At 38.8% G+C, this 72,089-nt stretch overlaps 2 protein-coding genes and 1 pseudogene across 2 annotated transcripts; 1 reads left to right on the plus strand and 2 right to left on the minus strand.

Annotated features, from left to right (window-relative positions):
- Positions 1-24,673: 24,673 nt before the first annotated feature.
- Positions 24,674-27,024, minus strand: LOC138869198 (uncharacterized). The gene is made up of 5 exons (XM_070146796.1): positions 27,018-27,024; positions 26,505-26,672; positions 26,307-26,402; positions 25,303-25,748; positions 24,674-25,078 (listed from the first exon to the last, which is right to left on the minus strand). The coding sequence occupies exons 1-5, from the start codon at positions 27,022-27,024 to the stop codon at positions 24,674-24,676; spliced, it is 1,122 nt and encodes a 373-aa protein (XP_070002897.1).
- Positions 27,025-27,284: 260 nt separating this feature from the next.
- On the minus strand, positions 27,285-28,073 carry LOC138869199 (uncharacterized). The gene has a single exon (XM_070146797.1). The coding sequence runs from the start codon at positions 28,071-28,073 to the stop codon at positions 27,285-27,287; it is 789 nt and encodes a 262-aa protein (XP_070002898.1).
- Positions 28,074-30,762: 2,689 nt separating this feature from the next.
- LOC104226031 (cytochrome P450 78A7-like) lies at positions 30,763-55,176 on the plus strand (annotated as a pseudogene).
- Positions 55,177-72,089: the final 16,913 nt, after the last annotated feature.

Here is a 72,089-nt window from a genome sequence, read left to right on the forward strand (position 1 = left end):
ACTATGTTTCAATTTCACTAAAGTCACTCAATTATTTTTTGTCACTTAAAAGTAACTAAACTTTCGCATTGTCACTTAAAAGTCATTTTGGCTCAAAACCCTACCATAAATATGATATGACATAAAATTTAATGAGAAAAATTCAAAAATAAATGTCACATAAGCTTAAATGGACCACACCCACTTTAGAATTTAGATCCATTTCCCCCTTAATTTGATTTGACCCATAACCCAAATGGATTTCAATATGGAGTAAAACACACACCCCTAATAAAATTAGGTCTTGTGATTTTTTTGTGGGGTTTTTATCGTACAAATATAATATTTTTTTTGTCCAAACAATTGCAATAGGTTGTCTGTAATTGCATGTTCATCGTGAAAATAGACTCTTATTAGTCTTATTATTATTCTTGTATGCTTATAATACATTAATATGTTACGTAAGATGAATACAATACTATTTTAATTTCACTAGAAAATTATAAATATGTTATGTGAGTTGGATACAATTGTATTTTAACTTCAGCAGATTTATAAAACGACTCGAATGAGGCATACAAACACGATAAGAATTTTTTTAGTATAGAATAATTATAAATAGATATTATGTAACAGAAAAATGCAAGAATTTTGTAGTATAGGATAATCATTTTAAACTAATGTGAAATTTAATATTTTTTTATTGAAAGCATTTGCGTTATGGGTCAAATTACATTAAGAAAGAAATGGATCTAGAGTGGGTATAGTCCATTTAAGTTTATGTGCCATTTATTTTTAGATTTTTCTCATTAAATTTTATGCCATGTCATATTTTTGGTATGAGCCAAAATGATTTTTAAGTGACAATGTGAAAGTTTAGTTACTCTTAAGAAAAATAGTTAAGTGACTTTAGTGAACTTGAAACATAGTTGAGTGATGATTAACCCATAATTTCATTATGCCACATTTTTCCCATGCGTATTTCTAGAAGTGCATGTTTGGAAAATTTTAGATCTAAGGTAACTAAAGACATATTAATTAAGGTCTAAATTTCAGCAGATCTAGTTCGATAGATTGACCATTAAATAATATTTAGTAAGATGTAAGAATGTAATAGCTTCTTTTTTTCTCAGAATTATAGTACCAAAAAAATGAAGTTCAAGTGACTCATATTCTTACATATTTGAAGAATTTACACAAAATACAACTTCTTTCAAACTTATTTAAAAGAATTATAATTACATTTAAAAAATAACAAAAAAAAATTTCAACATTTTAATATTTAATTAAATTATATACAACTTTTCATATTCCTAATATATTTCTATTGAGATTCTCTCTAACTTACGTATCAAGCCTCTTTTCTCAAGCTTCTTTCTTCCTCGGTAAAGCTTACCCGCACGGACTAATGAACAAATGTGAAATGACACACATCTACTATAATTATTATTGTATTTTACCGTAGTCAACTACCATATAATCTTAAATAATAATGTTAAGAAAAGAATTACAAGAAAATACACTTGACATCACACCATAATAAATTTGGCCCATATTTTTAAGTTTTATTCGATCTAGTCGATATTGTACATATTTTGAAAGCACTAGCAAATTCAAAATCTGTGTTCTTACAACCATTGCTTCTAAAAGCTATAGAGTTAAATATGTATTCTCACAACCATTGCTTTCACTCTCTTTTCTTCTCACATCTTCTACATATGCTTCAAGGGGGCATCCGCTATTACTGTTTCTCCCCCTTGGTCACCTGGTTGCAATATAAGAAAATTGAAGAGTAGAAGTCCACTATTGAAGGCAATTCAAAGCTTTACTTACGAAAATAGCATTTTTTGAGTTTCTTAGTTGTTTGAATTGGGTGTTGTTCCAATTGATTGAAAATATCAAAAAGGGTTAAAAATTTAAATGTGAAATGATTTGGAGTAGATTTGAGCAAGATTTGAGTTAAATTTCAGAAAAGACGCAAGGAAAGTGACGAAGTCAGTTTTTTGTATAATTATGTATAATCATGTATCATAGTGTATATGAGTGTATAAACACTTCTTATACACCTTTATACAAGCGTCTGTAGACCAACTTCTTCCACGATTTTCAGTTGTAATTCTTGTTCAAAACCAGTCCAAATCTCCATTAAATGACTTCAAATTTTATATTATACAACCTCCTTATAATATTTCTAACAATTCCAAATTTCTCACAAAATTAATTTCGGAATCTAAACCCACATATTTAAGTTTGTTAAAAATCTAATTTTTACCACCCAAATGGATTTAATTTGTTGAACTAATATTTGAGTTACAGTTACTGATTCGAAAATTAACTTAAAAGCTTGAGCAATCTTTTTTAAAAATTAAATTTTAATTTCGAGAACTTATTGGAGTTGGATGTTGAATCTTAGCCTATTATTTTTGGGCTAGTTGGTTGTAAATTGAAATATGGGCTATAAAATTAAAAGGTAGGGATCCCAGTTGTTCTTACGTGAAATTTTCCCTATAAACAATGGTATTCTCCGTGATATAACAAGCTTCTTTCTTCCTCGGTAAAAGCTATTCTCCGTTATCTTCACGTCAAGAAGATGGACGAGACTTTCTGTGCCACAACCTACAAGTAGGGGTGTACATGGACCGGGTTGGTTCGGTTTTTATTAAAACCAAACCAAACCAACTATATCGGTTTGGATTGGTTCGATTTTATCGGGTTATTCGGGTTTTTCGAATTTTTTGTTACTTAAATGTTATTTCAATCTAACTTTGTTAAATTTTTTATAATTAAATATATGTTTAGTAAAAATATAAAAAATTGACAAACATATTATCTGTTAAAATATTCTTATAGGAAATTTTTCTTAGTAACACATAATAGTTATTTTTTTAGTCGTTTGACAATAATTTTTCATTAATGTACACTTTCAAGGTTAACTGAATTTAGTAATTAAACATAAAAATCAATATGATACCTAAATAATAATAATCACTTCGCATTTGAAAAAGATATAAGAATTTAATAGATCTTAATATATGATATGAATATGGAAGAACAAACAGATTAATGCATTTCTGTAACACTTGATAAGAAAGTGATCATACAACCCATTATTTAATGTTAATAAATATGAAGCACTTCATATTCTATTAAATATTATATCCCGTAAGAGAATTTCAAATATTTCTAGATATTTTTTAAAGAAAATTCTATATAAAATCTTAAAAGTATATATAAAAATTATATATCGGTTTGGTTCGAATTTTATTATTCAATACCAAACCAAACCTAATCGGGTTTTTTTAATTAATTTGGTTTGACTTTTCGATTTGGTATAATTTTTCAGTTCGATTTGTACACCCCTACCCACAAGCATTGAACCACATCCAAGCCATCACTGGCCATTAGCATTACAAACACGGAAATTCCTTCTGATGTAACTATAATTAGAGTACAAATATTTTATAATCTTAACAATAATAAACTTCCCTTTGTATACCCTCAGACAACACATTAAAAGATTACTCATGAAAATCATTAGTAATTTGCACTTTGATTTGCATAAATTAAAATTAAAATGTGGGATGTGTTTTTTTTTTTTTGAACATTAAAGGTACTTATATTAAACATAACTAGGGCTCATGCCCGTTAACATTATCATTAGTACATATGTCATCATAGGCTAATATTATGCTTTGAAAGGCATTGTCATTACTTAAAGCAGCCATATGACCACATTGGTCCCTAGAACAACTTCTAACATATACATAGTCATCCTGATCTTTGTCATAGACATCTATAACAAATTCAGGCGGTAAAATAAAGATACAAAATTTATTGTAGCTACATTGCATTAGTGCTGCTTTCGCCAAAAGATGAGCCATCATATTCCCTTCATGGAAGCTATGCTTCAATGTGATTGTCCCCTGTCTGGATGCCTCGTCCGTTAACCACTTGCATTCATAAATTAAGTTATTGTAAGTTGGATAATCATCATGAAGAAAACCTATGATCTCTGTGGCATCAGTTACTACTTCAACTGGGAATATGTGTTCCCTGATAATTAGTTGAAGTGCATGTTGAAATGCTTGAAGTTCTGTTTGTATTAGTGATGTTGCTTGAATTTTCTTATGGTAACCTGTCCGCCATTTTCCCTTATAGTCAAGAATGACTCCGCTGATACCTCCTTCTAGACAGTTGCTTCTGAAGGCACCATCAATATTGACCTTAAACCAGCCTGGTGGGGGCTGCCATTTACATGAATCATTAAGATTTTGTTGTAAGTATAGACCCTGGATGTGAGAAAGGCGTATTCCATTGTTTGATAAAGCACCCTTTTTACATCAATGTGGGTACTGGTATTGTTGTGGTTGTTATGGTTTTTGTTGTTCCAAATGGCCTAAAAAGCAAATGGTAGTGTATCTTCCCAAGTTATGTAATTATATATTTTAATAGGGCTTGCATCTCGTAATAATTCAAATCAATTATTAGTCTACCCATGGTTGTTAATTGTCACACCTATGGATTGCCAGAAAACTTGAGCTATTGTGCATTCCCAAAAGATGTGGTATATCGATTCAGTGTTGTCCTTGCATATTGGGCAGTTTGGGTTTATATTGACACCAATTTTAGCTAGGTAGCCTTTTGTAGGAAGTCTTTTGTGATAGAGTTTTCATATGAAAATTTTGTTCTTGTTAGGACATTTGAGGTCCCAGATCCATTTAAAAGTAAGGCTATGGGGTGTTTGCTCATCAATTAGGTTGTAGCAAGAGGCTGTTGAGAATATACCGCTAGGGTTAAGACTCCAAATGAGATTGTTAGGGTCATTGACTTGGCATTTGGGATTTAAAGCATTAATACTATTTGTAATAATTTGAGGGAGATCAAAAGAGATTTTCCCTAAATTCCAACCCTTATTATCCCAAATATCTTTAATAGTTAATCTTTCTTCATTTTGAGTTAATGATCCTGAAATATTATTACGCAGACTTTGAATATTCGGAATCCAGTTTGAGTTCCAAATGTTCATATGTGAATATCGATCTACTGGCCATCTAATGCTCTTATTACAAACAGTCCAACCCTTGAGGAGACTTTTCCAGGTGTTTGAACTGCCATTTGTTCTCTTACTCTTCCTGTAAAAGCTAATAAGAATTTGAGCCCAAAGGGAGGTTGGATTAGTAAGGATCCTCCATGCCAAGCTTCTTAGGAGGGCCATGTTTTTAGATTTTGCTTTCTTAATATCTAATCCACCATTGATCTTTGTATTGGTAACCATATTCCATCCAATAAGGTGGATTGTTTTTCTTTACCCTCGTAGTCCCCCAAAGGAAATCTCTTTGGATTTTGTCTATTTCTTTTGGGGTTTTGGTGGGAAGTAGACTTATTTGTATTAGGTGATTTGGAAGTGTATTTAAAGTAGTAGTTATTAATGTGCACCAGCCCGCCATACTTAACCACCAAACATTTCAATTGTTTAATTTAGCACGCATTCTATCAAGTAAGGGTTGATAATCCTTGTGCCTGTCACGATCCTAAACCCAAACCCGGTCGTGATGGCGCCTCTCGTGAAGACAAGGTCAGCCAATTAAACCCAATTCACTTTTTAAACAGTTAAACAATATAAAAGCAGTCTAAAACATGATTTAGCAATACTAAGTAGCGGATAATATCAATAAAGTGCGGAAGTGCAACTCAACACAGTTCTAACCGGGGTGTCACAAGTCACGAGCATTTAACAACACTGAATACTCAAATGTAATTATAGAGTTTAATACTGAACTAAGGACATAAGGAGAAAACATAGGGAGGAGCTCCGGACTGTGAGTGCCAACAGCTACCTAAAGACTCCTCGAGATCCACCTAAAGCTGGAATGAATCAGCACTCGGGAGCGGGACCAACTATGCCTAAATCTGCACACAGGGTGCAGGGAGTAAAGTGAGTACTCCAACTCAGTGAGTAACAAATGTAAATAATGGTTAAAAGTAAGAAAACACATAAGGCACAAGACTTTTTATAATGAAGCACTAAAACCATTTAAAAGAAATAAACTAGTGAAATTTAGAAATTTCTTATTTTAACAAGTAACCAGGTAATTTGACAGGCAATTAAGGTAAAGTAAACAAATAGAAGTTCGCCTGTCGGGCACAATATCAACAAATCCGCCCATCGGGCAACGTCTCAGAACATTACCAGCCACTTGGGCTCAATCTCACATCACAATGGATACCCGCGCTCACTAGGGGTGTGCAGACTCCTGGAGGGGCTACTTACAGCCAAGCACAATAATAAGCCATCTCGTGGCATCAAAACCAGGCTCTCGGTCTCATATCAATCAAGCCACCTCGTGGCATACATACCTCAGGCCCTCGGCCTCAAATCAATATCAGTGTTTCCTCACAACATAGGCCCTCGGCCTTACTCAGTCAAAAATCCTCACAAGCCCCTCGGGCAATAGTAAAATAGTGTTTCTTAGCCCAAACATCATTTAAAATATCATTTAAGTCTTAAAACTGAGCAAACATGGCTGAGTATGAAAACAGTGAAAAAATAACATGACTGAGTTCAAGTACAAAGTCAAAATAGTGAGGAAATATCAATAAAAAGCCCTGAATGGTTCAAATAGTTGGCACTAGGCCCAAATATGGCATTCAGCCCAAACAATAATGATAGCAAATAGTTTTCAATCAAATACGCGGTAAAATTATCAATCGGGAAGAACCAAGTCACAATCCCCAATAGTGCACGACCCCATGCTCATCATCAAGCGTGTGTCTCACCTCAATATAGCACTACGATGTGCAAATCCGGGGTTTCAAACCCTCAGAACATTATTTACAATCATTACTCACCTCGAACCGGCTAAATCTCTAGCTCGCGACACCTTTGCCCCTCGAATCGGCCTCCACTCCTGTTAAATCTGTCCAAAATCAGAACGAGTACGTCAAAATATGCTAAGGGAACGAAGCCCAAGCGAAACAATCTATAAATGGTACAAATCCCGAAATTACCAAAACCAGACCCCCGGGCCCACGTCTCGAAATTCAAAAAAATTTACACTAATAGATTAATTATCTCCCCATGGGTTCATACATATCAAAAACATCAAAATCCATCTACAAATGACCCTTTAAATCCCAAATGTTTGGTCTCCAATTCCAATCCCTAATTCTTCAATTTTAGGCTTAGATTCCATGATTTTCTAGGTGGAATTCACATAATAATCGAGTTTTTAGTCCAAAATTCCTAGCTCCAAATGTTTTCCCCTTGAATTTTTCTTCAATCTCCTTCAAAAATCTCCAAAAACGACCAGCTATGGAGGAAATAAGCCCCAAAATCGCGGACAAGACGAGCTTAAAAACCTTATGCCCAGGCCCAATTTCCTTCTTCGCGAACGCGGCCAAACCCTCGCGTTCGCGAACCACAAATTTACTTTAACCAACTTTTCCTCTTACGCGAACGCGATGGTTCCTCAGACTTACTCTTCGCGAACGCACTACCTCTCCCGCGAACGCGATGAACAACTTGACCTCAACCCAGTTGACCTAAATTCCTCTACGCGAACGCGAAGCCATTCTCGTGAATGCGATGCTTTACTTCCCAGACCTCCTCGAACACGAAGCCCTTCTCACGAACGCGAAGGCCAAAAATCCACTGACTTCCACTGACTATTCGCGAACGCGAGGGTCCACTCGCGAACACGAAGTGTAAAAACCTACAACAGCTAAACCTGCAGCTTCTGCAATTTTCTTAACTCCAAAAAGATCCGTTCAATCCCTCGAAACTCACCCGAGGCTCCCAGGACCTCAACCAAAGGTACGAACACATCCTAATACCTTATTCAAACTTGTTCCAATCATCAAAACACCTCAAATAACATCAAATCACCCAAAACATATCGGATTCAAGCCAAACTTTCTAAAATCTTCCAAATTCCGCTTTTGATCGGAAACCCAACCAAATCGCGTCCGAATGACCTGAAATTTTGTGTGCACATCCCAAGTGATACAACGGAACTACTGCAACTCTCGGAATTTCATTCCGACCCATATATCAAAATCTCGCCTACCAACCGAAAATCGTCACAATATCAACTTTGCCAATTCAAGTCTAAATCTACTCCGAACCTCCAAAACTCATTCCGATCACGCTCCTAAATCATAAATCACCTCTCAAAACTAACCGAACCCTCAGAACTCACTTCCGATCCCTCTGACACATAAGTCAATATCCGGTTGTCTTTTCCAACTTAAGCTTTCTTAAAAGAGACTAAGTGTCTCAAACCTTACCAAAATCATTCCAGATTCGATCCGACCAACCCGATACCATAAAACACGGATAAACAAGTCATAAAGAAGCAGAAATAGGGAAACGAAGCGGTAACTCATGAGACGACTGGCCGGATTGTCACAGTGCGTATGGTAGTTGTTTAGCATTGGAAACCCTAAATACGTACCAAAGGTCTTTCTAATGGTGATCCCAAAGGTTTTAGTAGCCAGGTCCCCCGTGTGTTGATTATAGCTCTTTGACATGATCAATTTTGATTTTTCTTTGTTGATATTCAACCCAGATACGTAACAAAAATTCTCCATACTTCTGCAAATAGTATTGATTGTTTTCCTATTGGCTTTACCCATAAGGATTAGGTCATCAGCAAAAAACAAATGAGATAAGGGAGGGGAACTAGGATTGAGATTTATAGGCATCCAATTTCTTGTATCTGCTTGGTAGTTAATATTCTTTGAAAGCATATCCATGCAAAGTATGAATATGTAGGGTGACATGGGGTCCCCTTGTCTAATACCTCTTGTGGGAGTGAATTACTTAGTTTTATTACCATTGACCAAGATAGAGATAGTACTTTTGGTAATACAGCTAAGGATAAGGGCTGAAATTTTCCTAGGAAATATAAAAAATTTAAGCATTCGATAGATGTAAGACCATTCTAATTTATCGAAAGCTTTTTCCAAATCAAGCTTTAGTAAAAAGTTTTCCTTCCCTTTGGCTAAATTAAACTTCTTTAAAACTTCTTGATGTGTTGATATGGCAAATTAAATCAATAAAAAAAATATTTCAATACATCGTAAGGGTTGAGGTTCAGGCCTTTGTTACTTTTTGTCACTATGGCAATATATAGTTTTTTTCATTGTTTATTCATCTTGAAATTTTTTATTTTTATAGACACTCCAAACCGCCCTTTCTTCTCCGCACCATTTCATAAATATTGGCGTATGCTCTTATTTAATGTTGGAAACATTTACAACTACTTTCATCTAAGGGAACCAAAATCCTAGAGAGAGAGTGAGTGACCTCTCACTAAAACAACAATCAGGGAACCAAAATCCAATTCCACCAAAACCCTCTGATATAATCAAACTACAAACCCCTAATACACTATCCTACAAGGATAAACTGCTTCAAGATGAATTCTTTGTTAACACCACACAAATAGTGGAAGAGAACTTAACAATTCCAACTGGCATTCAATCATCAGAATTGGAAGCCATTAAACCAGAGGAGTTGTCCCACAAAATGAAACAAATAATCCTAACTGAGGATGATAGGAAAAGCATGTACAATCCTTGGAAATATTCCGTCATCATAAAACTCATAGGCAAGCATCTAGTGCATCACCATCTATAAAAAAATTTAAGACTTGTGGAAGACAAATGAAAACATTCCACTAATTGATCTCGAAGAAGATTACTATACGGTTAAGTTGGCTAAGGAGGAAAACATGACCAAGATACTACAAAATGGACCTTGGTTCATCAATGGTTTTTTTCTATCAGTTCAAAAATGGGTGCCCAATTTTGTAGCTAAAGAAGCACAACAAAACTACACTGCAGTATGGGTACGATTGACAACTTCCTACGGAATTTTATGATGGAATTATTCTAACCAAAATTGGGAATTGCATTGGCAAATTACTCAAAGTGGATGCATGTACATCAGCCACACTACGGGAACGATATGCAAGGCTTTGTGTGGAATACCATTGGAACAACCAGTTCAAAATTTCATAATGATTGGTCACCAAAAGCAACCTATCCTATACGAAGGAGATGATATCCTATGCAAAACCTGCGGAAGGTTGGGTCATACATGCCAAAGCTGCTCCTACTCCCCTCAGCCAATCAAGCAAAAGGGAGATCAACCAACATTGGATACACCACAACCCATTCATGCAACTGGCCAGGAGTGGCTGACGGTTTCTTTTCCTAAAAAAGGCAAATCTAAAGCAGCCAACCAGTCCAAAGATATGGCTAGCCCATCCATAGCCCCATGTATTAATATCCGCATCTATGATGCTTCGTCTGGTAAGTATCTTAACACACAACCTTTAAATTATGTCAACAAACACTTCTTGCTAACCCTTATGCCGTATTAAATCAATTTCCAGTCGACAACATTGATGACCAAGCCAAAATTATCAAGAATCAAAATAAAAAACCATCCCCTGGAGGTGAAAGTAATTTTGATAATCCACTATGAGAGTACGCAGTTTTGGAAAAGAATGAAGAAAAATCAATAAAAACTCCAAAAATTTGCATGATAAAAAGACACTACACATTACAAGTGTCCATAACGTGGCACACTCTACTTGCCATGATGATTGCCTAAATCCCGTGCTTAATAAAATTGATTTGGAAGAAAATTGCACACAAACCAATTGGGCAAACCAAGAGAACATCAATTACCCTATCAACAATAATTACCCTACTAATAAAGACTCTCCTACTAATAACCAACATGCAAAATTCATCCCTTCCACCCAATCCAAAATCCAACACATGGAAGACAATAGGAGCCAAGTGGCGGAGGTCATATCCATGCAAGATTTGGATAAAACCCTCACGCTACCTCCCTCAAATCCCATGCAAATAGATACAATCATTACAAACCCTCTCAATCTCATAGACTACAACCCACATATAATACAAGGACACTACCAAAATGCCAAGAACTCCACTAACACTAAGAAGAAGATCCCGACTCATTCAATTGTACCGTCTCTTTCGACAACAAACCATGAACAACCTCCTATCCCTACCTCCTCATTTTCTATCCAATCCTATGATCTATGCCCAACCTTCGAGTACACCAAATCATGTACCACAATCGTAGGTGGAACTAGGCCTTCAAGTCCATGCAGTGTCCTTCAACATGGAGATCAATGGATAGGAGTCCATATTGATAATCCAAAACACCCATTATCTTGCACAATTAATCTCGGAGGGAATGACCCTTTCCATGAACAATTACATCAACCAAATATGGATGAACAATATTCTACAACCACTTGCGCCCTCGATGAACAAAAATCTGGTGAATACCATGCAACACATCTGGAACATATCAAGAAACTCCAACCAACAAATTCCAAAAAATCCACCTCTAAATCTTCCTTTCTTTGCACCAGAGGATCTAACGCTATTCAATCCAATCTTCACTCAATGGATTGCACAAAACATGCAAAACCAACAACTAAATCTAGTGGAAGACCTAGCTCAACCACCAAACATGCAAAATCAGGAAGGGCTCTAGGAGGAAGGAGAGGAGGAGGACAACTTGCCACACTTGGGGGAACCGTTAATAGCATTTTCAAGCCTAAGCGAGGTAAAAATACTCATATTCAAGGAGATGCTTGACAAGAAGTCTATCTTCAGTTGTCTGTGATACTTTACAAATGCTCACTAGACATAAGACCTCCATAGGATCCTACAGTAGGAAAAAATATAGTGATACTAGTTCCCTCCCTCAGGAGGAATTACAACAACAACCCAATCAATAATCACTCCATGAATCAACCAAACAACTTTATAATTTGGAATGTTAGAGGAGCTAACTTTAGGAGGCACTTTAGAGAGCTTATGAACACCCATAGGCCATGTATTGTTTCTTTGTTGGAGACCGAAATGGCAAGTCAAACATCTATCCTAGAGGAATATAACTTCAGTGAGTTGATTGAGGTTCCTGCAATTGGGCAAGCTACTTCACTAGGAACAGACAGACAATACATGCAATGATTGAGGTAAAACCTAAAAATCTCTCTTGGTTATTTAGTGCAATTTATGCTAGCAATGACATAACAGCTAGAAATATGTTATGGAATAATCTAAGAAATGTATGTGATTACTATAAAGGACCTTGGTTGATTGGGGGTGACTTTAATGAAGTGGTGAATTCTGGGAAGTCACATACATTTCTTTGTTGTGATTACTATTCTGGGAAGTGGTGATTGGGGGTAACCTAAAAATCTTTGTTGGAGACCGAAATGGCAAGTCAAACATCTATCCTAGAGGAATATAACTTCAGTGAGTTGATTGAGGTTCCTGCAATTGGGCAAGCTACTTCACTAGGAACAGACAGACAATACATGCAATGATTGAGGTAAAACCTAAAAATCTCTCTTGGTTATTTAGTGCAATTTATGCTAGCAATGACATAACAGCTAGAAATATGTTATGGAATAATCTAAGAAATGTATGTGATTACTATAAAGGACCTTGGTTGATTGGGGGTGACTTTAATGAAGTGGTGAATTCTGGGGATAAATTTGGTGGCAGAATCACTAATCAAAAAACAAGCCAAGTCATTAATCGACTGCCTTAATGAATGTAACCTAGTGGACTTAAGATTTAAGGGATATAAATACACATGGTCCAACCACCGTAAAAGAAAAAATAGTCTAATCATGGAAAGATTAGATAGGGTTTACTTTAGTGATGAATGGTTACAAGCTTTTCCTAATGTCACCATAACTCACCTCCCCAAAATTCAATCGGACCATAACCCTATACTCATCAACCTTAACAATAGAATTAATACTAGTTATGATAGGCCCTTTAGGATAGAAACTTTTTGGTGTTCCCATCCGAATTTTCCTAGGATTGTTTCACAAAGTTGGAAAAATAAAGACTTAGTAGGAGGTGCGGAGTTTTTAAAAAATAATGCTTTAGAATGGAAAAAAAATACCTTTGATAATATTTTTACTAAGAAAAGGAAAATTTTGCAAAGAATTGATGCAATACAAAATTCTCCAAGCTATACAACTAGACACTACCTTAGAAATCTAGAATCAACTCTCATTGAAGACTATAATACCATACTAAAACAAGAAAGACTACTAGAAATTAAGATCTAGGGTCAATTGGTTAAATGACGGTGATACTAATACCAAAATTTTCCATATTAAAGCTACCAATAGAAGATGGGGGAAAAACATTGTCTTCTTTAAAGATAACTCTGAAAATTGGATTGACAACCAAAACCTCCCTAATGAACCATACAACAAATTACTTCTCAAGTATGTTTACAACCTCCCACGAAAAAACTGACTGGTCAACAATTAAAAAGGACAATGCAAGTTTTTCTAATATTGATCTCTCGAGCCTAGATAAACCCTTAAGAAATCATGAGATAAGGAAAGTTGTTTTCTATTTTAAACCTTACAAAGCCCCAGGCCCGGATGGGTTACACCCGTTCTTTTTTCAAAACTTTTGGCACATAATAGGAAGTAAGGTCATAAATCTGTGCCAAAACAATTTTCACACAAAATAAATGCCCTGTGACATTAACAAAACCTACATGTGATCAATCCCAAAATTCAATAATGCCAATAACCTGAAAATATTTAGGCCTATTAGCATGTGCAATACAATTTACAAGGTTATAACCAAAGTCATTGCCAATCGTATCAAGCCCTACCTACAAAACCTAATAAATATTCAACAAGCTAGCTTCCTAAAAAAATAGGCGGGCTAGTGATAATACTATTATTATCCAAGAGGTAATAATAAAGTTCAACTCTACCAAAGGAAGGGAAAGTTTAATCCTTAAGATTGATTTGGAAAAGGCATTCGACAAACTAGAATGGTCGTACATCTACAGAACTCTAAAAAATTTTAATTTCCCTCCTAATATATCTGCCTTAATTCTTAGCTGCATTACTAACAGTACCATCTCCATCCTGGTAAATGGTAACAAAATAAAAGAATTTTGTCCAACAAGGGTATTAGACAAGGTGACCCTATGTCTCCTTATTCATATTATGCATGGATATGCTTTCAAAAAATATTGATAATCAAGTAGATACAAGGAATTTGGATCCTATTAAACTAAATCCTAGGAGCCCCCACCCCCTTATCCCACCTATTTTTCGCTGATGATCTCACTTTAATGGGTCAAGTCAATACAAAAATACTCAAAACAATTTGGAAAAGCATGGAGAGCTTTTGTAGCCTCTCTGAATTAAATATCAATAAAGACAAATCCAAGCTATTTGTGTCAAAGAACTGCAAAGATACTACTAAACACCTGGCTACGAGGATCTTTGATATTAAAATTAGTAATACTTTTGTACATACCTAGGTTTTCCCATACTAAACAATAACCCTATGCACAAGGATTATCAACCTTTAATTGACAAAATGCGTGCTAAATTAAATAATTGGAATGCTAGGTGGTTAAGTATGGCAGACAGGTGTACCTTAGTAGTTTCAACTCTCAATACCATACCAAATCACCTAATGCAAATATCTCTTCTACCGACCAAAACCCTATACTAAATAGACAAAATACAAAGAGATTTCCTATGGGGCAGTACGAGGGAAAAGAAAAAGTTTCACTTAATTGGGTGGAACACTGTGACAACTCGGCCGGTCGTCTTAAGAATTTACGCCCTGATCCCCTATTAACTGCTCTCCCCATATTTATTCCTGCTATTGTGAGTTGCCGGGAGGAAATTTTTGGAGTTTCGGGGAGTTTTAGGACACTTAGTCCCTAAATGAGAATTTTTAAGTATTGGAAATTTGGTCGTAGTCAGAACAGTATGAAAACAACCTCGGAATGGAATTCTGATAGTTCTGTTAGCTCTGTTGGGTGATATTGGTTTTAGGAGCGTGTTCGAATTGTGTTTTGGAGGTCCTTAGCTAATTTAGGCTTGAAATGCCGAAAGTCGAATTTTGAAGTTTCTGATTCGATAGTGAGATTTTGATCCGAGGGTTGGAAAGGAATTCCAGAAATTGGAGTAGCTCCGTAGTGTTGAATGAGACATGTGTGCAAAATTTTAGGTCATTCGGACAAGGGTTGATAGACTTTTTGATCGAAAGCGTATTTTTAGAGTTTTAGAGTTCTAAGGCTTGAATTCGTTGTTGATTCGTCGTTTCTATATTGTTTAGGTGTTTTAAGGATTGGTATAAGTTTTGACAGGGGTATTGGACTTGTTTGTGCTTTTGATTGAGGTCCCGGGGGCCTCGGGATGATTTCGAATGGTTGACGGAAGGATTTGGAGTTTGGAGTTGTAGCTGAAGCTATGACTGCTGTCCTAACTGCATCTGCGGTTAAGAGGCCGCAGGTACAACTCCCACAGATACGGAATACAGCCGCAGAAGCGGAAGATGAGGAAGGAGCCAGGAACCGCAGAAGCAGCATATGTACCGCACCTGCGAGATCGCAGATGTGGATTCTGGGTCGCAGGTGCGGCGGGGAGGTTTTAAGTGAGAATCGCAGAAGCGGTTCCCCAACCGTAGAAGTGGTATCGCAGATGCGATGGGTGGACCGGAGATGCGGGATTGCTGGGCAGAACATATAAATAGTTATCTTCGCGAATTTGAGCTATTCTTTCACCATTTTCATCTGGGAAGTGAGCTTTTGGGGAGGTTTTTTAGAGGGAATTCAAGGGAACTTTGAGGAGGTAAGATTCTTGGAACCTAAACTCGTTATTGAGGTGATTTTTATTATTATAAACATGAAAATTTAAGGAAAATCAGTGGTAATTTGGGGGTTAGGGCTTGACTAATTAGAGACCTTTGAGTGATGATTTGAGGGACCATTTGAGGTCCGATTTTAGTACTTTTGGTATGACTGAACTCATGAGAGTGTGAGGATTCTGGAAATGTAAATTTTACATGATTCCGAGACGTGGGCCTGAGGGGCATTTTGGTTATTTTACCTAATTTCGCGTATTATCTTAGAATTTATTTGTAGAATCAGTTACTTGAAGTGTTATTTATATTATGCAATTGAATTGAATAGATTTGGACCATTTGGAGTCGAATACTCATTGCAAGAGCATGGTTTCAAGTTGATTTTGAGCTGGTTCGAGGTAAGTGGCTTGCCTAACCTTGTGTGGGGGACTTTTCCCTTAGGATTGGTATTGTGATAATTGAAATGCCTTGTACGTAAGGTGACGAATGTGTACTTGTGCTAATTATTGAAAATCCCATTTTCACTAAAATGGCTTAAATTGTGTTTTTCCTTGCCTGCTTATATTACTTGGAACTTAAACATGTTGTTATCTTAGAGAAGTATGTCTAATTGACTTAATTGCTTTATTTGTGTTAGCTGCCTTATTTGTATTGCGTGAAGCATGCTAGGTTAGAATTGCATGTGTTACTTTGGTATAAAGTTGAGTTATTTGAGTACTTCTTGTGCCATTGTTGTGTGTTTTACTTTGGGACTACGGGACGACATCCCAAGAGATCCCCTATACCCATTTATGATTTGATCCGAAGTGCGGGATACTGAGAGATCCCCAGCATGTATATTGAGGATACCAAGAGATCCCCGGGATACCAAGAGATCCCCAGCATATATTGAGGATACCAGGAGATCCTCGGATACCAAGAGATCCCTAGCATACATTGAGGATACCAAGAGAACCCTAGCATATATTGAGGATACTAGGAGATCCTAGGGATACCAAGAGATTCCTGGCATATATTGAGGGTACTAAGAGATCCTTGGGATACCAAGAGATCCCTGGCATATATTAAGGGTACTAAGAGATCCTCGGGATACTGAGAGATCCCCGGTTATTATCTTTGTGAAGAGTGGTATTTCCTTGTGATTGTTTTTGTCTCTGTTTCAGTTGTTGTTATCCCTATTATCTTGTATTAATTCTTACTGTTAGTTTTCAACTGTACTGCTTATCTTATTATTTTATACCCGATATTTCATTTAATCTCAGTAGGGCCCTGACCTTCCTTATCACTACCCGACCGAGGTTAGGCTTGGCACTTACTGAGTACCGCTATAGTGTACCCATACCCTTTCTGCACATGTTTTTCATATGCAGATCCAGGTACCTCCATTCAGACTTATCACTTGTGAGGCGAGGCGCTTGTAGAGACTCCGAGGTATATCTGCCACGTCCGCAGACCGAAGAGTCCTTTTCTACTCTCCTTTTGTATTAGCCCTTATGTACTTTCGTTTCATTGTTATATATTCCGGAGTTAGAAGCTTGTAGTCATTCAAAGGCTTGTGTTCATGAGATTCCGGGTTTTGGGAAATTTTATTAGTTTCGAGAGTTGATATTGTGTATGCCAAGCGGCACTTTAAAAGACTGTTTTATTTCACTAATTCGGGTTTTAAATTATTTCTTCCGCAAATTGTTTTATTTTCCGCATTGTTAGGCTTACCTAGTCATAGAGACTAGGTGCCGTCATGATGGTTCAAGGAGGGGAATTGGGGTCATGACAAACACTGTTACTACTACAAAAGCTCTAGGTGGCCTAGGTATTAAGAAAGATAAGTCAAAGAACTTAGCCCTACTAACCAGCTTTGCCTGGAGAATTCTTAATAATCCATCCTGTCTTTGGGCTAAAGTTGTTATTAGTATATATGGGAACAATAGAAAAATGAAGAGTTTTTCAAATACTCTGAACAGTCTCCTTAAAGGATGAACTGTTTGTAATAAGGGCATTAGGTAGACAATAAACCAACATTCAAATCTGAATATCTGGGACACAAACTGGATCCCAAATATTACCAACCTTCGAAGTAATATTATAGGCCTCTTAGCTCTTAATGAAGATTGTTTAAAAATTAAGGATATTTGTGATAAAGAGTCTTGGGACCTAAGGAATATCTCCTTTGAGCTCCCCGAAAGCATTACCACCAACATTAATATTTTAAACCCTGACAAGCATATTACACCTCCCAATAATCTCATATGGAGTATAAATCGTAGTGGAGTGCTCTCCATAAATTCTTGCTGCAAGCTAATTGATGAGAAAACATCTCCAAACCTCAATTTCAATTGGATCTGGGACCTCAAATGCCCTAACAAGATTAAACTTTTTATATGGAAATACTACCATAAACGTCTTCCTACTAGAGCTTACCTAAGCACAATTGGTGTTAATATACACCCTAACTGCCCAATATGCAAAGACACCAATGAGTCACTAATCTATATCTTCTGGGAATGTAGCATTACTCAAACATTTTGGCAATCAATGGGAGTGACTACCAACCCCCAAATGCATACAATACAATGGGTTGACAACCTCAGGAATGCAAATCCCACTATGATCAAAAAATACATCACATGGGAAGATATATTCCCGTTCACCCTATAGGCTATCTGGAATAATAGAAATCACAACAACCAAAACAATACCACTAACCACATCAATACTAAAAGAGTTATCAACCAAGCTATTGAATACAATCTATTAACGTCTAGTGCAACAACTAATAACATAAAAATGAGCATTAATGTTAAGTGGCAGGCTCCTCCAAAGGTTGGTATAAGATCAACATTGATGGTGCCTTTAGGAGCAATTGTCTATAAGGGGGAATCAACGGAGCCATGCGTAACAACAAAGGCCAATGGAGAATGGGCTATTTCAAAAAAAATCCATGCAACAACGCCAATCCAAGCGGAATTACAAGCATTACAGCATGTACTTCAACTAATTATTAGGAAAAAATCTTCCCAGTCGAAGTAGAGACGGATGCCACGGAGGTCATACGATTTCTTCACGATGATTATCCAACTTACAATGATTTGATCTATGAATGCAGGTGGTTAATGCAGAAGGCACTGCTACTAGGGGAGATCACAGTGAAACATAGCTTTCGTGAAGGGAACATGGTAGCACATCTTTTGGCAAAAGCAACTCTTATGCAAACTAGGTATAATAAGTTATGCACATTTGTTTTACCACCTGAATTTGTAATAGATGCCTATCACAAAGATTAGGATGGGTTTGTCTATGTAAGAAAATGTTCAACTTCTATGTGTTGTAATATCGCTGCATTAGGTAGTGACAATGCCTTAGAAGGCAAAACTATAGCCCATCGAGGCAAGTGTAGTGACGACAGTTCACTGGGTCCCGTATCCTAGTTATTTATTAATATAAGTACCTTTTATCCTTAAAAGAAATGTTGGAAACATTTTCTTCATTGTTTAATCATTGAGTGAACACAATAAATTGGAATAGCAAAATGAAAATCAAGCTAAATTATGTTAAAATTGCAAATAATGAGAAGTAAGTATTTAACCAAAAAGTTGAACTTCGGTTAAAGCTTTAATTTAGAAGAACTCGGGTTACTGATAATCAGAAATGAATAAGGGAAATTGATTTTGCTAACAACAAGATAGATAGAAGAAAATAAAGTAAACCAGTATATTAAGATGATTTCTCGTGTCCTTACAAATGATCCATTCTCTCCTTTTTATAGCTATCTCAAAGATATACGTTTTACCTTTGTCATAATAAGGCCATTATAGACAATTAAAGGCATTAAATGCTACGTTACATAATCATTATAATTTAATACAGATTCTCTAATGTTTTTAGTATTTAATGCTTATTAAATATTGTATATGTACTCTCTTGTGTTGTCAGATTCATTCTCCTTGATTTTTGGGTATAAATAAGTACGAGTGTTGACTCTTTTGAATAACTGCTCGTGCCTCTACTTGTACCTCTGCTCGTATCAATTGCAACTCGTGCCTCTTTGCCAATCATCAATCTTTGACCAGCCTTCGTGTCATAACACGTCACCTTCCAATCACTTCAATATGTAAACTCAATTTTCCCAGTACACATAGTCCCCCCACTTTCCATTTATTCATCAATTGAATATTTGGGAAGTGGATTTTATTAAAGCATGAATATATGCCGCCATTAATGCTACGATAGAATCGACGCTTCAATTGTCACTTCCATTTAATGCTTATCACACGTGGCACCCTTTTATTGGCTCTGCAACTTTGCAGCGCTTTTTAAAGCTTTTTTTATGGCTTCACTAATCACGAAGCGACAGTTCTCATTATGACCTTTCCAGCATTGCACCTTTTCCTTTGACAGTTGCTTCTTAGTATAAATATAGTTTTCGTCTTTATCCTTATCACATAAAGTTTTCTGAATATTCAATTCTTGAATTTTTGTTTGCTTCTTCCTCGTACTATCATGTCTTCATCAAACCCTAACCCTAGAAGAGTCCCCATAGTTGATAACTTTCCTCTTGCCCCTAGCAGGAGTAGAAGAGGAGGTAGACTTCGTAATTTAGGGTCTTCTTCTATACGTGGTTCTTCTCTTCCTTCATCTAGTTCCAGTCCTTCTTTTAGAACCAGAGGTTATTTCTCACAAAGATTTTCTTCCAGGGGTAAAGAACCCGTTGAACCTGTTCGTGAACCTACAGTAGAAGAAATAGTTCCTGCGGAACTATCTTACTACAATGATAGGGAATCTCTTAGAAATCAAGTATCCTCTTTAGATCGTGTTGATATCTATCCAACTCAGATCACAGAGGGTCTGATTTCTTTAGTTCGTAAAGACTGTCATTGGAGTCATGACTTCCCTATCATAATTCCCAACGCGAATCAAAGAATCACCTCTTATTTAATTGGATTTTCCTTTGTTTATACATACCCTTTCACATTAGGATTCAAACCTGCTATTGATCCTGTTATTCTCGAATTCTGTCTTTTTTCAATATTTGCTTAAGTCAAATTGGCCCTTTAGTATGGAGGGTTGTTGCCTGTTTGAGGCACTTGACTAACATGGTCGGTGTGCCTTTCACTTTTGCTCATTTAATTCACCTTTACTCTCCCAGATTTTTCCGCCAAGGTGTTTTTACTTTAGTAGCAAGGAGCAAGAGAGTTCTGGTTAGTCCAGAAGATGACAGAGACTGTGGTTGGTACGCCACGTTTGTTGCTGTCCCCACTGTTGGTTTAGTGGGTGATTAAAATGTTCCCTTCCCTGAGAAGTGAAATTTTGCACATGAGTTTTATTTTTTAATAACTTTCTCGTACCTTTTTTTAAATTTTGATAATCATTATTCTCATTTTCCTTTTCTTTTTCAGCAACCATGGGAATTGTTGAGGAAATTCCCAATTTCCATGGTTGGGCAGGAAAGTTATTGAATACAACCCCAATGGAGGGTAAATCTTGGAAGAATCTTTCCCAACGATTTGGTTGGAAAGTGAAAACTCATGGTAAGAGTTTTTTTTATTTTTTATTTAACTCTTTATTGTTTTTTCCAGAACTTATTTTAATCCTTCTTTTTATCAGGATTTGCTGTCCGAGGGATTAGTGCCAAGGCGGTCGTGTCTTCCCATATTTCTTTGGAAAGAGCCCAATAGATAATCTTAGGTTCTTCATCGAAAAAGAAAGCTGCTAGTGACCAAGACTCCGAAGAAGAGGAAAATGGGGGTTCCTTGGTAAAAAGGCCACGAGCTCGTAGGCGAATCATTTCTGATGATGAAGCATCCCCCCTCGTTCTACTCCTCTTACCGAGTCTATTGAAGCCCCGATGATGATCCCTGATGATGAAGTTCTCGTTGCTGCTCATGATTCAGTTGAGCAACTTTTTAACCGCGGGTTTGGTGGTGAAAATTTAGGTCCGATTTCAGATGAAGCACCTCTTGCTTCTTTTTCTACTCCCGTTCCTGTCATTCCTCCTTTGCCGATCGTGGCTGTTACCGTTCCTCCCCAGGCTATTATGACTGCTTCCACACCCTTGACTACTCCTCCTTCAACTGCTCCTTACACAGAAGTTGGTTCTTCAAGTAGGAGTGGTGCTATAAGGCGAGTTACCATTGAAGTCCTCGCTGAAGGTAACCTTTTAAGGAAATCAGGTCAAGCTGATGTGTGGCTAAAGCCTTTGATTGGTCCAGTTGAGAGAGCTAAGCTTGATAGCCATAGTTCTATGACCTTGATGAATGATACAGTGCATGCTTCTTTAAAGGTATTCCTTTTTCAAGCTTTACTTTGACATTTTCCTATCTTCAGGATTCTCATTTTTCCCCTTTTTTTAGGTTAATCTAATTGGCACGGAGATAATGAAAATGGTTACCCTCTTAGAGAAATTAATGCGTGACTACCAAGTGGAGGTGGATAATTGGAAGGAACAGTGTGAAAGTATTCAGATCGACGTGGAAACTTTAGAAGAAAGTAAAAGTACCTTAGAGCAGCAGGTACGGGCTTTGACTTCAGAGTTGACAGTTGAAAAAGCTTCTTCAAATTGAGTAGATAAGGAAAAGGCTCGTCTGGAAACCTCTTTTTTCGAGCAATTGTCCAAGGCAAGTGAAGAAATTAGAGAGTTGAGGGCTCTCTTAGGTGAAAAAGAAGCATATGCTGGTGAACTCGTGCAGAATTTGACTCAAATTCAAGAAGACTTCCGGGTATCTTCTGATAAGCTTTGTTCTTTAGAAAATTCCCACACTTCTCTTCAAGCTTCTTATGAATCTGCCTTGGATGAAAATGAAAAGTTAAGAAATGAAATTGTTGACTGGGAAAGAGATTACGAGATCCTTGAAGATAAAAGTGTCATTGCAGTGAGTTGGGCATTTTTAAATTCTCGCCATGATACCCTCGTTGAAGTTAGTCAGGAGAATTTTAACTTGGAATCTGAGTTAGCCAAGATCAAAGAGACTATTGATAAGACTCAGCAAAACCAAGATTTTTCTTCTCCCGTGGCTGAAGTTTCTGAAAATGTTGAAGATGATACGGGTATGCCCACTCCTTCAAGTCAAGTTGAGCTTGCTGTTGTTGATGTCCCTACTTCAGTTCCTTCATCTTCTCAGTGAAAATATATATTGTTTGAATTCCTTTGTGTTTTTTTTCTTTTGGTGGTATGTGATTGTGACCCTTGGTCTTTTTAAGGGTTTGTTGAAAACGTTAAGTCCTCAGACCTTTTATGGGGCACTTTGTATAAACAACTTTTGGTTTATGACTAAGTTCATACTTAGTCTAAATTTGTTAATATTAAGAAGTTTTCGTTGCTGTTTGAACTTCTGTTTTGTTTATTCTTGCCTTTATTTTTAAGGACTTACTGAATAACTTGCATTTTTATTTTTCAAAAATGCTTCTGTTAACTTCATGAATACTTGAATTAATCATAAATTTTATAAAAGAGGGCCCTTTTATATTTGACATTTAATGAAGAAGACGTCTCAACTTCATAATGGTGTTAATGTACGATAAAATAAATAGGAATACACATGTTTTTTGGAATAACTTTGACAAGTCTTTATTTGAACTTTGTCAAGTTTTAAATAACACTTTACATGTATTTAAATTACTTCTATAACTTTCTCGTAACTGTTTTCCTTACAACAGATTTCAAACAAGAGTAATGAATATAAGGTTTTTACTTATAACCCGTTTCAGTACATTGCCTTTACCCTAACTATGATAAGGTTTTTCTTTGGCCTTAGCTCATGACTTTGCTCTGCACTTGACTCACTCAATGAGTAAACTTCTCAGGCTTGATCTTTGATTATTTTCTAATCTTCTTTGCCTTCTTTATACACATGTCTATGTATATTATATAGTCCCTCAAGTGTTTAAGCTTTGAAGTATGAAATCTCGAGCACTTGATTATTCCTCTCATTTGGTCCTTTCCCTGAAAAGAAAAAACACACAAAACTTGGAGGTGCGATTATAGATGAAGAATGCTTAACCCGTCTGAATATCTATCAGAATAGTTGTAACCCTAGATCGGGAATTTTAATTTATTCCACGTGCCTTGCAGGTCGTGATTCATCATTTAGTATGGGTTAGTTTTTTGCCTATCATCTAAAATCGTTAGTAAAATTTTAACAATTCAAAAATAAAATTTTAAAATATGGATACCTGACCATGGGTATTCCTTAGAAATAGTATCTCTTCAGGTGAACGACATTCCAGTGTGAAGGTAGTATCTTACCATCCATCGTTTCCAGCTCGTATGCTCCTTTTCCTGCGATACCATGAATCCTGTAGGGTCCTTCCCAGGTTGGACTCAATTTTCCTGCATTAGCCGCCTTCGTAGATTGAAAAACTTTTTTGAGCACGAAATCCCCAATCTTGAAGTATCTTAGACGCGCTTTTAGATTGTAGTATCGTTCCATGACCTGCTTTTGTGCTGCCATTCTTATTAATGTAGCTTCCCTTTTTCCTTCAAGTAGATCATGGTTTATGCACATTTCTTCATCATTGTATTCTTCTGATGCTTGTGTAAACCTCGTACTTGGCTCTCCTATTTCAACTAGAATTAAGGCTTCAGCTCCATAAACCAATGAGAATAGTGTTTCTCCCGTACTTGTTGTTGTTGTTGTTGTGCGGTATACCCATAAAACATCAAGTAGCAATTCTGGACAATTACATTTGGATTCCTCCAAACGCTTCTTTAAATTGTTGATAATGACTTTGTTTGTTGACTCAGCTTGTCCATTACCCACCGGATGATAAGGTGCGGATGTAATCCTTTTGATCTGCCAACTTTGAAAAAACTCTGGGATTTGTGCGCCTATAAATTGAGGTCTATTATCACACACGATTTCCTTTGGCACACCGAATCGACATATGATATTTTGCCAAATGAAATCTCTAACTTCTTTTCTCGTACATGTTTGAATGTTCCTACTTCCACCCATTTAGTAAAATAGTCAGTGAGTACAAGCAAGAATTTTACCTATCCTTTTGCTTGTGGTAGTGGTCCTACGATATCCATCCCCCATTTCATAAATGGCCACGGTGCAATAACCGAATGTAACAACTCCGCAGGTCTATGCATGTTATTACCATATCTTTGGCATTTATCATATTTAGCCACGAAATTTTCCGCTTCTTCTTCCATTTTAAGCCAATAATGACCTGGCCTAATCATGGTTCTTACCAATGATCTTCGTCCGGCATGATTCCCACAATGCCCTTCGTGTATTTCTCTCATTACATATTCCGTCTGTGAAGGCTCGAGGCACCTTGCTAAGGGACCACCGAACATTTTTCGATAAAGATTGCCTTGCTTTAAACAATATTGAGCAGCCTTTTTTCGAAGCACGTGAGCTTTTTTCTTGTCTTTAGGGACGGTTCCATACTGCAAAAAAAGAAACAATCTCATTCCTCCAATTCCAGGTTAAGTTATTAAAATTTACCTCATTTTTGTCTGGATCAAGTACTGAATGAAACAAATGAATTACTTTCATTGCTTGCCACGTCTGCTGCAGATGCGAGATTGGCTAGGGCGTCCGCCTCGACATTTTCATCTCTTGGTATTTGCATAACTTTCCAAATTTGGAATTGCCTGATCAGATCCCGTACCTTCTCTAAGTACTGCTGCATCCGTGCTTCCCTGGCCGTATAAGTCCCCAGCATTTGATTAACTACGAGCTTCGAATCGCTTTTGATTACAATCTGATTAATGCCGAGTTCTCGCGCTAGTTCTAAACCTGCAATCACAGCTTCATACTCTGTCTCATTGTTAGTTATAGAATGACATTTAATGGCTTGTCGAATGGTTTCACCCGTAGGTGGTACCAAAATAATTCCTAAGTCTGCACCCTTCACATTAGATGAACCATCAGTAAATAAAGTCCAAATTCCCGGATTAGATTCGTTGAACACCTGTAATTCTTTTTCTGCTTCCAATTGCATTCCTTGGCTAAAATCAGCCACAAAATTTGCTAACACTTGAGATTTTATCGTGGTTCTAGGCTGGTATGTGATGTCATATTCACTTAATTCTATAGCCCATTTGGCTAACCTACCTAACAACTCATGCTTGTGTAATATATTGCGTAATGGATAAGCAGTTACTACAGCAATAGGGTGACATTGAAAATAAGGCCTTAATTTTCTAAATGACATGATTAATGCAAGTGCAAGATTTTATAATTGAGGATACCACGTCTCCGTATCTAATAAAGTTTTGCTGACATAATAAATCGGAGATTGTTTACCTTGATCTTCATGAACTAACACAGCACTTACCGCTACTTCGGAGACAGCAAGGTAGATGAGCAATCTTTTCCCAACTTTTGGTTTTGCGAGCAACGGTGGATTTGATAAGTATGTATTCAAATTTTTGAGTGCATGTTGACATTCCTCAGCCCATTAGAGCTGATCTTGCTTTTTAAGAGCTGAAAAGAATTTAAAGCATCTTTTTGATGATTTGGAAATGAATCTCCCCAAGGCTGCAATTCTTCCTATCAACCTCTGCACTTCTTTTTTACTTATAAGCATGTCAGGGATCTCTTCAATGGCTTTAATCTGTGCGGGATTCACTTTAATACCACGGTTAGAAACAAGAAAACCCAAAAACTTACCTGATGCAACACCAACTGCACATTTCTCAGGATTTAATTTCATATTGAATTTTCGCAAGATCTTAAACGTATCAGACAAGTGTGATATATGATCCCCTGAGTGTTAGGTTTTAACGAGCATATCGTCTATATAGACCTCCAGAGTTTTTCCCAAATGTTCTTGAAACATTTTGGTCACTAGTCTTTGATATGTTGCACCAGCATTTTTGAGACCAAAAGGCATTACTTTATCACAATAAGTCCCCCTGTCTGTTATAAATGAAGTTTTCTCTTCATCTGTAGGATCCATTTTGATCTGGTTGTATCCTGGATACGCATCTAAAAAGCTTAACAACTCATGTTCTGCAGTAGCATCAATTAGTTGATCTATATGTGGTAATGGAAAAGAATCTTTAGGACAAGCTTTGTTAAGGTCTGTGTAATCTACACAAACACGCCATTTACCATTCTTTTTTGGTACCACAACAGTATTGGTTAACCAGTTAGGATACTTTACCTCGCGCATAGACCTAATTTTTAGTAATTTTTGGACCTCATCTTGAATCACCTGATTTTTGAAAGTTCCTTGCTTTCTCTTCTTTTGTTTGACAGGTGGATATGATGGGTCTTCATTTAATTTGTGAGTCATTAACTCCGGTGGTATTCCTGTCATATCAGAATGGGACCAAGCAAAACAATCCACATTAGTTTTCAAAAATTCAATCAACTTACCTTTCATGTCCTGGCTTAGATTGCCCCTACGTAGACTTTCCTTTCATGCCATTGTGTGAATAACATTACAACCTCCAGTTCTTCAAATGTTGTTTTGATATTTTCGTTTTACTCTGGTTCTTGAATGGCATCAGGCCTTGAGTCCACATCTGTTCGCCCTTGTTCAGTTGAGGTTTGTGTTGTGCTACCCTCAACTGGATTCTGTAACTGCTATTTTTCTTCGTTTCTCGTACTTGAATCTATTACAGAGTTGATGCTCCTGGATGTCTATTGATCCCCACGGATTTGACATACTCCCCATGGTGATGGAAATTTAATTACTTGGTGTAAGGTCGACGGAATGACATCCATCTCGTGAATCCATGGTCTTCCGAGAATCATATTGTAAGTCATCTCCATATCTACCACCTGAAACTTTGTATCTTTGACAACTCCTTCTGTGAATGTAGCAAGTATTACCTCCCCTTTTGTCACGACGCTGGAATTGTCAAATCCAGACAAAGTATGCGCCTTTGGTACTAATTTATCTTCAGCTTGCATCTCGCACAGTACTCTTAGCAGAATAATGTTCACGGAACTTCCTGGATCAATCAAAACTCGTTTCACATTAGTATCATATACAAGTAGAGATATTACTAGTGCATCGTTATGTGGTGATAATATGACATCCGCATCTACATCATCAAACGTAATACTTTCTTCTTCTAAGGCATGTTGCACCCACTTCCCGTGGGTAATTGTGACTTTGGAAATTTTATTGGCTGCTGTGTATATCACACTATTGATGTCTTCACCTCCGCTTATAACATTAACGGTCCTTTTGGGAGAAGGTGGTTTAGGGGGCTCCTGCCTATTCTTCATGTATATTTGCTTACCTCTCTCACTGAATAATTCAGTGAGATACCCTTGCTTTAATAGATGATCAACTTCACCTTGTAGAAACCTGCAGTCTGCTATTTTATGCCCGTGATCGTTGTGAAATTCGCACCAGTGATCAGGATTGCGCCTGTTTGGATTCGATCTCATTTCTTTTGGCCACCACACTTTATCACCCATGATTCTTAAAACAACTACGAGCTCAGAAGTGCTTACATTAAAATTATAACCACCAAATCTTGCCTTCAAGTTTCTATCATTATCTCGTGACTCTCGCGTGTTTCGGTCATTTCCAAATCTTGATGACGAGCCCAACTCTCTATTCCTCGACCTATGATCATACCTGGGATTGTCGTGTTTTGACCGTGAATCTTTTCCCTCTAGGACCATATATGGTTCGTACATATTTTTACCGGATCTTTTTTCGGTTTCCGCCCATATGGAACTTACCTTTTCTTCTTTTTGAGATCGTGAAATAATATCCTCCTATATCCTTAGCGTCGTGCTATACCTGTTGTAAACATTATTCCACGTTGTGGCGGGGAATTCACGAAGACTTTCCTTGAGTCGCCTCATGGCTTCTGAACTTTTTTCATTCAAATTACTAGTGAAGGATATAGCTGTCCAATTGTCAGGTACACGCGGTAACGTCATCCTTTCACGCTGGAACCTATCCATGAACTCTCTAAGAAACTCTGAGTCCCCTTGCTTAATCTTGAAAACATCTTCCATTCTTTTTTCGACTTTTTGAGATCCATAGTGTGCTTTGATAAATGAATCTGCAAGCTCAGCAAAAGAATTTATGGAATTTTCGGGTAAAAGAGAATACCATGTTAATGCTCCCTTAGAGAGTGTTTCACCAAATTTTTTGACCAATACTGATTCAATTTCTTGTTTGGCCAAGTCGTTGCCTTTTACGCCTGTTATAAATGTAGTCACGTGATCTCGTGGATCAGTTGTTCCATCGTATTTTGGAATATCGGGTACTTTTTTCTTTGGAATTGGGAGGGGAGCAGCACTTGGCTTCCAAGGTTGTTGTGAATATTTATCCATATCTATCCCTTTGGTTACGGGCGGTACTCTAGGTATTTGCTCTATGTGGTCACTTTGCTCCTTGAGCTGTTTCTGCAATGTTAGTACTAAATTTTATAAATCAGAATTGACTAAGTTACCTGCTTCTCCTTCTCGTGACTCGCTGGGGATTCCTCCACTACCTGAATTAGCAAGCCCAGAACGAGGATTCTCCAAAGTGTTGTTATTTGGAGTGGGTGTTGGTGGTGCAATAGGTAATTGGCTGACAAAGGCCTCAAGAGCTTTATTGACTTGTTGAGCGATTAGCTTTTGCAAAGCTTCATTGATAGCTTCATCATTTTCAAATTGAGCGTTTTCATTTGCATGAGATCCATCAAGAGTGCCTTCTCGAGACCGCCGAGGGGAGCTTTGGGGAGAAGGGATCGGGGTGTGATCATCCTATGGATTCCCCTGGAGTTGATTGTTTCCTTGGTTTCCTTGGGTGTTATCATTAGTGTTTGACATGGTTGATGCAACAAAAAAGGTTAGGCTAAGAAAGAATAGATTATCAGATTTCCGGCAACGGAACCAATTTGTTTAACCAAAAAGTTGAACTTCGGTCAAAGCTTTAATTTAGAATAACTCGGGTTACTGATAGTCAGAAATGAATAAGGGAAATTGATTTTGCTAACAACAAGATAGACAGAAGAAAATAAAGTAAACCAGTATATTAAGATGATTTCTCGTGTCCTTACAAATAATCCATTCTCTCCTTTTTATAGCTATCTCAAAGATATACGTTTTGCCTTTGTCATAATAAGGTCTTTATAGACAATTAAAGACATTAAATGCTACGTTACATAATCATTGTAATTTAATACAGATTCTCTAATTTTTTTAGTATTTAATACTTATTAAATACTGTATCTGTACTCTCTTGTGTTGTCAGATTCATTCTCCTTGATTTTTGGGTATAAATAGGTAGGAGCGTTGAGTCTTTTGAATAACTGCTCGTGCCTCTACTTGTACCTCTGCTCGTATCTATTGCAACTAGTGCCTCTTTGCAAATCATCACTCGTTGACCAGCCTTCGTGTCATGATATGTCATCTTCCAATCACTTCAATATGTAAACTCAATTTTCTCAATATAGTAAGCAGGGTACATGCAAGGGTTTCCTTCCCGTTGAATCTTATTCATACATATTATTATTTCAAATATTGAAATAAAAAAATACAAAAAATCGCGTAGGAGAAACCTTATCGGTGAATTTTTTTTTTTAACTCTACAGGAATGGTCTATGGTCTAACTTAATACTCCTACATTCATGTAGACCGTTTATGTATCGTATAATTCTAATTTTGAGAAAGGTGACGTGACATAATTCGTACATATTTAGGTAAACATGAATAATATTATTAATTATTTTCCCCAATTTATCTTTAGTATTTCAGTTAGTTTTCTAAAACAGTTATAATCTCTTATCACTATTATATATGGAAGTTCCATTAATATCTTTTGACTTGAAAAAACAAAATCCAAACAATAGTCCCTGGATTTTTTTTTATAGCAAGATAATAATCAAATAAGGTGACCATATATATTTTATGGTAAGATATTCAAACAAAATGTTGTGTACCTATGATTTATCCCAAGATTCTAATGTAATAGATTACTAAAACCTTTTTAAATATGATTACTAAATAGGTTTATGGTTAGTCATTGAATTTGACTCCATTTTCATTGATGGCTTCCTTCCAGTTCCCAGCCTATCTCATCAAACTTTTCATTTTCCAACATCACAAATTCCATCTGTCTCTCAATATCTCTTTCTATAACATTTCGCTTTCCTGTTGTCTCATGGATTTGACTATGGTGACAACGGACTCCAACTGGTGGGTTTTTACACTACCTGCTTTTCTCGGTTCTAAAAATCTTCTTGATGAATACATAATCATTTCCATTGTTTTAGCCTTTCTTTCAATCACTCTAATCACCTAGGCTTGTTCTCCCAGGGGTGTAGCTTGGAAAAATGGTCGTAATCGTAATGGAAAAATCCCAATTCCTGGACCCCGTGGTTTTCCAATTATCGGTAGCCTTTTCATTCTAAGTCGTGGCTTGGCTCATCGCTCTTTAGCCTCCGTAGCTTGGACTCATCAAGCTAAACAGCTTATGGCTTTTAGCCTTGGTTCCATCCCTGTAGTTATGTCCTCCGATCCTCAAATAGCTAAAGAGATTTTAACTTCTCCTCATTTCTCCCATCAAACAATCCGTTAAGAGCCTTATTGTATACGGTGAATCCGGGGGCCCGATTTTTCCCGTCGTTAGGTCGTCTCGCGGTCATGCTCCTCAAGGCTCGAAATCAAGGTAGAGACCCACCCTTTGGGGTCGTCATGAACCGGCCCCAGAGGACATTACATACTAACAGCTATAGTATGCGAGAGGGGAATTTCCAAGGCACACGGCTAAACCTGACAAAGCTGACCTATTCGGGGCCTGTCCCAAGGTGTCACATCCAGCCATCCTGTCTCCATGCCTTTATAGTTAATGCATTTTGTACTATAACGGGTTTCCCTTCCTATATAAAAGGGATCCCCATCACTTTGTAACTCTCGGCTGCTGTTGCTCCAACCATTCTAAACAAGATCAATAAGATCTCTCTCTTTTCTCTCTAACTTACTCGCTCGAGGCTACTCTTTCCATTTATTGCTTTCATACTTGTTCTTCATTTATTGCTTGATATTGGCCATAAAGAGCCTTCTTTAATTATATCTTAACTGTTATCCCCTTCCCGGTTACCCCCGATAGCTCGAGCTCGAGCCGGGTATCGACCACAAGGTCTTTCATCGATCAGTCCGAAGCCTGGGTCGCAAGCCCCTCTATTTGATTACTGCCCCGTTTTAACTTGTATTTCATCATTAAAGTTCATACGCCTAGCATCAACTGCTCTAACAACTAGCATAAAAATAGATCACGTTTTTTTAGAGTCTCAATTACAAATTTAATTGTTATTACCATTTTCATGGTAAACAGTTTGGTGCCCACCGTGGGACTAAAAATAATAGTGATTATTTTCTTGCTGGTTTCGTTACACAACGCAAGTTATCTTTCATGCTTTTTCTTGCCCAAGATCTTCGATTTCAGGACAGAGCGCCTAGCTCGGTGAGCAAAAGGGGGCACCAGAACCTTGAAAACAACAGAGAAAAGGACACGACTGCTCCAGATGTCGGCACACCACCGAACTCAACCCGGGCAGAAGGAAAGGTTCTCCGACATGATGTCCACATGATTATTGGGGGAATTACCCAAGGACCCATGTTCAAACGAACGAGAACGTCCACTACGGAAGAAGGACTGACCCGAAACCGCATGTCCGAAGACACCCTCATATTCAGCGAGAAGGACCTCGAGGCCATAATAGAACCGCACAATGACGCACTGGTGATCTCGTTTCTCTTAAACAATACCAGGGTAAAGCGCGTGCTCGTGGATCCAGGCAGCTCGGCCAACATAATTAGATCAGAGGTAGTTGAACAGCTAGGGCTGCTCAATCAAGTCATTCCCGTCCCTCAAATCCTCCACGGCTTCAACATGACCGGCGAAGTAATGAAAGGAGAGATCACCCTCTCGATCAACACGTCCGGCGCGATTCAGAACACCAAGTTCCAGGTCATCGACGACGACATGAGGTACAATGCATTACTTGGCAGGCCTTGGATACACAGCATGAGGGCAGTACCCTCAACCTTGCATCAGGTGATAAGGTTTCCCACGAGGGAGGCATCACAACCATACATGGAGAACAGCGGGCAGCGAAAGAAATGTTCGCGGTCCACCATAAGGCGTCAATTCCCATGTGCCCAATCTCGGACGAGGATAGAAACATATAGGCCCCCGAGGACGATGAGGAAGATTTCTTTGCCCCCCAAACCTTTGTCGCCCCCGAAGAATTGGATGCGACCAAATCGATAGTCGAAGAGCTGGAGCATACCATTTTAATCGAGCACCTCCGAGATCGTAAAGTATACTTAGGAACGGGGTTGACCCCCAAACTCAGGACAGGGTTTATTCAATTTCTTAGTAATAATATCGACTGTTTTGTCTGGTCCCACCTAGATATGACAGGAATCCCGCCGGAAATAACCTCCCACAGGCTGAGCGTTGATCCCAAATTCAAAGTAGTAAAGTAGAAGAGAAGACCGTAGTCCGAGGTAAAACATGCCTTCATCAAAGAAGAGGTAGCGAAACTTTTTAAAATTGGATCCATTAGTGAGGTAAAGTACCCCAAATGGCTGGCCAACGTAGTAGTAGTGCCCAAAAAGGGGACTAAGCTAAGAATGTGCATAGATTATAAAGACTTGAATAAGGCGTGCCCTAAAGATTCATTCCCATTGCCTAATATCGATCGTCAGATCGATGCTACGGCCGGCCACGATACCCTCACTTTTCTCGATGCCTACTCGGGGTATAATCAAATCCAGATGAACCCCGAGGATAGGGAAAAATCTCATTCATCACAAAGTATGGTACATATTGCTATAACATAATGCCCTTGGGGCTAAAAAAACATAGGGGCAACGTACCAGCGCCTAGTTAATAAAATGTTCGAGCATCAAGTAGGTAAATCAATGGAGGTATATATTGATGATATGCTAGTCAAGTCCCTGCGCGCAGAGGACCATTTGACCCATTTGCAGGAAACTTTCAATATCCTCAAAACCTACAACATGAAGCTCAACCCCGAGAAGTGTGCCTTCGGAGTGGGTTCGGGCAAATTCCTGGGCTTCATGGTTTCAAACAGGGGGATCGATATCAATCCCGACAAGATAAAAGCCATCGAAAAGATCACAGTGGTTAACAATGTAAAAGCCGTCCAATGGCTAACGGGGCAGATAACGGCCCTGGGCAGATTCATCTCAAGGTTATCAAACAAAAATCACCATTTCTTCTCTCTACTCAAAAGAAAGAGCAACTTCGAATGGACTCCAAAATGCCAACACGCCCTAGAAAAACTACAACGATACCTGACTAGCCCACCTTTGCTGCACACGCCCAAGGAGGATGAAATGCTACACCTGTACCTGGCCGTGTCTGAAATAGCGGTAAGCGGCGTACTGGTTCGAGAGGAGCAAGGTACATAATTTTTTGTTTATTACGTAAGCCGAACCTTGGGGGGTGACGAAACCCAGTATCCCCATCTAGAAAAATTGGCTCTCGCGCTGATAAGCGCCTCGCGTAAGCTGAAGCCATATTTTCAGTGTCACAGTATCCATGTTCTGTCAACATACCCCCTCTGGATCATACTGCATAAACCTGAGTTATCGGGTTGATCGGCCAAATGGGACATTGAACTCGTAGGGTATGATATTGAGTATCAACCTCGAACGGCCATCAAGTCCAAAATTCTGGCGGACTTCATGGCTGATTTCTCGCCATCCCTCGTACTTGAGGTAGAGAAGGAACTTTTATTGAAATCAGGCACATCCTCCGGGGTATGGACCCTATTCATAGACGGTGCAACAAACATAAAAGGATCTGGGCTCGGTATAGTCCTAAAGCCACCCATTGGTGGCATAATTAGACAATCCATAAAAACAGCGAAATTGACTAACAATGAAGCCAAGTACGAGGCTATGATTGCAGGCTTAGAATTGGCCAAAAGTTTGGGGGCCGAGACTGTCGAGGCAAAATGTGATTCGCTCCTCGTAGTGAGCCAAGTGAACGGGAGCTACGAAGCTCGAGAGGACAGGATGCATAGGTATTTGGACAAAATCCAAGTTGCGTTACGTCGCTTCAAAGAATGGACCTTAGTCCATGTACCCCGAGAGCAGAACAGCGAGGCTGATGCCCTCGCGAATCTGGGATCTTCTTCTAAGGAAGAAGACCTACTCCTCGGAACGGTTGTCCAACTATTTAAATTAGTGGTCGAGGAAGGTCACGCGAAGATTAACTCCACCAGTCTGACATGGGATTGGACAAATAAATATATTATTTCTCTAAAATACAGGAAGCTACCCGCAGATCCAAAAGAATCGAGGGCCCTGCGAACAAAAGCAGCCCGGTTCTCGCTCGACAAAAATGGGAATTTGTACAGGAAAACTTTCGATGGCCCCCTGGAAGTATGCTTGGGACCAGGTGACACAGATTATGTACTCCGAGAGATCAACGAGGGCACCTGCGGAAATCATTCCAGGGCCGATTCCTTGGTTCGAAAGATGATCAGAGCGGGCTAGTATTGGGATAACATGGAAAAAGATGCCAGAGAATTCGTCCGAAAATGCGATAAGTGCCAGAGGTTTGCTCCCATGATCCACCAACCCAGCGAGCAACTACATTCCATTTTATCACCATGGTCATTCATGAAATGGGGAATGGACATCATCGGCCCTTTGCCGACGGCACCAGGTAAGGCTAGATTCATTCTATTTATGACTGATTACTTTTCAAAATGTGTGGAAGCACAGGCCTTCAAGAAAATAAAAGAGAAGGAAGTCATCAATTTCATATGGGATCACATCATATGCCGGTTCGGAATCCCATCCGAAATAACATGCGATAACGGGAGGCAGTTGATAACTAGGAATTTTGACGTGTTTTATGCTCCTTCCTGCTTACGCTTTGATTATAAATTCTTACAAAATAGTCCCAAAAGGCTCATAAGTTGTGCTTGATTGCAGGTTTGATCGACAAAGTGACGAAATGTCAAAGATCGACTCAAAAGGAGTGAAACTTGCTCAAGTACCAAAGACAAGGCAAACTCAGGACAAAAAGGCCTAGTGCGGCCGCACTACACTTTGTGCGGTCCACACTAAGGGATTCAGAGAGCTGACAAATCGAGCTTCAAGGCAGTGCGGCCGCATTAAATCTTACATGGTCCGCACTGAAGGTTCCACGGCCACATTGCCATTATGTGCAGTCCGCGGAAGAGAAGATCAGAGAGATGTAATTTGACAAGGATCAAGCCAGCACAGTCCGCGGTCATGTTTGTGCGGACCGCATTAGAGACCTCCGCGGTCGCGATCCATTCTGCGCGGTTCACGGAGCCTGAGTTAAAAGAGCCAAGACTTCAAGTCCAAGAGCCTAGTGCAGCCGCAGTCCATTCTGTGCGGCCCGCACTGACCCCGCAGGGGCATTTTTGTCCAATTTTTTCAGCTTAGTGTAAATAGAACATTTTTCTATTTTTAAGGTATCAACTATTATCAGAACTTAGATGCGCTTGTAAGAAGCCATATTGTAGCCATTTTGGGCAATTTAATTTAGCTTTAACGATAGAATCTCTGTATTTACTTTAGTGTTTAATTAATATGTCTTCATCTATTTCTCTTTTTTTTTCTCTTCCAGCATGAGTAGCTAAACCCATTAGCTTGGGTTGTGGCTCAACCCTAGTGTGGGTAATTGATGAGTGTTGTGATTTAGGGCTAGATTGACTATGGGTGTTTGTTATTTGGGTCAATTTTATGGTTTAATTTATGAATTGGTGGTTGCAAACACTGGTTTATGCTAAGTTGACTGGGCTTTTCTTGAGAAAGAGAGCCTAAGTCTCCAAAATTGACCCAACAAGGAATTGTGATGGACTCAAGAGAATTGATAGTCCCAATTAAAGGGTTAAACCTCGAGAGAGTAATTATCCGACTTGAACCCTAGTTGCTTGAGCAAATTTGCCTACCCATTTGATCTTGAGAAAGTCAATTGGGCAAAATCACTCTCTCTGCCGAGAGGTGTGAGAGTGGGTAAAATCGTGCAACGGTTATAGCATATTTCTCCAATCATGTTAATCATGCCTTAGAAGCAATTACCCGTCAAATAGCCACCTAGGTGAAAGTCACTACCGTAGTGCCTTTCTACCCATTAGATACAACTCTTAGCAATTTTCGTTTAGCATAGTCTAGTTGCATTTATAATTAGTAGTTGATAATAGTAGTTTGTTAAAAGAAAACCAAAAATGATTGGAAGCGATATTTGGAACAACTACACAATCCCAATACAAATAGATACTCGACTCCATTCCTAGCTCCCTGTAGAAATCGATCCCGACCCACAAATCGGGTAAAAGCTATTGCGACCCTCTCTTCCTACTTTTTAGTAGAGCGGAGTAGGTAACGATCACTTTTTGGCATAATTTCCGGGGAGGAGGGGAGGCTTTGTGATGGACTTGAGATTAATGATTCATTTCCCGACGAACAACTCATTGCGGTGTCAATGAATGATATGCCATGGTTTGCCGATATTGCCAATTACCTTGTGACTGGAGTAATCATGTGCAAGCTCTCTTCTAATAAAAGGAAGAAGCTCAAGCGGGATAGTTTGGATTTCTATTAGGATGAGCCATACTTGTCCAAGATTTGAACGGATGGTGTGATTCGTAGATATGTCCCGGAGGAAGAATAATTGAGTATCTTAGAGGCTTGCCATTCTTCACCCTGTGGTGGCCATCATGGTGGGGTAAGGACCGCCTCGAAAGTTCTTAGTTGTGGATTCTATTGGCCCACCTTGTTCAAAGATGCGGTTGATTTTGTGAAGAGGTGTGACGAGTGCCAAAGAGCGGGCGGAATTTCAAAAAGGGATGAGATGCCTCTCAATACCATTCTTGAAGTGGATATCTTTGATGTTTGGGGCATCGATTTCATGGGTCCATTTGTTAGCTCTTGTGGGAATACTTACATTCTCGTGGCGGTTGACTATGTCTCAAAATAGGTTGAAGTCTTGGCTTTGCCTAACAATGAAGCCCGGAGTGTTGTTGCATTTCTTAAAAAGAGCATCTTCACAAGGTTTGGCACTCCTCGTGCGATTATTAGTGATGGGGGGTCTCATTTTTGCAATAAAGCTTTTGACACATTGCTTTCCAAGTACGGTGTCAATCATAAGGTTTTGACCCCTTATCATCCTCAAGCTAGTGGTCAAGTGGAAGTCTCCAATAGAGAAATCAAAAGTATCTTGTCAAAGACGGTTAATGCAAAAAGGACTGATTGGTCGAAGAAGTTGGATGACGCTCTATGGGCTTATCGGACGGCTTACAAAACTCCGATTGGGATGTCTCCATATCGGTTGGTGTTTGGGAAAGCATCCCATCTTCTGGTTGAGTTATAGCACAAGGCCATATGGGCTTTGAGGAAGTTGAACTTTGAATGGGATGTTGCAGCTAATTTTCGTGTTGAACAACTCAATGAACTCGATGAATTTAGATTCCATGCCTACTCCAGTTCGTCCTTGTATAAGGACAAGATGAAGTACCTTCATGATATGCTCATGGAAAGGAGTTGAATGTAGGTGATTTGGTTCTCTTGTTCAACTCCCGGTTATGTCTGTTTCCGGGAAAGCTCAAATCCAAATGGAGTAGACCGTTTGAAGTTGTGTTTGTGACCCCTTTTGGTGCTCTTGATTTGAAAAACAAAAATGGTGAAGTCTTCAGAGTTAATGGGCACCGAGTCAAGCATTATCTTGGAAAGTTTGATGACAGCCACGTGGTGGCGCTGCTTCATTTCAAATGATGTGATGGTAACATGCGTCGTGCCGCGACGTTAAATCAGGCACTTCTTGGGAGGCAACCCGTGTCTTTTTCTTCTTGTTTTCTTTGATTTTCTTTGTATTGTAGGTTTGATTTTTATGCTAATTGGCTGTGAGATGTTGCAGGGCTATGTTGATGCAGTGTAAAACATGATGGAAAAATTGAACACATCTCTGAAGTTGCCAGTGCAGCCGCACTACACTTTGTGCGGTCCACACTAGTGTGAGCCAATATGAGGAGTCTCTAAAGTTTGCCACCGCTGCCGCATTACATTTTGTGCGGACCGCGGTGGACCTCTGCGGTTGCGGTCTGTTTTGTGCGGACCGCAGAGGTTGCCTTCTCAAACTTCTTCTAAACAAACCCAGTGCGGACCGTGGTCCATTTTGTGCGGCCGCACTGGTAGGTGAGAATGGGTGCCAGCGGTTGTTCTATAAATAGACCTCCGGGGCCCCTGTTTACACTTTTCACAAAATTTACACTCAGAAGAGACTAATCACTGTTCATACTTCTTCCTTGCTCGTAATTACTCATTTGCTTTGTGTTGATTCTTTCCTGCTCAATATCTGGTAACATTTTACCTAACTCTTCTTAGTTTAATTATTTAATTTCATTTTAGTTTCATTTCTATTAGCTGGTAGCTTTTCTTCTCCTGTAATTCTTTAGTTTTTAGGTTAGTTAGTTCAAATGTTAATGTCTGGGTGCTTGATGAGTATAATGCATTGGATAATTGAGTAGCGACTTTAATTAGGTGAAATTTGAACTGAAAAAATCAAAAATTAGAAACCCTAACTCAATGCCATATTTGGGCACCCTCCGCGGACCGCGGTCGTGTTTGTGCGGTCCGCGGTGCCCTTGTGCGGTCCGCAGTACCACTTTGTGCGGACCGTGGTGATGAACTTATGCAAGGTGACCTTCAGCCCAGTGCGGCCGCACTGGCCCACCGCGGCCACGGTACCATTCTGCGCGGTCCACGGTGGTTATATTCAGAGGGGGGTATTCTGAGTCCCACTTGTGTGCGGTCCGCGGTGACCTCAGTACATCCGCACTTCTTTTTGTGCGGTTCGCACTGACCTGTTTCTGCAACTGTGTCTGCAACTGTCTGTTTCTGTTCTGCAATTCTTATTGCACTAATGTCTCACTGTCTCTGCTGATACTAACAAGTTAGATGTTTGTGTTTGCAGACAATGGTTAAACAACTAGGGAAAGGCTCAAAACAACCCGACTGAGGTGATTCCTCTCGGGGAAGGAAGCAGAGATTGGTTAAACTCACTCCCCAGGCTCGTCAAAACATAAAGAAGATGAGAAAGACAATTAAGGTAGCTGATGGAGCCTGTGATCTATCGAGGAGTGAGTATCTGCCCTCCCAAGATATCTCGTCAGACTCAGCACCAACACATTTCTACTCAAGTTTTAGATTGACAGATGACACTCTTCCACCATCACCCACTGCCCAAGCACCAGGGCATGTTTCTACTGAGTCATCTGAGGGCTCAGCAGCCAACAGTGGTGAATACTCCACCTCCCCCACAGCTTCATTATCTAGGGAGGGTGCAGACGGAAGTGAGGAGGAAGTGCAAGGGGATGAGGAGGTAGCTGAGGGTGGTGAGCCTCAGGTTGGTAGCATTGCTCGAACTAGAAAACCCGAAGTTTGGGAGGATAGGTTCGTGAGCCAGGTGGCGTAACACAAATTTAGAGAGTGGTGGCTAGTGAGAAAATTGATACCGGAGCGGAGTTTCATTGACAGAGATCTTTTACCCCACAACCCTAACGTGCATAGACAGTTCAGAACGGGAGTGGGGTAGGAACACTTTTTTTATGACTGTGTGGATGCCAATGAACGCTTAGTCAAAGAGTTCTACTGTAATGTAGCCCACATCGTAAAGGGTTCCAAAGTGACTAAGGTTCGGAACCTCAAGGTGTTGTTTGATGGGAAATCGCTCAACGAATACGTGGGTTTCAATGAGGAAGATGAGTCTCTCTATATGGCAAAGCTGGAGATGGGCGAGGAGGTCCGTACATGGTTAGCTCAGTACTTGGCAATCCCAGGTACCGTTACGGAGTGGTTGACTATTGGGGTTAAAATATTACGGAGGACCCTAAACTTTGAGGCGAGGGCTAGGAGACATTTGTGTGCAGCCGGTTAGACCCTACTACCCATGACCAGACACTTCCTCTCCATCGGGCTGTTTTGGTTGCTTCCATTATGGCGGGGTACCCCATCAACGTAGGGAATGTGATGTCCCGGATCATTTCTATAGTGGGTGCCGAGAGCGATCGGAACTATCCTTTCCCCAACACCCTTACTATGTACTTCCGGGACTTGCAGGAGGACAAGAGACCATACGACATCAAGGTCAAGGCGACAACCCCGTTCTCCTGGTACAGCTTGAAGGGGAATGACAACCCCAAGGACAAGAACTACAAAGCCCCTGCTTCTGCCTCAACTGGCTAGTCTGAAGAGACAGTTGTGGTAGAGACCCCAGCTGAGCCTGCCTCCACTCATACTGAGATGCCTCCTGGACCTTCCACATCAACAGGCCCGGAGATCCCATCTACCTGGGCTCGTCCCATCACTGCCCACCGGCTGAGCCAGGCCTTTCTGAGTATAAACAACTGGATGCAGACTACCTCATCCAAGTTGTCCACATTGACTACCACAGTAGAGGCTTAGTCGGCTCTTCCAGCCCACAGGTGCCCCAGTCGATAAAGGATGCTTTGAAAGAGATACTTGAAAACCAGAAGAAAATCCTCACTACTCAGGAGACATTGACCAAGGTAGTCGATTCACACAGCAAGGCTCTCAAGGAGCTTGCTCGGTATCATAAGAAGCTTATGAAGACACGGGCCTCCAAGGTGTCCGTGAAGGCACTGAGGGTTGATGTAGATAGACTGAAGGCAGACCAGCTGCCTTTGGACCTGTTGCTCGTTGACCCAATCTCAGCAGCTCATCCACAGCCGGAGCAGCCCCAGAGGCCTCCAAAGAGGAGGAAGATCCCGAGTGCAGATGATGTCGTCATCCAGTTGGCGGACCCACTGGAGGCTTCCTCCAGTCAGCCACAGGATGTACCTGATCCACAGCTTGTCCATGTCCAGGCCCAGGTCCCAGCAGCCGAGCAGTAGGATACCGGGAACCAGTCTGAGGTTCCCGAGCACACAGAGGACCCAGGGACCGCACATGATCCTATGCAGACGGACACGACTTAGGGAGTCTTCATATCCTTTCTTTATTTTATTTTTGGTGCTTATTTGATTTAGTTGGCATTGGGGACAATACCAGCTTTTATTTGAGGGGTAGCCCCCTTTATCTTTGGATGATTGTATATATACTGATTTAGTTTATGCTTTCTTGATTTTCATTTGGTCTGTATATAATCTTACATTTAGTTACTTTTATCGCACTTTTTATCTTTCATTTGGTCTGTATATAAAGTTACATCATTGTATATATTCATTCCCCATTGTATATTCAAATCCCCTATTGTATATATTCTTTCTATTTTAGCAAAATTTTTCGGTTTTAGCTTCTTAATTATATTCGTAGCTTTTTGTTTTGTTTTTGACGCTTTCAATAAGCCTTTGGTTTTCTTAATGCCACAGTTCTTTCCAAAGGTGGAGTATTGTGTGAACCGGGTGGCTCTTCCCGATGATGGATGGCGTGACAACCTTCTTAAGGGTTTGAGTCCGTTTTTGTTTTTATTTTTGGTAGTCTATAGTTAAGGGTACCTCAAGAAAAGCTTCATTTGGGCCTAGCACATTTGCCGTTGATCCCATGGTCAAAGACAAAATGTTGTGTTTAGGATGGTAAAAGTCGTGACCTTGAGACTCTTGTGTTGACCAACAATCATCAAGTGGTCTTTCGGGACCATTGTGTGCTCAAATCGTATCTAAGGTTGTTGTGGGCCCCCGAATCTATGTCTTTAGCAATCCTTTAGCTCGTGTGGTAAGAAATCGAATTGCGAGTCCAAGTCCTAAGCCATTGGTCTAGAACTTGCCCTGAATATTTGTTGAGGCGAAATCTTAGGTGAAATTTGACTTGAGAAGTGATTATAGGCTCTCTTTGATCTAAATGATAGTTGAACTATTCCATAGCCTACCAATGATATGATCCCTAGTAAACCCTTTTGAGCCTTAAATATTTTTCTTTCAAAAACTATGATACAAGCCTATACCCGTTCTAAAAGATACCCTCCCTTGGCACCCGATCTTTCCTTGAGCACATGAAAAAAGTATAAGTTTGGGGGGAGAGACGAAGAAGGGAACAAAGTGGTAAAAGGTACAAAAGCGAAGAAAAGGAAAGCAATGAAAAAGAAAGAAAAGAAAAAGACAAAAAAAGAAAGCCCAATGTGAAAAAGAATAAAAAGGGATTCAAGAAAAGCAAAAGAGAAAAAGGTGTGGAAAGTTGAAAAAGGAGAAACGTTTTGAATTGCATGAGAAAGAGTGACAGTGTATCTCTCTAACCCCTTAGAATGGAGTAAGATGACTCAAAGAGTCAAGAGAATTGTGCCAAATGAATCAAAAGAAGTGCTTAAGGGGAGATGGAACATACTTAGATCTAAACATGTCCTACCCTGAACCAAAAGCCTTCACAATGACTCCATAAAAGCCCTATATGATCTTGAGTTGAATGAAGCTTGCATTAGTGGATACTTACATGAGGGGCAAGCATATGGTACTTAGAGCCGGACTTGTGACCTTTCCTTGAGAGAGATGAGTGAAGTCTCATTGACCTCGGTTTGTGTGCTAATACTCTAAAAGGTGAGGTTTGCTTAGGGAGAGTTGAGGATATGTGAGTTTGGGTTCCACAATGACCGAAGTAATTGAGAGAGTTCTTTGATATAATGAGTCAACTCTTGATGCTCTTGTGTCACACTTGATCCATGGTTTATCAAAGGTTAAATGTTGTTAATGATTCATTCGTATTGAGGGCAAGTGTTAGTCTCAATAGATGCTTGTTGAGGTTACTTTAGGATAGCTGAAAATACTTGGATTTTTCCTTAATGGGTGGGTCTTATTTTATTTGCTTGAGGACAATCAAAAGCTTAAGTTTGGGGGAGTTGATAACTATGAATTTTGACGTGTTTTATGCTCCTTCCTGCTTACGATTTGATTATAAATTCTTACAAAATAGTCCCAAAAGGCTCATAAGTTGTGCTTGATTGCAGGTTTGATCGACAAAGTTACGAAATGTCAAAGATCGGGTCAAAAGGAGTGAAACCTGCTCAAGTACCAATGACAAGGCAAACTCAGGACAAAAAGGCCTAGTGCGGCCGCATTACACTTTGTGCGGTCCTCACTAGGGGATTCAGAGAGCTAACAAATCGAGCTTCAAGGCAGTGTGGCCGCATTCGATCTTGTGCGGTTCGTACTGAAGGTTCCATGGCTGCATTGCCATTATGTGCAGTCCATGGAAGAGAAGATCAGAGAGATGTAATTTGACAAGGATCAAGCCAGCGCGGTCCGCGGTCATGTTTGTGCGGACCGCATTAGAGACCTCTGCGGCCGCGGTCTATTCTGTGCGGTCCACGGAGCCTGAGTTCAGAGAGCCAAGACTTCAAGTCCAAGAGCCTAGTGCGGCCGCAGTCCATTCTGTGCAGCCCGCGACCCTGCAGGGGCATTTTTGTCCAGTTTTTCCAACTTAGTATAAATAGAACATTTTTCCATTTTTAGGGTATCAGCTATTATCAGAACTCAGTTGCGCTCATGAGAAGCCATATTGTAGCCATTTTGGGCATTTTAATTTAGCTTTAACGATAGAATCTCTGTATTTATTTTAGTGTTTAATTAATATGTCTTCATCTATTTCTCTTTTTTTTCTCTTCAAGCATGAGTAGCTAAACCCATTAGCTAGGGTTGTGGCTCAACCCTAGTGTGGGTAATTGATGGGTATTGTGATTTAGGGCTAGATTGACTATGGGTGTTTGTTATTTGGGTCAATTTTATGGTTTAATTTATGAATTGGTGGTTGCAAACACTGGTTTGTGCTAAGTTGACTTGGCTTTTCTTGAGAAAGAGAGCCTAAGTCTCCAAAATTGACCCAACAAGGAATTGGGATGGACTCAAGAGAATTGATAGTCCCAATTAAAGGGTTAAACCTCGAGAGAGTAATTATCCGACTTGAACCCTAGTTGCTTGAGCAAATTTGCCTACCTATTTAATCTTGAGAAAGTCAATTGGGCAAAATCACTCTCTCTTCCAAGAGGTGTGAGAGTGGGTAAAATCGTGCAACGGTTATAGCATATTTCCCCAATCATGTCAATCATGCCTTAGAAGCAATTACCCGTCAATTAGCCACCTAGGTGAAAGTCACTACCCTAGTGTCTTTCTACCCATTAGATACAACTCTTAGCAATTTTCGTTTAGCATAGTCTAGTTGCATTTATAATTAGTAGTTGATAATAGTAGTTTGTTAAAGGAAAACCAAAAATGATTGGAAGCGATATTTGGAACAACTAAACAATCCTATCTAAATAGATACTCGACTCCATTCCTAGCTCCCTGTGGAAATCGATCCCGACCCACAAATCGGGTAAAAGCTATTGCGACACTCTCTTCCTACTTTTTAGTAGAGTGGAGTAGGTAGCGATCAGCAGTTCATCGGGAGCAAGGTAACACAGTTCCTTGAAGATAACAAAATCAAGAGAATCCTGTCAACACCTGACCATCCATGTGCAAACGGCCAGGCCGAATCCACAATAAAACCATCATTCAGAGCTTAAAAAAGAAACTGGAGAGCGCCAAGGCAAAATGGAGAGAAACGCTGCCTGGGGTGCTATGGGCATATCAACAACTTCAAAATCAAGCACCGGGGAAATACCTTTCTCTCTAGTGTACGGCACCGAGGCATTGATACCGGTGGAAGTCAGGGAACCAAGCGCCAGATTCCAGCACACTAATGAGGGCTCGAACAATGAGGCCATGACAATGGCCCTCAAGCTACTCGATGAAAGGCGGGAAGCCTCGCTGATTCGGATGGCTGCCCAGAAGAAGAAAATTGAAAGATACTATAACAAAAAAACAAATCTCCAATTTCGGGATCGGGGACTTAGTCCTAATGAAGGTTACTCTCAACACCTAAAACCCCAATAAAGGAAAGCTAGGCTAGAATTGGGAAGGATCGTACCGTGTCCTCGGGTTAGTTGGCAAGGGATCCTACAACCTTGGCACCATGGAAGGCGAACAGCTTCCGAGCAACTAGAATGTATCGATGCATAAACGGTATTACTGCTAGGGCACCCGATCAGATAATCCCGCAAAGATCCTCGGGCAAATGTTGCACTCTTTTCCTTCGATCGAGTTTTTTCTCGAAATGGGTTTTTGCCGGCAAGGTTTTTAATGAGTCAATGTCCACACGCCACCTAAGAAGGACTCAACAAACCTGCCGGGTTTTCTAAATGACAAATGGGGTTCCAATAGGAAATGATGTACCGGGCCAAACGGTCGAGGTCGGGCTTACGGCAACACAACGACATGTATTTACGCCAAGCAATTAAAGAATATCTTTTGCCAAAAGCATCTCTTACTCCAAAGAAAATCCAGCATGCTCACGGCAAGGATCCATCCATCGAGTACGTCCCGAAATACTCGGAGACTTAGCATCAACAATTTGGCACCCACATGACCTCAGGGTCGGATCTCCATGTTCATAAGACCCCAACAAGGCAATTCCGAGCTCACGAGTAACGGCCTTCAAGCCTAAGCAAACTCAATGACTCGGAGACTATCGTCAATCGCCATCTACTGATAAACCTGAGGCCGTAAGACCCCAAGCGGGCAAACTCTGTCTAGCCAGATCTATTTTATACAACAACAAAAAATTGTAAGACCTCAATAGGCATAAAAACTGTAAGACCTCAACGGGCATGAAAAAAACTGTAAGATTTCAACAGGCATGAAAAAACTGTAAGACCTCAACAGGCATGAAAATTTTGTAAGACCTTACTACAGGCATAAAACTCAATTCCGAAGTTTAGGCTATATGTCACATTTGTAAGACTCCCGAAAGGGTATACCCTCGATATAGATGACTAAACTACCACACTCAGGACCAAAAATGGCTACGGCCAAACACAAATGACTACGGTCAAAACGGCTGTATCAGCCAAATTAACGCGACTTGGGGACGCCTAACCGTTGCTAACAAAATCACAGGCCATTACTTCGAATCTACTTCGAAAAGAACCGGTTAAAATAGGCTACCCTCGATAGGCAAACGAGCTTTGACCATGTCAGCTCCAAATTGCGAAGGCTTCGAGCTACTCGGCCTACGAGCTAAACCTTCCGAGGTGCTCGAACATTGCCGCTACCGACTTGAAATCGAGGTTCTTTCCGAACCGACGATGGGTCAGGCAAAAACATTTCAAAAAGTCCTTAACGAGAGGAAAACAAAGCCTACATACATGCCTAAGGTCAAGAGCGTAAGAGCCATTGTTGCCAGCCAAACAAGCCTCAGGGCCATACACTAAACGGCCGCAATGACCAAAAGCGTAATAGCCACTGTCGCTAGCTTAAAAATTTGAAAGCTTGAGGGTCAAAGTGAGCTCGAGTCGTAACCTGATTCGGAGACCGGATCCAAAATAGTTTACTATACATGCCTAAGGGCAAGAGCGTAAGAGCCATCGCCGCCAGCTTCATGATCCTCAGGCCACATACATAAAAGGTCATTTCGCCCAAGGCATAAGAGCCATTGTTGCCAGCCCATGCAAATATAAAACTTGAGGATTGAGCTCGAGTCGAAGCCGACTCGGAGACTGAGCCCAAAACAGTTGAGCAAAAGTATAAGAGCTCTGATGGTAGTTTACATTAAAGGTCGCATCGACCAGGCGCATGAAAGCCCCCGAGCTTGCCTAACGAGCCACAGGGCCATATCGCAGGTCTAAGGTTTCTTGACAATTCTTGTTGAATTCCGGGCAAAGAGGGGAATAGAGGAAATAAAGCCGCAGGATTCACTTTATACACATGCCAGTATGAAAATACTATATACAAACAGGAAAATCAACAAAAATCCTAATCTATTGCCAAGTCGGCATCCTCAATGGCTCTCCAAGGGTTGCACCCAGGTAATTACGAGTCCCCCAATGGCCCCTTCTCAACGGCATCTTCTCTCCCCAGGGATTCACCCCCAATTTTAGCACCACCCGAGCTGCCTTCCGACGCGCCCCCAACGGTCCGCTTTTGGGAAACCGGCCAGGCACGATTTGCAGCTCGAGGTATAGACTGGCTAGCCCCCTCAAATGCCTTCTTAATGCAAGAATCTACAACAATATCTCCCTTCCCCCTCTCCGTGTGAGTATACAAGCGCCTCGGCCTCGACTTTGATCCAAAACAATGCAGCCACTAGTTTGGAATGGAGACCCTTGTACTTGTCACTATCCTCATTCGCATCCTGGAGTTGACGCTCGATCAAGGTTACCTTCCCCTAGAGGTTGTCACTCTCGGAAGCTATTTCGTTTATGTACTGACTAAGCTTAGAAATTTCAGTATCTCTGGCCTGAAGCTCCCCTCTCAGCAGGGCGTTCTCCTTTTCAAACTACACAAATTAGGCCCAAGAAGTTAAAAGCAGTGGAATCTCACAAGGGCTCGAATAATAGTAAAAATGGGGGATGAGTAACCTGCTCGGTAAGATAGGCTTTCTCGCGCTCGTGGCAGCTCACCTCATCCTGATACTGGGTGAAAGCCTGGTTATAAAGCACTTTAGCCTAAAGCCATGTAAAAAGACAAGTTAGAAAAACGAAATCGGAACAACCCAGAGCGGCGGACAAGGTTAGCAAAAATTACCCGCTCGCAAAGTCTGCCCATCTCGCCGAAAATGAATGAAGCATCAACCTCGGGACCTCCCTCGAGAATGGTTAGTGACCTCTCGAGTGAATCTCCGCCTTTGACTAGTGCTCCTACTTTAGAAGGCTATTCACGCAGGACGTCTTGCACTTCGTGAGACGGTAGGATCTCTTCTTGAGGAGAATTAACAACAACCAAAGGGTTAACAGGATCAGCCAAAATCTCCGTTCCTTGTTCACCATGGACCCCAGATCTAGGCCCCTCAAAACTGACCACCAAGGGCGTCCCAGCTCAGGAAGAATTCCGGCCACCTGCCAACTCGGGGGTAGTGATCGATACTCCATCCATTGCCTCACCACAGCAAAGCTGGGCTACAGCGGCATCAGACTCCGATCCGGGAGCATCCATCCCCAAGGCCTGAGGGTCGGCTGAGTCTATATGCTCTTCGGGGGACGTTGAGAAGCTGTTTTATCCCTCACCTTCAGCTCGAGGATTTCACGTCGTATCGGAGGTCAGAACTACTAGGTCAACCTTGGAATATTCCGCCTTAACCCTCTTGAGCTCCGGAGGCCCAACAGGCAAACTCTCCTACCTTTTCTTCTTCTAGCCAAGCACCAGGGTGTCCCCTCCAACGGGCGGTGCCTCTTTCGTCAAAGGGATTTCCCCCAGACCTACATAAATGCAGAGGTTAAATGCAAAGGATGAAGAACTCTACTAACAACGATCTACGTCAAAGTATGCGGATGCAACAAGGCTCGGGGCTCACCATGGTCTTTAGCTTCCCACCGAGCTCGGGATAAATCTTGCCACACTCGTTCGGTATATGGTCAAATTGAGTATAAGCGGCCAACCCAACCCTGGAGATTCGACACCGCACTAAGGTAGATCGCTATAGTTGAAAAGGCAGGAAAAGAAGAGTTAGATGCTTGAAGAAATATCGCCAAAAAGAAGCAAAGACAACACGTTTACTTACGCCCAGCGTTCCACTTCTCAGGGAATAGCAGCTTTTCCACTGGAATCAGGTCAGACGTCCTCATTCGGACGAATCGGCTTACACATCCCTCGTTCCCGAGCTCCTCGGTGCAGGCAAAAAAGGATCTCGGGGCTCGCCAGCGAAGCTTGATTAAGCCCCCACGGAGAAGACGGAGACTATACATCCGGATCAGATGGTTGAGGGTGAAGGGCATCTCCTCTATCATGTTCGAGTAATGCCTGATCATATAAACCACGCGCCAGAACGAAGGATGAATTTGGCCTAGAGTCACTTGATAACTCCGGCAGAAGTCGAGAATCATGAGGTTGATTGGGGGCGAGGATGGCCCTACTGGCCCCAAGGTAAACGGGTAGGTATATACACTCAGAAAGCCGGATTTATGAGCTGTAATATCTTCCACCCGAGCAGGAATCTCCACAAGCACGGCATCCCCCCAGCGACAGTCGGCCCTCACTCTCCCGACATCTGTTATCGAGCTGATATACTGAGTTAGAGGCTCACGATGCCCTAGCCTCGAGGAAGGTCTCTCGGCCTTGAAATCGGAGGTCATCGCAAAGGATCCTGGGACACATTCCTCCGCACAGGGAGGAGTAGCCGCTTCGCCTTGAGAGAAAAGTGAAGAGGATGAACCTGCGACCTTCTAGGAAGCAGAAGTGGAAATTTTTGCCATCCTTGGGAGATTCTGAAGGAAGAAAAAGAGTTGTGTTCCTGAAAGAGAACAAGAACGAAGGAAGAACAAACCTTATTAGGGGTTTTTTGGCACAAGATGGGGTATAAAAAGAAAGAGGGAAGTATTTATAAAAGCACTGTGTGCACATTGAAGGAAGCCAAAAGGCAGCCAACCGCTGTAATCAATGTGAAACCTGCAGGAACAGCATGCGTATTGCATCTTGGCACCTCGTAGCCGTCACTGATTGTAAGAACATCGAAGGAAAAAGAAGTTTAGGATCATTTCTTACCACTTTCACTCTAACAAATGCGGAGACAATCTGTATACGATGAATCCGGGGGCACGATTTTCCCCATCGTTAGGTCGTCTCGCGATCATGCTCCTCAAGGCTCGAAACCAAGGTCGAGACCCACCCTCGGGGGTCGTCATGTACCGGCCCCAGAGGACATTACGTACTAACGGCTATAGTATGCGAGAGGGGAATTCCCAATGCACACGGCTAAACCTCACAAAGCTGACCTATCCAGGGCCTGTCCCAAGGTGTCACGTCCAGCCGTCTCATCTCCATGCCTTTACATTTAATGCATTTTGTACTATAACGGGATTCCCTTACTATATAGGGGGATCCCCATCACTTTGTAACTCTCGGCTGTTGTTGCTCCAACCATTCTACACAAGATCAATAATATCTCTCTCTCTTTTCTCTCTAACTTACTCGCTCGAGGCTACTCTTTTCATTTATTGCTTTCATACTTGTTCTTCATTTATTGCTTGATATTGGCCATAAAGAGCTAGCCTTCTTTAATTATATCTTAATTGTTATCCACTTCTCGGTTACCCCCGATAGCTCGAGCTCGAGCCGGGTATCGACCTCGAGGCCTTTCATCGATCAATCTGAAGCACGAGTAGAAAGCCCCTTGGTTTGATTACTGCCCCGTTTTAACTTGTATTTCGTCATTAAACTTCATACGCCTAGCATCAACTGCTCTAACAACTAGCATAAAAATAGATCACGTATTTTTAGAGTCTCATTTACAAATTTAATTGTTATTATCATTTTCACGGTAAACACTTATGTTTAGCCGAGCCATTGGATTCGCTCCTAATTAAACTTACTGGCGTCTCTTGCGCCGTATCGCTTCTTCGCATCTCTTTGCGCCGAAGCGAATTGCGGCGCATGAGACGGGCCGTCAACTTGACTGCTCTATTATGATACATGACATAGTAAATGAGCAGTTGCAAAATGGGACAGTTTCTTTGAGGAAACATTTGCAGTTGGCTTCTTTGCATAATATAATGGGAAGTGTTTTTGGAAAGAGCTATAATAAAGACAGCAAGGAGTTAGTGGAGCTGCAAGATATGGTGAAGGAAGGATTTGAATTACTGGGTGCTTTTAATTGGTCTGATTATCTTCCGTGGCTTAGCTTTTTCTATGACCCTTCGGGTATTGTCCAACGTTGTGAAGCTCTTGTGCCACGTGTACAAAAGCTCGTCAAAACCATTATTGAGGAACACAGGTGTAGTGCTATATCCAAAATGGTGTCGGATAATGCAGATTTTGTGGGCGTTCTTTTGTCTCTTGATGGAGAAGAAAAGCTAATGGAAGATGACATGGTTGCCGTTCTATGGGTACGTAAAAATAATATATTTACATAACTGTAATTATTCACATTAAATATGGGTTTTAAATAGGGTGCCAACACGTTAATTTCTGGCAAAAGGTTATATATTAGTTTCAGGCGGACCCAGGATTTGAAGGTAGGGGTATCTTATTAAATTATTCAACCAGTGCCCTAATCAGACTTTTGATCTTAAGAGTTCCACGAAAAATATATGATCGTTCTCAACATATATATACATTATGATTAGTTGTGTTTAATTTTTTAACATGTTCATAATATCCTGGTTGTTTAAATTCTTTTGATTAGTCAACTTTTTACAAGTGTTGACGTGTAATGGTTCTTAATTTATTGTTGTAATGCAGGAAATGATTTTCAGAGGGACTGACACTACATCACTTCTAACTGAATGGGTGATGGTGGAGCTTATATTAAATCCCAAAGTGCAAAAGAAGTTACAAAAAGAAGTTGATAACGTTACAATGGGAAAAGTTGTGACTGATGCTGATGTTACTCGGATGCAGTATTCACAAGCGGTTGTGAAGGAAACTCTGAGAACTCATCCACCGGGTCCACTTTTCTCGTGGGCAAGGCTTTCTACATCTGATGTTATGTTAAGCAACGGCATGGTTGTTCCCTCCCACACGACAGAATCCACTTGAGTCCAAACCTGAGCGGTTCATAGTGGTTGAAGGTGGTTTGATGGTGGACGTCAGGGGTGGTGACCTTCGTTTGGCACCGTTTGGGGCCGGAAGGAGAGTATGTCCGGGGAAGAACTTAGGGTTGGTCACGGTGATGTTATGGGTGGCAAAGTTAGTGCAGAATTTCAAGTGGGTGGAGGATGGAGTCCACGCAGTTGACTTGAAAGAAGTTCTGAAATTATCACTGCTGTGGCTATTCATAGGAATGTTCCGTTTTAGGGGTTCTGCGTGTGTTTTATTTTTTTATATATTTTCTACATCTCTGAACCTTATAGATTGAACTTGATTGCTAAATTGGGACAGGATATGATAAGTAGTATTCCTGCACATAGTATGGGCTCCTATTTCGAGTCAAAAACTTAAATAGTGCCAAAATTGGCACAAAATACGTTTCTACTGTTAAAAAAAAGTTACATAAATACATAAAACGCAGTATAATATTGTGTTTTACTTTAACGGAAAGTTAGTTGTTAAAGTTAAACGCAGTACTATACTGCGTTTTATTAAAAAATTATTTTTTTCAGGAAAATGCAGTACAATACTGCGTTTAACTTAAACGCAGTATTGTACTGTGCTTCCCTATAATATTTGGGCCCACTTCTGCAGGACTGCAGAGAATTAATTTTTAGTGTACTGCGTTTACACTGAAATGTATTATTATACTGCGTTTTACTCTGATTTTTGGGCCCACCAATAAGTATTTTGCGGATAACTGACATAACAATAATTCAAATAGATAAAACGTGGTATTGTACTGCATTTTACATGGCTCGGACTTGCCTTATTTAAAGGCGTTTCAATTTTATGAAAATCCATTCAATACTTTCTTCAAACTTCTGTTCATACTTCTCTCTTCTTCTTATCAATCATTTTTTATAATGTCTGAAGAGCCAAAAATAAGGGTTTCATTATATTGGGGGGGGTGAGATTGTGCTAGAGAATAACTCTGTGAGGTATAGCTCACCTCCACAGTGTCATGTTAAATTGCTGCTTACAATGGAGTACGATAAATTGGTATCGTTGTTACGTAAAAAGATGAGTGTGAGGAAGCGTTCGGTTAACCTTAAAGTAACCGGTAGATTTCCATATTCAGTGTCTCCACAGGGGTTTGCTTATTATTCTGAGTTTAACATCAAAGATGATGAAACTCTTAGAGATTTTTTGCGGATTCCGGATGAATACAGGGAATTTATTGTAATAAAATTGTTGGAAATATACGTCAAGATTGAAGACGTTCCCAATAATGAGGGCGTGCAAAGTAGGGATAACCCCAGTCATCGGGTGGTTATTCTGGAGCAGATTTTGCCGGACAGATTGTTGATGAAAGAGCTTGCCTTGATTTAAACTTGTCACCACCGGCGAATGAGCAGCCACAAAATAATTTTTTGACTTTATATAATCCACAAGACGACTGGTAAACTTCAATTTTTCTACGCTTTAGCATTGTTTATTTTATGTTTTAATTGGATTTGTATTAACACTCATATTTTTCATAGGGGGTACCGTCCGGATATGAATTTTACAAGCTATGACCCCGCCCCTAGTTGGAATATGCGTAGTTCTGGCGTATTGGACCACGGTGGTCCATCCGGGAGTCGTCACCAACAAGAAAATATCCATCGCGAAACGTCAAGACAATACGACTTGTAAGTAAAGTGATATAGCTATATGTAAAGTATTTATCTAGTTGAGTAACTTATCATTTTGTTCTTTTTGTGCAGCGAAAACGAGCTTCTTGATGTTCCTGACCTCACACAGTTGCCCATAGACGACGTATTGACTCGTGATTTGGCAGATGCGCAGAGTCAGGAAGATGATAGTAATTATGATAACAATGCGAATGAGTCTGGAGATAACACACCCTTCCCTGATGAGGGTGATGATGAGGAGGAAGTGAATGTTGAACCTGAGCTGACGAGGGAGCATCTTCCTCCACCTCCCGCTAGACAAACAGTGTACGAGTCCCATGTGCCATTTCATGAGCGGAATATTTCCTACCTTGATAATTTGCCAAGTATGTCGAATGTGGATGCCCTTACAAGGGATGATGATGAAATTTGGTCAGCGATGTGGGATGAGTCTAGACCAGCGGTTCTGACAAAGGGCATGTATTTCTCCGATAAAGCTCGCCTAATTAGGGCTGTAAAAATCTACAGTGTAAAAGAGTGCTGTGAGATGACGGTAAGGGATTCAACTACGGAGGTATACAAGGTTGTATGCCGTAGAGACTTTATGGGTTGTCACTGGATATTGCGTGCCAATAAGAAGAAATCAGGTTTGTGGAAAGTGGGTAAATTTATTAGCACCCACATATGTGAAATGGACACATTCAATGAGAATCATTTCAACCTGGATATAGACTTGATTTTTCTTGCCTTGATTCTATATTTGGAAGTGTCTATTAGGTTCAAGATTAAAGAGTGTATTACAGCCGTCCACTAGGAGTATGGTTGTACTATAACCAAAAGAAAGGCATATCTCGGTCACAAATGTGCCTTTGAACTTATTTATGGCGACTGGGATAAGTCTTTTTCATCGCTGCCCCGGTACATAGCCGCACTGCAACACTTTAACCCCAGGATTGTTGTTGAATGGAGGCTTGAGCGGAGTCCGGACAGACCGAAATATATTTTCAACTATGTGTTCTGGTCATTTAAACCAGCAATTAATGGTTTTGTTCATTGTCGTCCTGTAATTTCCATAGAAGGTACTCATGTCTATGGAAAGTATGATATTAAGTTTTTGATTGCAGTTGCAGTAGATGCCAACGGACAAATATTTCCACTAGCTTTTTCCATTTGTGCCAACGAAAGCGAAGAGACGTGGACGCTTTTCTTGAACCATTTGAAGCAGCAGGTTGTCAAACAGCGTTCAGGTATTTGTCTAATATCTGATCGACATGGTGGTATTTTAAGTTCTGTACGGCACTTGCCTAAATGGCAGGAACCCTATGCGTACCACCGTTACTGTGTGAGGCACCTGAAGGCCAATTTCCAGAAGAAATATCCTGACAAGGCCTTGCATGACTTAATGTGGATGGCTGCAACTGAGCACCAGCAGTGCAAATTCATGAGGCGTATGGAAGCGATCCGGCAGCTAGATCCACGAGCCTATACTTGGCTGATGGGACATGAGCTTCACATGTGGACATTGCATGCTGATGGCGGTAGAAGATGGGGAGCCCTAACTATAAATGTGTCGGAGTCATTCAACGACTTGTTGAAGTCTGCCCGTGGATTGCCTGTCACTGCCATGGTCCGCATGACATTCAAACAGAGTGCGAAGAGGTTAGTTGAAAGGCATGGAGCTGCATCGGCATTGATGGACAGAGGTGTTCAATTTATGCCAATACCCATGAGAAGATTTGAAAGGTACAGGAGGCGAGCACATTGGCATTCATTTCTACAGTACGATCATGACCGGGGTGTTTTTGAAGTTAAGACCGCTATCCGCGAACACCGTGAGAATAATCTACAGACGGTGAATGAAGCCAGAAGGTTGTGTTCATGTAGGAAATGGACCATCTACCACATGTCGTGCGCACATGCGTTGAAGTGCTTTCAACAAGTTGGTTTTGGGGCAACCAACTATATTGATAGGCAATACAGTGTTGCTGCATACGTAGACACATATAGTGGGCAGTTGCAGCCATTAGGTTCTGAGCATTATTAGCCGCCGGAACCTTTTAAGATGGTATGTAACAAGGACTATTTGCGAAAGCTTCAAATGCAAAAGAGAACGCGTATACGGAACCAAATAGATGTTGGTGACACCGTTTATATGGCATATGCTCGCAAACAGGACACGACCGTCATAAATGTCCTTCAGGTGGTGTGCGTGGCGGTGGTAATCCAGCTCCTGGTGCAAGTTCGTCGAATGTACCCAACTATCAAGGATACCCTTAGTCTTTTATTTTCGTATTATTTTTTGTAATACGTGTCTGTACTTGTGTATGTTGCAATATCTATCAAATAAAATTATGTTCCATAATCCTGGTAAAACTTATTTTTTAACATGATCTTTTGATATAGTTGTTCAAATATTAAACTTATTGGTGCTTGTAAAAAATACAAAAAATTTAATGTTAAAAAATAAATTTAATATGTAAAGCGCGATATAATACTACGTTTTTTTGAGCTGTCTTGTCATTCTGAAAAAGCTGAAAACCACGTGAAAAGGCAGTTTTCTTGCAGAAAAATTTAATATGTAAAGCACGGTATAATATTACGTTTTATTGAGCTGTCATGTCGTTCTGAAAAAGCTGAAAACCATGTGAAAAAGCAGTTTTGTTTCAGAGAAATTTAATATGTAAAGCGTGGTATAATACTACGTTTTATGTGAAATCTTGCCTATAAATAATGGGCGCATTCTAGTTATTCTCTGTGCTTAACAATAACCAATAGCAAATATTTCCATAAAACCAAAGTTTCTCTTTAAGAAATGTCTCAACAACCCCTTTATGTCCCAAGGTGCTATTGCGGAGAAAAATGCAGTTTGTACAATTGGTGGGAAGAAGGTGGATGCTGCTACTGGGCGTGTATGAAAAAGTTTGATAGGCAACCCGACGAGCCTACATGTGATTTTGAGGTATGGATGGATGAACCATGTGAGCAGAAATACTACAAAGAGAGAATTTATGATTTTCATAATTTGTGTACGAGGCAATGGGAAAGAGAGTGCCGAACCAACCAAGAAATTGAGGAGTTGAAGGCGAAACTCAAGGAGGTGGAAGAAGAAAAAAAAACTGCAAGACCAACTCAAGAGGTTGGAGCAGAGAGTAGTAGCCGGTCATGACTAAACAGTGGCTTGTACGTGTTAAGCGTAGTAGTGTATCTTTATGTTTCCCTTGTCAAGTGTTTTCATTAGTTGTACTGTTTGTTTTTGTTATGTGTATATTTAGGTTTGCTATGTTTGTGTTTGTGTTGTCATGTTAAAATAAAATTATTGTTCAAATTCTGTTACAATAAAAATGTTGTTAAAATAGAATTGTTGCCATTATTTACATAATGTAGTATTTTCTTCATAGAATTGTTCAAATATTCAACTTATTGGTGTTACTAAGGAAGACCAATCTAAAAATTAAAAAAAAATATATGTAAAGCGCGGTATAATACTACGTTTTTTTGAGTTGTCTTGTCGTTCTGAAAAAGCTGAAACCCATGTGAAAAAGCTATTTTCTTGCAAAAAAATTTAATATGTAAAGCGTGGTATAATACTACGTTTTATGTGTATGTAAAGCGTGGTTTAATACTACGTTTTATGTGAAAGCTTGCCTATAAATAACGAGCACATTCTAGTTATTTTTTGCGCTTAACAACAATATTTAGCAAATATTTCCATAAAATCAAAGTTTCTCTTTAAGAAATGTCTCAACAACCCCTTTATTGCCCAAGGTGCGACTGCGGAACCAAAAGCATGATGTACGATTGTTGGGAAGAAGCTGGACGCCGCTACTGGGCGTGTATGAACAAGTTTTATAGGCAACCCGATGTACCTACATGCAATTTTAAGGTGTGGATTGATGAACCATGTGAGCAGGAATACTACAAAGACAAGTTGTATCATCTTCATAATGTGTGTACGGGGCAGTGGGACAGAGAGCGCCAATCCAAGCAAGAAATTGCGGAGTTGAAGGCGAAACTCAAGGAGGTGGAAGAAGATAAAAAAAAAAAAGCTAGAAGACCAGCTCAAGTGGTTGGAGCATAGAATACTAGGCAGTAGTGACTAAACAATGGCATGTATGTGTTGAGCGGTGTAGTGTATCTTTATGTTTCCTTTGTCAAGTGTTTTCATTAGTTCTACTGTTTATTTTTGTGTTAGGTTTGCAAGGTTTGTGTTTGTGTTGTACTGTTAAAGTAAAATTATTGTTCAAACGCAGTTAAAATAAAATTGTTTCTAAAACATAATTGTTACCATTATTTACATAATGTACTATTTACACAAAGTAAAAACATAAGCAAATCAATGTGTCCCGCAGGCTGTGTGCTTCAGTGCTGCTGCTGGCCTGAGTCGCATCCCCTGTCGCCCGGGTACACTATCTGGATCATCATCATCAAGCCGCCTCTTTATGTGAGGATGTGCAGCAGCATCGACACCACAGCTAGCAGGATCGGTAGAAGAGGTCGTCGGGCCGTCAACAACCTATAAAACAAGTACTAAACCTGAGCATCCTCCAGCGTGATGGTGGCCTCTCAAGTGGGCAAGTGAAAAGTGTGCGTCTCCGGTCGCCACCGCTCTACCAAGGCCGTGATGAGAGACCAATCAAGCTGCATCCGCCCAATCCGAAAAATTGTATAGAAACTCGTAGCCTGTAGGCGCGCGACTACGCGGGCATGGAAATGATGTTGCGCCATGAAGTCCCACAAATTGTCAGGTCTCCTGGCGCGGAGAGGCTGATCCGATAGATGTCTCTCCCATACAAAGGAGGACCTATGGTCGCCCTGCAACACTAATAGTTGATCCTAGGGTGGTCCAGGATGTGCAGGCGGAAAGTCCATGTCATCTACTATAATTTAAAGAAAATTAATTGTGTGTGTTAGTTTAATAAATTAAATAATTATTTTTAAAATTGGACTGAGTAATTATCTATGGGTTCCACGCTCGATATTTGAGGCCCGGTAGCACCAAGTTATCCTTAATTATTATGTGTGTCAATTTCAACTTTTTAGAAATTTGTTAGTTTAATAAATTAAATAATTATTTTTAAAATTGGACTAAATAATTATCTATGGGTTCCAGGCTCGATATGATGCCCGGTAGCACCAAGTTATCCTTAATTATTATGTGTGTCAATTTCAATATTTTTAGAATTTTGTTAGTTTAATAAATTAAATAATTATTTTTAAAATTGGACTGAGTAATTATCTATGGGTTCCAGGCTCGATATTTGAGGCCCGGTAGCACCAAGTTATCCTTAATTATTATGTGTGTCAATTTCAACATTTTTAGAATTTTGTTAGTTTAATAAATTAAATAATTATTTTTAAAATTGGACTGAGTAATTATCTATGGGTTCCAGGCTCAATATTTGAGGCCCGATAGCACCAAGTTATCCTTAATTATTATGTGTGTCAATTTCAATATTTTTAGAATTTTGTTAGTTTAATAAATTAAATAACTATTTTTAAAATTGGACTGAGTAATTATCTATGGGTTCCAATTACTACATACTTAAACTACAGAGACTCTACGCTAAAAGGCTCTACATTTTACTATGCTAAAAGGCTATATATTTTACTATGCTAAAAGGCTCTATATTTTACTACGCTAAAAGGCTCTATATTTTACTATGCTAAAAGGCCACTATTATATATAAAAATAACAAACATAACATACATATGAACAACAAACTAAAAAAATAATATTTATTTATTACTTAAGCAAATAAAAACATAACATTAACAATAAAAATTATTTATCAAGTTTTAACTATTTTTTGTCCCAAAGCTAATAAATCAATCCGGATATAAATAAGATACAAATTTAAACACAAACATAACACAAATTAACATGGACACACATTCAACAATACAAATATGCATGTACTATACGAGTTTCGACATAAACAAAATCGAAATACTTTGATTTAAGTTTTTTGAAATAGATTCAAATCGAATTTTTGAACCCGAAAGAAGGAATCTAAAGTTTGTGTTGTGTGCGGGACCTATACTCTTTGTTTTTTTGGGTGACGGGTGGGGCCCAAATTTTATTTTTTTTTTAATTTGACCGGGGGGGGAGGGGACCAGCAGTGAGGAGGGGGAAGTTTTTTAATGGAGTCGTTGTCTTGGGGAAGAAGAAGAGGCCCTATATTTTATTAAAGGAAAACGCAGTACAATTCTGCGTTTCCCTTAAACGCAGTATTGTACTGCGTTTTTCTTTAATTAAATATAGGTATTTATGGCAGAGTTATAAGGTGGGCCAATTTTAATAGGGAATCGCAGTACAATATTCCGTTTAAGTTAAACGCAGTACAATACTGCATTTTCCTTAAAAATATTTTTTTTTAATAAATCGCAGTATAGTACTGCGTTTAATTTTATCGGGTAATCTTTCGTTAAAGTAAAACGTAATATTATACTGTATTTTATGTATTTATGTAACTTTTTTTTAATAGTAGAAAGGTATTTTTTGCTCAAAAGGGCACTATTTAAGTTTCGAACTCCTCCTATTTCGAACCTATATAGAGAGTCATGACATTGTGCATGCTTTCTTGTTTTGGAAAAAATATTGTGCTTTGCTGCAAGTCAGCGATTAATAGTAATATTATTGTTTTTTTTTTAATATTTGGTAATCTACTATTGATGATTGATGATCACGCCTAACTATGCCTTATAAAAGGACAATACGAACGTTGCAAATATAACCTGAGTATTTATGCCCAGAGTCGAATCCATAGAGAATTAACCTATCAATTACTTTCGTTGGACTTACTAAATTCTTTAGAATCAACTTCCCCAAACGTTGTGAATAACAGTTGATGGTATGTTTAATAACTAAAATTGAAAGTCAATAAACAGTTGTAAACTAAATAAGCTTAAGTTGTGAACAATAATAAGAAGGTTCTAAGATAGTGATTTTCCCTATTGACGGAATCCCTTCTGTTTATGTTTCATATAGATTTACTAACACATCTCTATCAACCATGAACACTCTTTTTACCGTGAATCTCTCCCGAGTAATCACGATAATTTACTAGACGCACTCTCCCGAGATACACTAGTTGGCTTTGTTTATTACAGTTCACTTTAGATTGCACCCAAGACTTCGTTATCCCTAATCCCGCCTTTAAACCCGCAGTTATAGATCCTTCTTATACTTTGGGAGTGATATTGTTCAACAATTACCTAAATATGCACTCTCTCCCGAGTTATGCACACTAATTAAGCACAGCTAATTGAGGATCCTGTCAATTAACTACAACAAACACGTAGTTGAACAAATAGAGATTAAACTGGCAAACTATATTAACATAATCAAGAAGTTCATCATTCAATAGGTTCCATCAAAACCCTAGACAAAGGATTTAGCTACTCATGACAATGGGTAAATAAACTATGAAAATATTCATGATCAAAATTGCAAGAAAAATAAAGAGAAGAAGAAAATATGATGTTTTGGGTGATCTCTCACACTTGTTTCTCTTGCCAAAGTACTTTCTAAAATATTAAATGCCTTCCTTGGACGAGTTCTATTGTTTAATATAGGGTTTTGGGCTAAAAATTCCGTGTTTTGCACTTCAGTCCCTCAATTTTTCGCTTCCTGCCGCGGTCCTACCGCGGTTACGCCAGGACCGCGGCCAACTAGCCTCTCAGAATCCGCAACAGCCTTCTGCCGCGGTCCGACCGCGGTTACGCCGGGACCGCGGCAGTCCATCTCCAGTTCTGGTTTTGCTGCCTTCACGTGGTGCACTCAGCGGATATTGTAAGATTGGCCTCTTTTTCTCCGTAATTGATCTCAAAAGTACTCTGTAGACTTCTTTTATTGTATATAGCCTGCAAAGCATGAAAAGCACTAATCAGAGCATTTTGTTATCACTTTTTACAATAAAAACTATACAAGAAGGTGGTTCTTTAGGGCCTAATTATAGTCCAATTCACCTATTATCAATTGATCCACTCTTTCGCACTTTTATCATCAAAATTAGAAAATATCTTCGAAAGTTGTAAAAAGGTTACTCATATCTTTTAGATACGTCATACTCCCATTTAAGAATGTGTAAACCAAAAATGCCCATTGATTAAGATTAAATGAAACGGTAATGTTATCAACACGCAACATTGTGTATTATTTTGACAAACTGTAAAGGTTTTTATTAATATTGACCAAAACATGTCCATTAGCTTCTTTTTCGTTTGGGGGAGGGGTTATGAAAGATGCTATAGAGAAACTTTCAGAAACCACTATATTTAGTTATTAGCTAGTTGTAGTTATTATTTACTATATTATTTCCTATAGTTATGTTTTCAGATTTTTTAGATTGTATTAGATGTATTTAAGCTACTGTATTCATGAATACAGTAGTATTTTTAGGCGTGAAACATGGGATTACAGCTAGATAGATTTTTGTATTCGACTGTATTCATGGCGTAAAACATGGGATTAAAGCTGGGCAGATTATTGTATTTGACTGTATTCACGGCGCGAAACAAGGGATTACACTATTTTTAAACGGAAAGTGAATCAATTAACACAATAGACTCCTAATATAACTCAACAAACTCAATTATAACACACAAATTTTGTATTTCCAGTTATAAAAAGATTCTCAACCGAAAAATATCCTAAAAACATAGAAATTTTCAGAGAAATTATATAATACATCTGAATACATAAAATATATTAATTAAAAAATATATATGAATACATTCATGGAATATAGCGAGACAGTGAATGCAATAAAATACATAGAATACAGCGGGATATATTGAAATACAATGAAAAAAAGACAATGAATACAAAAAAATACAAAGAATACAGCGAGATACATTGAAATACAATGAAAAAAAAGACAATGAATACAATGAAATACATCGAGATACATTGAAATATATTAACAGAAAATTCAAGTTGCTCAGCCCCCAACTCCATCGTATTTGTTCAAGAATAACCCTAATGTCGTCTCGTTGAAGCACCATCAGTATCCAGTCCTCGCTCGCCGTCATCGTTGCCTCCGGTTGCCGACGATCCAGAGTCGCCTTTAATTCCAACTGTTGTTGCATCGGAGATCGTACGTAATCGAAGTTTCCATGGATTCCAGAAGTATTAGGGAATCAATCACGAGTAATACCGTTCAGAATTTGCAAGGGGCCTTCACCGCGGCGACAAAGGCTTTGATAGAGGCACTGCCAATTGTTGAAATTGTACAAGAAGAAGAAAGAGGACTGAATGTGCTAATTGGAAGGCTGAGGGCAGCAAATAAATGAATAATGACCACGGTCGAAACGGTGACGGTGGCAATTGCTCCAGCGTCCAGCGAAGGAAAAGACATCGGGAAGTAGAGAGAGAGAGAGAGAGAGAGGGAGAATAGATATGAGGTGGGGGATAGGAGAAATTTGAGGGGATATGAAAGAAAAAAATAATACAAAGCTTATTTTATGGCTTAAGGGTAGGAGGTGACCTTAAATAGATATTTGGCTATAAAAAATCAAAAGGTAGCTATGGAATATAATTTTTTAAAAGGGCATTTATTTAAAATAAATAAGGTATCAACCTTTGCTATAGGAGGTAACTAATCTTAAAAGATATTAGGAGGTTTGACTATTCTTAACAAAAGGAGAGGTAACAAAAGATGGTCGTACATAGAAGTGGCAAATTGGCGGGTCGGGTCGGTTATGGTTCGGATTGAAATCGGATAATAAAAAATGGATAAATTATCTAATCCGACACATATTTAATACGGATAAAAAATGGGTTAACCGGCGGTTACCAACCATATTATCCATGACTTCTTGAATATGATCACTTTTGGGAGACTTCCTAGTCTCCCAAACATGAGGAACCCCTAATCTGAGGCTTTATAAATGTAAAAGTTAAACTCATTGGTTATCTATTTTCTAAATGGATAATATGGTTCTTATCCATATTTGACCCGTTTTTAAAAAGTTCCTTATCCAACCCATTTTTAATGAATAATATGGGTGGTTAGCTGTTTTCTTTTAACCATTTTGCCATCACTACTCGTACATCATATGGAATTTCGCACCGGGTCCTAATGTTAGGATGGCCAGCTGCCCGGCTCATACTCGTAATTAATTAACGAAAACGGGTCAAAAATGCCCCTAACATATTGATAATAGTCTAAATTTGCTTTCCTTCCACCTATTGGGTCACAATTGTCCTTAACCTTAACTTTTGGATTAAAAGTACCCCTTCTTTAACAGAATTATGAGATGGTATATGTGGCTCCTTTAATTAAATAGGTGGCGCTAATTTACTGGTCCATGTGGCTATTATACCTAACCCATAAATGATGGGGGCATTTTTCTACTCGGTAAGTCTGTTGCTAAATTACTCGAAGAACGATTGAAAGGGCTTTATCATAAACTCATTATTATTTGGTCAGTCCACGTCATATGAATATTCTTCCTATTTGATTATGCTTCCTTAATTTAGTTTAATTGATCTACCCCCATTGAATTAAGGGTTTTTGTGCTATTTGCTCGTATCCCGTTTCTTCAATGTCTTGATTCAGAAGACGTATTTTTCGTGAAGCTGCGATTTTTTGTTAAAAACTAGTGCAAACAAGCTCCAGTCGGTTTTATATCTAGGTTCAACTAAGCTTCTTCATCCTATAAAATGGTGGAACCTTCTAAATCCAGCCCCAACAATCGCCAAACTCATATGTGTGAACAAATAAATCCACATGGGTCGGGTTATTTATCAGTTGGGTTATAATAGGGGTTGGGTATAATAGCCACGTGGACCCATAAATTAGCGCCACTTATTTAATTAAAGGACCCACATATACCATCTCATAATTCTTTTAAAGGAGGAGTACTTTTAATTCAAAAGTTAACGTTAAGGGCAATTTGGCCCAATAGGTGGAAGGAGGGCAAATTTAGGAGGAATTTACATAGAATACAACTCTTTAAAGACTTACTTATATTTTCTACAACTGCTTTAATAAAATTACTTTTAGTACAATTTATTTTAAAATCAGCACTTTTTAATTAAATTATATATAACTTTTTAATTCCTTTAATCTCTCCTTGATATTTCTCTCTCACTTAAAAATATGTCTTTCTAATTTTCATATATCTATCACTATCAATTTCCCCCAATCTCTCAAAAAAAATAAAAAAAATACTCCATGATCTCATAACGCATATCCCCTTTCTGTATGATTTCTCCATGATTCTCACGTATATCCCCTTTAATATATCTGTGTAGGGGCCGATTTTCATAGAAAACATATTGCTCTGCCCAAGTTTTTTTGACAAGGTATTATTTTATATTATATATACTATATATTATGTTATTGTATATTTTTATCATATATAAATTATATTTGTTTCCTCAAATTTGCTTCTTCTTTATCACTACATCACCAAAATGTATTTACTTCTCCCAAGTTTTTAAATAATCTATTCTTATATATATATTGTATACAAACATTGGACTGGAAAAAAAGAAATATTATTAACAAATATACTATACACAATATAATATATACATATACTATGTATTACTGTATATTTCCTTTGAGTTTTTCATACCTAAAACATATCCTTATATCTCTCTCTTGTGATTCTCTCTCACCTAAAACATATCTATCCGTATTAAGTTTTTCCCAATTTTTCCATTAAAGGATTCGAGTATATCCCAATGTCCCAAGCCTCTTCCCCATTATTAAAAAATATATCCCCAGTATATTAATAATGAAATACAATAATATAATATATTTTATAGTATAAACTTATATGAAAATGTATATAATTATACAATACAATATACCTTCATTGTATAGTATCACTTTACTTCATCAAATGTATACAAGGGGGGTGGGAAACTGTATACTACTAATAAATACCGTATACAATATATGATATAATATAAACCTATATGATATTGGTATAAGTATACAATACAACATACCTTTTATTGTAGAATACCACTTTATTTTGTCGGATGTATATTACTAATCAATATAGTATACAATACATTATATATAATATAAACTTATATGACACTTGGTATATATAATATACAATAAATCATATCTTTTCTACATGTTATAAATTTATTATGACCTATTTTGTTCCATTTTTTTGGGTACTTTTTATTTAAAGATTATTTCTCCTGCTACTAAAGAATACAAATAAAAAGGCAATGGAGAATTTTATGTATTAAGTTTCCTTATTTATAGGAATTGTGATGGAGTATTTTTTTAGGGAACAGTTGATTTTATTAAATGTGTTTGATATTCAGTTTCCTTATTTATAGGAAGATACCGTATTTAAGGGCTATTTCCTTTATCCTTTTATCGTGTTTAAGTTGTAAGAAATGTTATTTACTTTATAGTTGTAGATTAAGAAATATTTTATAATTCTACATGTATTTATGTAAACTCCCCCAAATTTAGACTATTTCAATATGTTAGGGGCATTTTTTTACACTTTTCCGATTAATTAATATATTTATATAAGAAATTATTTCTTTTTTTTTTCGTCTGTGCATCTTTCTCTCTATCGAAAGTTCATCTAGCTCAATACATGGCTAGATCATCGACTACTGTATTTACTTCTTGTAAATATACATTATAATTGGCACTCAAAGGCTAAGAAGTAATATCCTCCAATAATCACTTTAGTTAGCATATTATTTCCATATTGAATCGTGGAAATGGCCTCTGTGGAGTCTGATTCTCTTTGCAAAAGTATCAGAATTTGTTGTAGTGCTATCGCTAATATGGATTTGTGTATTATAAGCTGAAAGCTCAGCCAATATGTTAATTGTGAAATTAATTAAGACTTTTACCAGCATCCATGTTCATGAGACTATTTTTTTTTTCTTCTTCTTCTTCTTCTCTATATAGAGTTGTGATATGAAACAACTTAAGTTTGTTCAAGTTTCAATTTGCAAATACACTAAAACGTCTAATTTAGAATATGAAAAGAGTCTCTGCCTCGAGCTAATCGTTGAAAGCTTGTCCGTAAAAAGCTGCAAACCAGTTATAAAGTGAATCGAGCTTAAGTGAAACATTAGTGCCATAATTAGTTTACTAGAACACGCCTCAGGCGCACCCAAAATAGGCGATATCCAAAGACTTGGCTGAAGTAAAGTTAGAACACGCTCCAGCCGCGTATGGATCAACAGAAAAGCCCCCAACCAAGTGCGTTCCAATTAGTAGAAGAAATCCCAGCAATAACATCATATTCGAACACAGTGGTTAACCCGATAGGCTCTACAGCAACCCCATCTCATCAAGAACGAGAAGCTGTGATAGCAAGGAGAACAACACACAATGGAATGACATGTTGTTACATATTTATCAATGACTCCTTTATTATTATTTAAGTGGGGCTCGATCCTAGGATCTTGCTTCCCAATGTATAGCTATAAATAACAGGCTCAGTAGCCTTTGTAACATACGAAATTCTGCGCAAAACTTAATACTATATTTCATTTTCACGCTCAATTAAACAATTTTATTTGCTCTTTTACATTGCTATCATTTCTATCCTCGGGGAGAACACTTACTAGCATATTGACTGGATTGAAAAATGATACTACCATTCTGCGCCACTATTTAAATTTTTTCCTCATTAAAGTAATTTGTGCAAACATAGCTTTGGCACCACGCACCCTAAATAATGAAAAATTACGCACAAGTTTTGCCGGCTGGCATAATTTTGATAAAAACTTCGTTCTACCTATTTCGTCAAATTGTCACAAATCTTGCCAAATTGGCAATCTTTCCTTATTTATAAGTTATGTCAATCGGTGCAAAATTAGATCACGGCCAACTCTAATCCTAAAAAGGATAATCGGTCGCTGCAAATATAATTCGGTCTAAGAGTCCGGAGTCCAATCCCACATAAAACTAAGATTTAGTTACAACTGTTTGTTATCACTAAAAAGATAAGCTCGAATAATTCCTAAGCTATAAATATTAAGATTCTTATGTCTAACTGATCAACTAACAACTTAAACTAGTAAATTAACAACTACAGATGTTAAGGGTTGGAGATAAGATTAAGGAGGCCTAGAGTTATAAGTTTCCCAATTGTTGGAATCATTCCCGCTACGTCTCCTGTAATATCGCCTAGGAATTCTCTACTGATCGTGAGTAATTCGGGTGTCATAGTTCTCTTCCGAGCAACTACCACAATTTATTAGACGTATTTCTCTGAATTACGCTAGCTGGCACAAGTTCACCGCTCACTAAGATCATACCAAGGTTTCGTTATTCCTAATTCCATCTTTATACCCTCCATATTGATTTCTCACATACGTTAGGAATGATGTTGTTCAACGACTACCTAAATGCTTACCCTCTCTCAAGAAATACACACTAGATAGGCACAGTCCATGATGATCATTCAATCAACAGCAATAAATACGTAGTTGAACAAGTAGAGAAATCCAATGACTCAATTATATAAAAACATAACAAGAATATATCCTACAAAAGGTTTCATCAAAACCCTAGATAACAAATTAGTTATTCATAATAGTATGCAAAACTACAATACTAGAATTCATAACCAATAATGGAAATAGGAAGAAGGAAGTGAAGAACTCGTAGAAGAATTCTTTGTCTTGCTCCTAGCAAGTCCTTGCCTCTTTAGACAGAATCCCCTCTTAAAAACGTTCAACCTCCTCCTTGGACATATTTGGGGAGTATTTATATGCTAGGGTTGAAGTCTCCAAGTCCAAAACTGAGTGGGAAATAATTTATTTACAGACTGGGTATGCATACTCTAATTCGCAAACTTTTGACCACCGGGCGCCTAACCTCGCGAGGCCAGACTTGTAGCGCAGACAAGCTGGTTGCGGAGCTAGCTACGCTTGCCCTATAGCGCGGCCAAGCTGATTGCGGAGTTGGCTATGCCTGGCCTGTAGCACGGCCAAGCTGGCTACAAAGCTAGCTATGCCTGGCATGTAGCGCGGCCAAGCTGGCTACGGCTGGCCTGTATCCAGGTTTGAGTACTTTGTGTTTTTGTGCTCTTTTCTTGCAACTTTCATTCGACTCTTTCTTCTGATGCTCCTACACATAAAACAACATAATTTAGCTCAAATGTCGCACAATTAACCACTAAACTAAGAACATGTAAGGTGAGTAATGTATTAAAAATATACTCCCTCCGCTCCAGTTTATGTGAATCTATTTCCTTTTTGGTTCGTTCCAAAAAGAATGACCCCTTTCTAAATTTGGAAACAATTTTGCTTAAACTTCGAATTCTACCTTTAATGAGAAGCTTTTATAACCACACAAATACTCTGGATCCTTTTTTAACTTGTTTAGAACCACAAATTCAAAAAGTCTTCATTTTTTCTTAAACTCCGTGTCCAGTTAAACATGTTCACATAAATTGGAACGGAGGGAGTAGCATTTTTGCCAAACATCACATAACTTGTATACAATCTTCATTCTACTTAATTTATTAAATTGTTCACAAATCTTGTCGAATTAGCAAATTTTGTTTTGCTAGATGCATTTTATGGAAGGAAAATAAAGGATATGCCTCAGTCTATATGAACATGTTTTTAACTTTATTTAGTACTAATATTTATTCAACGCACGCATATACAATCCAAATTCGAGACAAGTGTTAGATATGCATTCCCGATTTGAATCTGATCTGATTGTATGCTGATGAAGATGGTGGATGAAGAAAATGGCTGGAAAACTTTTAAATTTGGGAAGTGGTGGTCGTCTGCCATTAAGTTTATATTTGCAAGATCTTTAAAACGAGGATAAAATTTGAACAGCAACCCGCAAAATGAACATATAAAATTTTCTATGTGCAGTTTTAATATAACAAGTGTCTCGAAGACAAATATTCTCAGCTGCTCATAATATAATGTTTGTTCTGTCTGATTTTAATTTCACTTGGTTAACTTTTTCCATTTTGTTAAAAGCTTGACATTATTATTTTCAGTATATGTATCTATCTAGTTTGGAAGGAACTTTTCGAACTCTTTTCGTCAAATGATTTTGAAACAAAGTACCTCCCTTCTTCTTCTTTTTTTTTTTTACTTCTTTATGTACACACTACGTACCTATGTATGTGCATGTATAATTTATAGTTATTATTTTTATGGTCATTATACATGTTACCGTAGGATATACATATACTATTTGTTTCAATGATGATGTCATTTAGCTGACCACATACGTGGGGTGACGTCATTATTCTTGAGCGATATGAAACCCTCTTCCCGGGCTTTGTTTTGGTCTCTATATATACATAGAGCCCTTTGCTAAACCACAACCCTTTCAAGTCCCACCAAAGTGATTTTGGTCTCTATATACATTTGCCATAAAACCCCACACGCCAATTAACATGGACTGCGTTAACAAAACCACCATTATTACTACTTCACAAACTTTAGCTTCTTCATCTTTTTCTGCCGGTGGAAGTACGGCTGCTCCTCCATCATCTCCGCCAGTTGTTCCGATAACACCTTGCGCAGCCTGCAAAATCCTCCGCCGGAGATGCATCGATAAATGTGTGTTGGCACCGTACTTTCCGCCCACGGAGCCCCTCAAGTTTACCAATGCTCATCGAGTCTTTGGTGCCAGCAACATCATCAAATCATTGCAGGTATTTCTACGTTAATCATCTTTCTTGATTTTCTTTGTGTATAATAATCACAAGGGTTTCAGATGTGAACACGGATAAGTGTTTGGTATATATGAGGAACTTTTTTTTTTTTTGTATTTGGTTGGTGAGTAAAAAAAATTAAAAAAAAAAAAACTACAATATTTTGTTACAAGTACTAATAATATTAGTAAATCGGAGAATATTTTGATGAAATTTTTAATAGTAATGACTATATATAATGTCTACGAGTTAAATAATGCAGGTAATACGGAGCTATAAGTTAAAAAAGTTGTAAGTAAAATGACTTTCACTTAATAAGTGAGGCAAGTTATTTTTCCTAAAAAGTGATAATCCAACCCCCAAAAAAATTAGTGTCTTTTTCTTATAAAATATTTTCCTGGCTTCATCGTATCAAACACCTAAGGGGCTAGGAGACCTATCTGCCTTGAAAGAATGTTTCATTTTAGTTATTCTTCTTTTATTTTTTATTTCACTTGCACCATAGTACTTTTCCCGTTATTAAATAAAAGAAAAAAACGGATACAAAGTTGTTGTGCGGCCCCTTTAAGAATTAAGATGCATTCTCTTTCACATTCCACACTTAGAGTTTAGTGATCTAAGGGGAATTTAACTTAATTTATCTAATCTATAGCTAATCCCTCCACAAGTTTAATTACCATAAACTATGACTTCATCGTTTCCTGCTGAAGCAATTCACTCTTAGGATGGATCAATGTTGACCCCATAGCCCAACGTTACATTTTCGGGTATATCTTCATTTCATTCATAGATGATCATAATATCTCTGTAAACCTTAGGGCGAAATTAAATGCACAAAATCTAATTATTAATAGGAACTTGGGGAGGATCAAAGAGCAGATGCAGTGAATAGCATGGTGTATGAGGCAAATGCAAGGATCAGAGATCCAGTGTATGGCTGCGCAGGTGCAATTTGGCAGCTGCAGAAACAAATTAGTGATCTTCAAGCACAACTTGCCAAGGCTCAAGTAGAGATGTTGAATGTGCAGTCACAAAACGCCAATTTGGAGATGTCACAAAATCAAGTAAACAAAGATAAGAATGATGCACAATTTTATGGAAATACCAGCCTCTTTTTGGAAGACAATAGTGTATATGCAGCTTGGGAACCACTTTGGACATGATATAGAAAAATACGTTACGTTGGAATATTTCAACAAAATAATATTGCCCCCACAAAAGAAGGGGTTGCAATGGCATCCTTTCTTGAGTCTCCTCGGAGGGGAACAAGGGACTTGGTCTCCTTATATTATCTACGCAATTCTCATCTCATGAGTTAATTTTTGCGGTCGAATTAGGCTGAATGTCCGTTTTTTATCATCGTAATTGTAATTTGTATAAATTAATAAGAATATTTTTCATTAAACACTAATAATCTAGAGTGTTTACTAGAGTATCAAAGGTATTTGTGAGATGTAATTTATTAGACTTTTTTTTCTCTTATTTAACGTCAAATACGGATACTTGTATATTAATTTTAATTTGTTGATATATATCCTTTTCATTTAACAAGTAATTGTCAAGTTTCCTTTTTGAACTGTCTTTTGACAGTATTAATTAGTTGAGCTAACACCACCTTTTATTGATAACTAGACTCCAAAAGTTGGCAAAGAGAT

This window comes from Nicotiana sylvestris, chromosome 5, assembly GCF_000393655.2.
Source record: "Nicotiana sylvestris chromosome 5, ASM39365v2, whole genome shotgun sequence".
Lineage (NCBI taxonomy): Eukaryota > Viridiplantae > Streptophyta > Magnoliopsida > Solanales > Solanaceae > Nicotiana > Nicotiana sylvestris.

What these genes read in the sequence shown, in the direction of transcription:
- LOC138869198 (XM_070146796.1), bottom strand. An exon ending in TGCAGTTGGTGTTGCATCAG is followed by an intron (nt 25,749 to 26,306) that starts GTAAGTTTTTGG and finishes ATGAGTTGTTAG; the next exon opens with GTAGGTTAGCCAAATGGGCT. An exon ending in TGCAGCAGTACTTAGAGAAG is followed by an intron (nt 25,079 to 25,302) that starts GTACGGGATCTG and finishes CTTTTTTTGCAG; the next exon opens with TATGGAACCGTCCCTAAAGA.
- LOC138869199 (XM_070146797.1), bottom strand. Translation starts at nt 28,073, where the DNA reads ATGGGTGATAAAGTGTGGTGGCCAAAAGAAATGAGATCGAATCCAAAC.